Below are 72,089 nucleotides of genomic sequence, written 5' to 3'. Positions count from 1 at the left end.
TTATTTTATCTCATTACATCAGTAAGATATCATACATATGTGAGATTTACCATTTATGGCCAAACTATGTCCTGAAATGGCATTTTGGTCATTTCACATAGGCTTTTAAGGGCATTTTTGGAAGTCTGAGTTCACGACTTATACCTACTGTAATAATATTAAAATTTGTTTAAGAATTCAGTAGGTAACAAGTCTTAGGTGTTAATTATGGTTTAAAACCATACTATGCACCTAAATAGCGTAAAAATCGCTAATTGACGATAATTAAGGGGTTTTATGAAAATCTGAGATTTTGATCAGTTTTGAATGCTCAAAATAATTTATTTAATATATAAAATCAGTAGGAAAAGGTTTGGCATTCAAATCATTTGTAAATCTCATTTTATGCATGAAAAGGGCATTATCGTCATTTACCGAATAATACAAGAACTCTATGATAGGATCAGTTTATAATCTGATCAATAACTCCAAAAATCCCTAAAAATAATATCTTAACAGTAGGTAATGAGTTTTGGGTCAAAATCCAAGTTTAAACATGCTTTATACAAGATATCGCAATTTACTTAGTTAAAAGCTTCTAATTACGATATCGAGCATAACTCCTATTTGGGACCAAGAACTGATGTCAAATTTTCGGGACAAGCTTATATATCAGTAACAAAGGTTTTTGTCCTCTCACATTTCTAAAAATCTCATCTTTATGTCAAAAGGGCATAATGGGCGTTTATAAGCATAATAGCGGAAACTAGCGTATAATTCAAACCACAAGGAACCATGCAATATAACTTCAGAGGGTTATACTACTGAATAATATGGTCCTAATGGAAGCTTAAAACATGGAAGAATCAAGCTTAATCGGGTCAGAACTGAAAAGTCAAAGCAAAGTCAAGCTTTTGCGATTTTCGGTTGTGAACCGACCCTAAACTTAAAATTGTCGGTTGGACCAGCTTAGACATGTTCTAATAGTCATTACCAAGTTATTAGAGTGTTAAAATATAATTTATAACCTCTGTATCTATGGTTTAATTAATACCCACAAATCTGCCAAGTTTGACTTTTTACCTAAGCGGTTTGACCCGACAATTAACTAAGCAAACGACGGAATTAGGAGGTGCCCTTTCAGGGGTTAATCACCTACCTAACAATGGTCTTATACCCACTTTTAATTTGGTTAGGGGCTGGACCATGAGAGTATAAACCGAAAGTCAAAGCTAATACATGATAACTTGACTTTTCGGTTATTAAAACATAAATCTGAACTAAAAGGTCGGCTAGGACACTTACAAATGGTCCATACTATCTTTTCTACAAGAATACAAGTCCCGTTCAGATCCTAAAGCTCCAGATTGAGTGATAGAATGATGTAATGAAAAATGGTGTGAAGAAAAGAATGAGAGCATCAAGTATTTATAGGTTTTGGGTTGGAATTTGGATCAAGACAAGTGTTAGAGGGATTAATCAGGTCCTTACACCTGTTATTACAGCTGCTATAACTGGTTTGGAGCCCAAGGAATTGAATTTAATTGGTTGGGAAAAGAATAGAGTAGTGAACAAGCAAAATAGAAAAGAAAAAAATATAAACTGCAGCTCTGGGCCTCGCGGCCCGCATAGATGAACAGCCCAGGTTCATGCGGCCCGCCTGGGGTCTGGCCCAGAAAAATAAGTTTGGCAGCTTGTCATTTTCAGTCCCTGCACCTACTTAAATGCCATTTTTGATATATTTGAGGCCCGCCAAGCCATGTTTAAGGCTCTACAAGGTTAATAGTGTTTAGAGAAGTCAAAATATGCTTGGAACACTCTCGGATGTCAGTTCGTTTGGCCGTACGGTCACGTTATGCGTCTAATTACGACGAAACACGAACGGACGCTAAAAATGGTCCAAATCACGCGACGAGTGGAATTTTCTCATGCCACACACTAAAATAAAATATTTTAGTGCTTTCATAAATTTTTGGGTGTCCGGGGTATTCAGAATGCGAGATATGCGCAAAAGTGCAAACTTGTGCACTTTTTGACACTTTTAGTCCCTTCATGGCATAAAAGTTCATATTTGCGCACCAAACACCTCTAAGCCTATATCTAAGCTTTACAAAGGATAAATAGGGTATGTTTAACTCATGGATATAATCCGGAAGGTCCGTTATCAAACGATTCGACCTACTTTTGTAGTTTGACGCAATTAGTCCCTTAATTGCGCAAAGTAGCGCGAAATGCCGTTTAATGATATTCAAGCCTTCCATAGCCCATAATGGGCATCCCCGAATGTATGTCCAATTATTACAACGCTCGGGTTTGCTTAAAAGGTCCCCGAGAGGCGTAGATTCAAAAGTTGACGCTTTTGGTCCCTCTAATGCGCAAACTTGCGCATATCATCGTTTAATAGCTTCGAAGCCTTATCCAGTCCATGTTAGGCATTCCTGAGAGTATTATAATACATCACGATGCTTTGGGTTCGTTAAAAGGTCATTCAGAGGTATAATTAAACATATTGACGCTTTTAACCCCTCTAACTTTCAAACTTGCGTGTAACTTCACTTTTTGGCATAAAAGCCTTGCATAGCCAATATTTGGCATTCCCGAGAATATGACGAAACATAATGAAGCTCTCGGTTTGCTAAAAGGTCATTCAGAGGTAAGAATTAACATGTTGACACTTTTAACCCTTATTGCGCAAACTTTCAAATAATTACGCAAACGGCTCCTCTCGTTCAACAAGTGGCTCATTTGAGAATACGGACACTGTATAGGGTCACTCAGAGGCCTAGTTTAGGCATGTTGACACTTTCAGTCCTTTCATATTCATAGTTTTCGATTTTTGACAAAATTAGTCCCTCAAAGTCAACGTTTGCCTTTATTAAGGTTCATTACACGTGTCACCACATCATTGGACACGATTTTACGAGGTGTTGCATCCTCACCCCCTTAAAAGAAATCTCGACCCCGAGATTTGCTCAAAAAGATGGAAGTACTTTCTGTCATAAACTGAACTTAACTTCCAGGCACGTACACAGAGGAAAACGATGCATGTTAATTATCGACATGGGACCATTGATACCAACGACTGCGGGTTGACCGTCCGAGACGGTTCGCAATACATGATTACCACCGTAATCCATGCAAGTAATTGTCCTTAACAACCCCCGTGTGAACGGGTGTTGAGTCCAAACTACAGTACTACGTTGCTAAGGCAGGTAGATAGCATTCCACATGTAAACATAATAAACAACATTCATTTAGTCAAATAGCACATGCATTCGGTTAGCGTTCAAATAGTTTGTGTTTGATTGTGATTTGATAGGTAACGTATGTAACACCCAAAAGTGCTAAAAGCAAAAAGGGATCGAGTATACTCACAGTGATTGATTGTGGATTGAAGGGAGCGCTGAGAGTAAGATTAGCCTGAATAGTTCGATAGCATAACGATAAGTAACGCAGAAAGGTAAACAAGTATGGATGGATCGAATGGGCTGGTCGATCGAACGGCTGGTTCGATCGAACGGGCTGTTCGGTCGGCTGGTGTGTCCGGTTGGACAGTCTTGTTCGATCGGCCGGCAGGCTCGATCGGCTGGACCATTCGAGTGGATTGTTTCTTCCTCTGGTGTGTTTGTGTTAGAAGATTTGAACTTTTGAAGTTTTTGTTGCAGTATTTGAGAACACTGAAGTGTTCCTACCTTTCAAGTCGATCGATCGAACGGTTCGTTCGATCGGCTAGCTCACTCGATCGGCTAGCTCACTCGATCGGCTAGGAGCTTCAAGGTTAGTCCCCAACTGAATGTCACTCGATCGAACGGTCTGTTCGATCGGCTGGCATTCCCTACTACAAATGAGTTATGAAAACGATTAAGTGTTGAAGCATAGTATCTCATGATCCGAACAGTAATGCTCACCAATCGAGTGTCATGTTCGATCGAACACTACTTCGTCAATACTATACCTCATGAAATTTTGAAAGTGTGGGACCATGTGCTAGCCGATCGGCTGGCCCAGTCGATCGGCTGGCATGTCCGATCGGCTGGGCTATTCGAACAGCCTAGCCGTTCGGCCAACATTTCTGACCTGGTCGGCCTTTCGTCTAACACTTGGCTGTTTGTTTATTTGTCATTCTTTCAAGGTATCCTGACAACGTGTTGAACTATGATATCCTCCGTTCCTACTTGTTTCTTTGGCTTGGACAGGAATCACCCAAGTCCGGCCGGTGAACGGTTCGGAATGTCGGTTTAGACTTTAACCCGAAATCGGTGAACCTTGTTCAGAGAACCCGAATCTTGAACCTTTTAACTATTTGAATGATTAGTGAGTCGGTTCAAGTTCCGTTTCTATCGGTTTGAAGGTATTGAGTGTAAAAGAGTTGAAAGAAAGTTGAGATTCCTTCTTTCAATCCTTCACAGCTTGTGGATTGTTTAGATCTCTGATAGATTTTAGCTTGTTTATGTGGAAATCGGTTAGATCTAAGCTAATCATAGTTGAATGAGGTCAAAACATGATGTTCTTCAAGAACACCATGATGACATCACCCAAGAACACTTAGATCTTGGTGATTTCACGGTTAAAATCCAAGTTTTGAAAGATAGAAAGGTGTAGAATCAAGTAATGATCAAGATCGTACAAGAATTAGAGTGAAAACTTACCGGAATTGAGAGAAATCTGAGTAAAGGTGAAGAAGATGGCTGGTTCGGTCAGAGCTTTCCAAAAATGGAAAGTATGACAATGACAGCCCTATTTATAGGCTCCAAAAGAGGAAAGTGGCAGCCGATCGGCCAGGGGCTCCGATCGAGCGGGCTGCTCGATCGGCTAGCAAGATGCGAGCCGATCGGCTGGCCTGTTCGATCAGGTTGCCTTCCTGTTCGATCCGCGACACACTTTGGGTATTTTGCGACGATTTTCGACGTTTCGATTTCGATGGGCGATGATACGAATACGATAGGGTTCCTATTCAAATTACTTTCAGTCCCAATCACTATATCTAACATACGATCTTCTATAAATCACGTTTCGATATTGGTTTCGATTGAGTTTGATTGCTTTTCGAGTTTCGATTCGATTTTCGATTGATTGCTTGAATACCACACCAAACATAAAGTAAACATGCACAAGTAACACATAAGGCACACACACACGTATATCAACACCATAATTCGCATAATTCGAGTCTCGAGTTCGATTGATTGTTAGATCGGTTTGATTACTGATTAGTTAACTTTATCGCATTGTTACTTCCTACTATACACGGTCGTAGGTCGGTTCGCGTTAAAACACATTCGATTACTTCGATTCTTGTTGATTACAACACTTACTCCACATAATACAACTAAAACATAAAATCGACTATCTACAGTCAAAGGAAGTCAAAGTTGACTTGGGCTTTGACTTTGACTTTGACATTCGAAAACACGGGGTGTTACAGCCTCCCCTTGTTTAGGGAATTTCGTCCCGAAATTAGGCTCGAAGGCTACACAACGCCGTGATTTACCAATTTGATGCTTCAGATCTATTTATTTAAACAACTGCGGGTACTTGGCGTTCATGTCGCTTTCGAGTTCCCAAGTGAACTCCGCGCCTCATTTGCCTTCCCATCGGACCTTCACGATCGGGATGCGGGAGCGCCTGAGTTGCTTGGTTTGGCGATCCATGATTTCGACAGGCTTTTCCACGAAGTGTAATGTTTCGTTGACCTGAAGATCGTCGAGCGGTATGATTAGATCATGATCAGCAAGGCATTTTCGGAGGTTAGAGACGTGGAAAGTCGGGTCGACGCTACTGAGTTCCTCCGGTAATTCGAGTCTGTAGGCAACTTTTCCGATTCTTTCCAGAATCCTAAAAGGTCCAACATATCGAGGCGCGAGTTTCCCTTACTTGCCGAACCGAACTACACCCTTCCAAGGTGATACCTTTAGGAGTACGTAGTCACCAACGGCGAATTCCAGGGGCTTGCGTCTTTTATCGGCGTAACTTTTCTGTCTGTTCCGAGCTTTTACCAAGTTGTCTCTTATCTGGTGGATTTTGTCAGTCGTTTCTTGTAGAATCTCGGGACCGGTTAGTTGCGAGTGACCGATCTCGTGCCACACAATGGGCGATCGACATCTTCTACCATACAAAGCCTCGAAAGGTGCCATTTGAATGCTGGCATGATAGCTATTATTGTATGAAAATTCGACCAATGGCAGGTGTTTGTTCCAACTACCACCAAAATCTATAACACACGCTCGGAGCATGTCTTCAAGAGTACGAATCATTCTTTCAGTCTGTCCGTCGGTTTGAGGATGGAATGCAGTACTCAGATTAAGCGACGTACCAAGGGCCGCTTGAAACGTTTCCCACAATCGCGAAGTGAACCGAGCGTCACGATCTGAAATGATATCACGAGGCGTACCATGATTATGAATGATATCTTCGGTGTAGATTTGGGCTAGTCGTTCCACCTTGTAGTCTTCTCGTATCGGCAAAAAGTGGGTTGACTTCGTGAGACGATCAACTATGACCCAAATACTGTCGTGACCTGATGGCGTGGGCGGGAGTTTCGTTATGAAATCCATAGCTATACTCTCCCACTTCCATATAGGTATCGGCGGTTGTTCGAGTAAGCCAGAAGGTCTTTGATGTTCAGCCTTGACTCTTGCACAGGTTAAACAGCTTCCAACGTATAGGGCGATATCCCTTTTCATACCCGGCCACCAGTACTTATAACGAAGATCCTGGTACATCTTGTCTGCACCGGGATGAATAGAATATCGGGACTTGTGGGCTTCGTTCATGATAATCTTTCGCAAATCGGTCCGCCTAGGGATCCAAATTCGGTCCAGATAATAGAATATCCCATCTGATTTGCTTACTAACTGAGCTCCATCGTGATAGATTCTCTCTCTCTTCAATGTACGCTCGTTAAAGCAAGCATGTTGAGCTTCGCGGATAAGGGTTTCGAGATTGTGCTGGGCTTGGATGTTTCGAGTACTGAGCACGTAACTCTTTCTGCTGAGCGCGTCGGCAACCACATTCGCCTTGCCTGGGTGATAACGAATCTCACAGTCGTAATCATTGAGAAGTTCTACCCATCGGCGTTGACGCATATTAAGCTCTCTCTGATTAAAGATGTGTTGTAAACTCCTGTGATCAGTGTAGATCGTACACTTAGTGCCATACAGGTAGTGTCGCCAAATCTTTAATGCAAAGACAACCGCGCCTAGCTCGAGGTCATGGGTTGTATAGTTCTTCTCGTGGATTTTGAGCTGACGAGATGCGTAGGCTATAACCTTGTCTCGCTGCATAAGAACACAGCCAAGACCAAGGTTAGAAGCATCACAGTAGACAATGAAGTTGTCGCTTCCGTCGGGCAGTGTAAGAATCGGTGCGTTGCACAGCATATGCTTGACGGTTTGAAAGGCAGTCTCTTGCGCGTTTCCCCACACAAAAGGCTTGTCCTTATGAGTAAGGGCAGTGAGCGGCACAACGATCTTGGAGAATCCTTCGATGAATCGTCGATAATAGCCCGCTAGTCCGAGAAAAGAGCGAACTTCTGACGGGTTCTTAGGCGTAATCCAGCTTTTGACAGCTTCAATCTTCGCAGGATCGACATGGATACCTCGACTATTCACTATGTGACCCAGAAATTGAACCTCCTCCAACCAGAATTCGCACTTGGAGAACTTGGCATAGAGTTGGTTTCCCTGAAGTAACTCGAGAACCAAACGTAGATGTTGCGCGTGTTCGGCTTTCGATTTGGAATAGATCAAGACATCGTCGATGAACACGATGACAAAATGGTCAAGATAAGGCTTACACACACGATTCATCAGGTCCATAAAAACTGCGGGTGCATTGGTTAGACCAAAGGGCATAACAACAAATTCGTAGTGGCCATAACGGGTTCGAAAAGCAGTTTTAGGGATGTCTTCCTCTTGAATCCGTAGCTGATGGTATCCTGAACGCAGATCGATCTTAGAGAAACATGTTGCACCTTGTAGCTGATCAAACAAATCGTCAATTCGGGGTAAGGGGTATCGGTTCTTAATGGTTAGCTTATTCAATTCCCGATAGTCGATGCACATCTGGAACGATCCATCCTTCTTCTTGACAAAAAGAACTGGCGCGCCCCAAGGAGAGGTGCTTGAGCGAATAAAGCCTTTTTCGAGTAATTCCTGGAGTTGGTTCGAGAGTTCCCTCATTTCGGATGGAGCGAGTCGATAAGGGGCTTTGGCAACGGGGTTAGCTCCAGGAATGAGGTCGATACGAAAGTCGATATCACGACTTGGTGGTAGTCCGGGAAGATCGTCAGGGAACACCTGAGGAAATTCACGAACCACTGGAACATCTTTGACTTCAACTTTCTTTTTCTTTCCCTTCTCCGCTACTACAATGTTGGCCAAGAAGGCTCGGTATTCCTTGCGGAGATATTTGCTGGCTTAAATACACGACATAAGCTTGAGACCTTTCGACGTTGTTTCACCGTACACACACAGAAGATCACCATTTGCGAGCGAGAATCGAATTACCTTTTCGAAGCATACGATTTCAGCATGGTTCTCACGAAGAAAGTCCATGCCTATTATTACATCAAAACTTCCGAGTTGCATCGGAATAAGGTCGATTGAGAAGATGTGATTGTTGAGTTTGAGAGTACAATCACGGAGTACTGAATTAACGGCAATAGTTCTTCCTGTAGTAACTTCGACTTCGAATGACGAGGATAGATAAGAGCGCTTACGACTAAGGAGCTTCTCGAATTCAAATGACACAAAGCAGTTATCAGCTCCAGTATCAAACAAACATGATGCATAAATACCATTCACAAGGAACGTACCATTAACCACGTTGTTATCCGCCTGAGCCTGGCGGGCATTGATGTTGAAGGTTCGGGCATGGGCTGCTTGCTGCTGTTGCTGCTGCTGCGGTTGTTGCTGCTGGGGCTCTTGCTTAACCACCCAGTTCGGGCATCTGTTGGCAAAGTGGTTAGGGTCACCACATGCAAAGCAGACTCGAGCATTGACTGCTGGTGCTTGAGCTGCTTGTTGGCCTTGAGGGGCAGGGAGTAGAGCTTGGTTGACAGTAGCTTGAGCTGGGTCTTGACGAGGACCATAGCGACAGTTTACAGTGAAATGACCGTACAGATTGCAGTGAGCGCAAAAACGACAAGCTAGACCCACTGGATGATGATACGAACATGTCGGGCAGAGTGGGTGAGGGCCTGTGTATGCACGCTTCGCTGGCGGTGCATTGATCACTGGAGCTGAGCGCTGATGCTGCTGCTGTTGAGCTGGTACAGCTGGCAGAGGAGTGGCGTTTGTCGCGGCAGCACAGCTCTTGTTGCTGGAGCTGTTGTTGTTGTTCTTCTTCCTTCTTCTTGAAGACTTGGAGGATTAAGCAGATGAGTCGGTGGGTGTTGCAGTGGCTTGATGCAGAGACTTGGTTTGCTTATCCCAGAAACCAGACTTGACTCGCTTATCGTTGATCTCAGCGGCGAGTAGGTAGGTTTCCTCGGATCGTTGCTGGCTTGGCGGCGTGAACAAAGTCGGCTACACAGTCGGGTAGGGCTCGGATGTACTTCTTGATGGCTTGATCTGAGGTCTTGACCTGATCAGGACAGATAATGCTAAGCTGCTTGAAGCGAGCAGTGAGAGCAGCGTTGTCTCCATCCTTCTGCTTGATTCCCCAGAACTCGTCCTCCAGCTTTTGGCGTTCATGAGGAGGGCAGAATTCTTCGATCATAATCTCTTTCAACTCCTTCCATGATAGCCCGTAAGCTGCATCGTTTCCGCGCTTGTTTCGTTCGGCCGTCCACCAGTCTAGAGCACGGGACTGGAAGATGCCTGTAGCATTGAGAGTGTGGAGATGCTTGGGACATCCGCTCTGGCGCAGAGTGACTTCGACTGAGTCGAACCAGTGAAACATGGCTGTCGGACCATCTTCGCCAGTAAACTCTTTTGGTCCGCATGCTTTGAACTGCTTGAAGCTGAAAGCAGCCTTGCTCAATTCCTTGGGAATTTCAGCTCGGACTCTTCTGATGATTTGCTAGCGTTCTCATACACCTCACTTACAGCTTTCGCCACGGTTTTGGAGATGATCGCAGCGAGGCGTCGGTCTCTCTTCTCTTGGCGAGTCAAACGGTGTCGGGATCCAGACAACGACATGGTCTGCATTAGACATCGTCACGAGACTCAACACAACGAAATCGAATCTCACCTCACACGTCTAGACTACTAAAGCTTAGAATCACGTCGAATCACATATCACGTAGTCACATAATCACATAACCACAGATACACATAAGCACAGAAGCACATAGAACACGTAGGTCACAGAAGCACATAAGTACTTAGAGTACAAAACACAGAAACACGCAAATACCTAGGCACTTAATCACTGAAGCAGGTAATATCACGTAATTCCCTTATAAGCACATATAGTTTTCTGACTGCCTCAAAATCTTATTATTCAAAGCTTGCGTGTCGTTCGTATAACATGTCGGATAGTATCGTATTAACCTAACTTAGTCGTATAGCGTAACATGGCATGATATCGTCTTAGAGTTGTGATAACTGGGTGTCGAATTGAGATAGAATCGGCATTTGCGAGTCGTGTGTGTTGATCGTAGTGGTAGTAAAATCGAATATTACCTCAAAATAAAACAGAGAAAGCAAATACAACACAAAACAGAGAAAGCACACATAAACACATAAAATCAACGAGTCATCAGAGTATGCGATTGCGGTTCTCAGAATCGAATCGCATAAAATCGAGAGGTAGATTGTCTGCGGCTACTAGACATCGACTAACCAAAGCGGTTCGACTATTCGCAGTAGACTTGTCGTCACTTTCGACTCTGGAGGTCGTGTTTCTGCCTCGATTCTCGGGCATTCCGCACGCGCTTCCTAGGTCATACTTGTGAGTTCAGGTCGTTGGAGTCCGTCGAAGCCTTGGTGAGATGAATAAAATACAGAACAAACTGCTAAGGTTAGGGTTTCACCCCTTGGCTTAGCAATTTCTTCCTTGTTTTTAGTAAAAAAATCGAGAAGAATTTTCATCAAAATGGGGGTTTCACACCTGATTTGGTATAATTCTCCTCGTTTATTGGCGAAAATATCGAGATGAAGGAGTAAAATCCCCATAAGTCAGGAAATTTAGTAGGGAGTTTGCGGTTTTCACACCTATTCCTGATTGAATTGCCTGACGTTAGTTGAAAATTTGAGTGCAGTGATAGTGAAGAATTTCAGAATAAGCACATAAACTTGGTCTGATGGTTCCTAACTATAGTCTAGATCTCTAAGACAGCGACCCGGACTAGGTCGTGTCTGCCTAATTCCCTATAGTTATGGCTCTGATACCAATCTGTCACACCCCAACCGATGGCGGAATCATCGGGGCGCGGCACTGAGCGAAACAGATTGTCCCGAAGTTTCCACAACAACTATTATATGAATTCAGTTTACATGACACGTCCCATACCGTGTCCCAAATAAATAACAAGTTATCATAGAAAGCAACTAGGCAAATAAATTCCGTTCCGACAACTCAGATTTAATTATTACAAACCAAAATGAATAAAAGTATTGCTTGAAGTCATTAAGACCTATCCGGACAAGATCTACAGACAGCTAATGCCATAGACCCCGGATCGGACAACTCCAACGGCTCCATGGCAATTGTTTATTTGCTTCTAGAGACCCCTAGGTAGACCACTACCTATAGCTATTCATTGGCCTCTAGAGCTTTATCCTAGCCATGCTTTCCTAGCAGATAAGCATCCTAATTACCTGTCACATACGTTAAAATAAAGTCAATACATAAAATGTAAAGGTGAGCACACAAGTTTGATAATAGCATATAGAGTTCGAATAGTTTACGCATAACGAGGCACGTACACAGAGGAAAACGATGCATGTTAATTATTGACTTGGGACCATTGATACCAACGACTGCGGGTTGACCGTCCGAGACGGTTCGCAATACATGATTACCACCGCAATCCATGCAAGTAATTGTCCTTAACAACCCCCGTGTGAACGGGTGCTGAGTCCAAACTATAGTACTGCGTTGCTAAGGCTGGTAGATAGCATTCCACGTGTAAACATAATAAACAACATTCATTTAGTCAAATAGCACATGCATTCGGTTAGCGTTCAAATAGTTTGTGTTTGATTGTGATTTGATAGGTAACGTATGTAACACCCAAAAGTGCTAAAAGCAAAAAGGGATCGAGTATACTCACAGTGATTGATTGTGGATTGAAGGGAGCGCTGAGAGTAAGATTAGCCTGAATAGTTCGATAGCATAACGATAAGTAACGCGGAAAGGTAAACAAGTATGGATGGATCGAATGGGCTGGTCGATCGAACGGCTGGTTCGATCGAACGGGCTGTTCGGTCGGCTGGTGTGTCCGGTTGGACAGTCTTGTTCGATCGGCCGGCAGGCTCGATCGGCTGGACCATTCGAGTGGATTGTTTCTTCCTCTGGTGTGTTTGTGTTAGAGGATTTGAACTTTTGAAGTTTTTGTTGCAGTATTTGAGAACACTGAAGTGTTCCTACCTTTCAAGTCGATCGATCGAACGGTTCGTTCGATCGGCTAGCTCACTCGATCGGCTAGAAGCTTCAAGGTTAGTCCCCAACTGAATGTCACTCGATCGAACGGTCTGTTCGATCGGCTGGCATTCCCTACTACAAACGAGTTGTGAAAACGATTAAGTGTTGAAGCATAGTATCTCATGATCCGAACAGTAATGCTCACCAATCGAGTGTCATGTCCGATCGAACACTACTTTGTCAATACTATACCTCATGAAATTTTGAAAGTGTGGGACCATGTGCTAGCCGATCGGCTGGCCCGGTCGATCGGCTGGCATGTCCGATCGGCTGGGCTGTTCGAACAGCCTAGCCGTTCGGCCAGCATTTCTGACCTGGTCGGCCTTTCGTCTAACACTTGGCTGTTTATTTATTTGTCATTCTTTCAAGGTATCCTGACAACGTGTTGAACTATGATATCCTCCGTTCCTACTTGTTTCTTTGGCTTGGACAGGAATCACCTAAGTCCGGCCGGTGAACGGTTCGGAATGTCGGTTTGGAGTTTAACCCGAAATCGGTGAACCTTGTTCATAGAACCCGAATCTTGAACCTTTTAACTATTTGAATGATTAGTTAGTCGGTTCTAGTTCCGTTTCTATCGGTTTGAAGGTATTGAGTGTAAAAGAGTTGAAAGAAAGTTGAGATTCCTTCTTTCAATCCTTCACAGCTTGTGGATTGTTTAGATCTCTGATAGATTTTAGCTTGTTTATGTGGAAATCGGTTAGATCTAAGCTAATCATAGTTGAATGAGGTCAAAACATGATGTTCTTCAAGAACACCATGATGACATCACCCAAGAACACTTAGATCTTGGTGATTTCACGGTTAAAATCCAAGTTTTGAAAGATAGAAAGGTGTAGAATCAAGTAATGATCAAGATCGTACAAGAATTAGAGTGAAAACTTACCGGAATTGAGAGAAATCTGAGAAAAGGTGAAGAAGATGGTTGGTTCGGTCAGAGCTTTCCAAAAATGGAAAGTATGACAATGACAACCCTATTTATAGGCTCCAAAAGAGGAAAGTGGCAGCCGATCGGCCAGGGTCTCCGATCGAGCGGGCTGCTCGATCGGCTGGCAAGATGCTAGCCGATCGGCTGGCCTGTTCCATCAGGTTGCCTTCCTGTTCGATCCGCGACACACTTTGGGTATTATGCGACGATTTTCGACGTTTCGATTTCGATGGGCGATGATACGAATACGATAGGGTTCCTAGTCAAATTACTTTCAGTCCCAATCACTAGATCTAACATACGATCTTCTATAAATCACGTTTCGATGTCGGTTTCGATTGAGTTTGATTGCTTTTCGAGTTTCGATTCGATTTTTGATTGATTGCTTGAATACCACACCAAACATAAAGTAAACATGCACAAGTAACACATAAGGCACACACACACGTATATCAACACCATAATTCGCATAATTCGAGTCTCGAGTTCGATTGATTGTTAGATCGGTTTGATTACTGATTAGTTAACTTTATCGCATTGTTACTTCCTACTATACACAGTCGTAGGTCGGTTCGCGTTAAAACACATTCGATTACTTCGATTCTTGTTGATTACAACACTTACTCCACATAATACAACTAAAACATAAAATCGACTATCTACAGTCAAAGGAAGTCAAAGTTGACTTGGACTTTGACTTTGACTTTGACATTCGAAAACACGGGGTGTTACATATAACTTCAGAGGGTTATACTACTGAATAATATGGTCCTAATGGAAGCTTAAAACATGGAAGAATCAAGCTTAATCGGGTCAGAACTGAAAAGTTAAAGCAAAGTCAAGCTTTTGCGATTTTCGGTTGTCAACCGACCCTAAACTTAAAATTGTCTAGTTGGACCAGCTTAGACATGTTCTAATAATCATTACCAAGTTATTAGAGTGTTAAAATATAATTTATAACCTATGTATCTATGGTTTAATTAATACCCACAAATCTGCCAAGTTTGACTTTTTACCTAAGCGGTTTGACCCGACAATTAACTAAGCAAACGACGGAATTAGGAGGTGCCCTTTCAGGGGTTAATCACCTACCTAACAATGGTCTTATACCCACTTTTAATTTGGTTAGGGGCTGGACCATGAGAGTATAAACCGAAAGTCAAAGCTAATACATGATAACTTGACTTTTCGGTTATTAAAACATAAATCTGAACTATAAGGTGGGCTAGGACACTTACAAATGGTCCATGCTATCTTTTCTACAAGAATACAAGTCCCATTCAGATCCTAAAGCTCCAGATTGAGTGATAGAATGATGGAATGAAAAATGGTGTGAAGAAAAGAATGAGAGCATCAAGTATTTATAGGTTTTGGGTTGGAATTTGGATCAAGACAAGTGTTAGGGGGATTAATCAGGTCCTTACACCTGTTATTACAGCTGCTATAACTGGTTTGGAGCCCAAGGAATTGAATTTAATTGGTTGGGAAAAGAATAGAGTAGTGAACAAGCAAAATAGAAAAGAAAAAATTATAAACTGCAGCTGTGGGCCTCGTGGCCCGCGTAGATGAACAGCCCAGGTTCATGCGGCCCACCTGGGGTCTGGCCCAGAAAAATAAGTTTGGCAGCTTGTCATTTTCAGTCCCTGCACCTACTTAAATGCCATTTTTGATACATCTGAGGCCCGCCAAGCCATGTTTAAGGCTCTACAAGGTCAATAGTGTTTAGAGAAGTCAAAATATGCTCAGAACACTCTCGGATGTCGGTTCGTTTGGCCGTACGGTCACGTTATGCGTCTAATTACGACGAAATACGAACGGACGCTAAAAATGGTCCAAATCACGCGACGAGTGGAATTTTCTCATGCCACACACTAAAATAAAATATTTTAGTGCTTCCATAAATTTTTGGGTGTCCGGGGATATTCAGAATGCGAGATATGCGCAAAAGTGCAAACTTGTGCACTTTTTGACACTTTTAGTCCCTTCATGGCATAAAAGTTCATATTTGCGCACCAAACACCTCTAAGCCTATATCTAAGCTTTACAAAGGATAAATAGGGTATGTTTAACTCATGGATATAATCCGGAAGGTCCGTTATCAAACGATTCGACCTACTTTTGTAGCTTGACGCAATTAGTCCCTTAATTGCGCAAAGTAGCGCGAAATGCCGTTTAATGATATTCAAGCCTTCCATAGCCCATAATGGGCATCCCCGAATGTATATCCAATTATTACAACGCTCGGGTTTGCTTAAAAGGTCCCCGAGAGGCGTAGATTCAAAAGTTGACGCTTTTGGTCCCTCTAATGCGCAAACTTGCGCATATCATCGTTTAATAGCTTCGAAGCCTTATCCAGTCCATGTTAGGCATTCCTAAGAGTATTATAATACATCACGATGCTTTGGGTTCGTTAAAAGGTCATTCAGAGGTATAATTAAACATATTGACGCTTTTAACCCCTCTAACTTTCAAACTTGCGCGTAAATTCACTTTTTGGCATAAAAGCCTTGCATAGCCAATATTTGGCATTCCCGAGAATATGACGAAACATAATGAAGCTCTCGGTTTGTTAAAAGGTCATTCAGAGGTAAGAATTAACATGTTGACACTTTTAACCCTTATTGCGTAAACTTTCAAATAATTACGCAAACGGCTCCTCTCGTCCAACAAGTGGCTCATTTGAGAATACTGACACTGTATAGGGTCACTCAGAGGCCTAGTTTAGGCATGTTGACACTTTCAGTCCTTTCATATTCATAGTTTTCGATTTTTGACAAAATTAGTCCCTCAAAGTCAACGTTTGACTTTATTAAGGTTCGTTACGCGTGTCACCACATCATTGGACACGATTTTACGAGGTGTTACATCCTCACCCCCTTAAAGAAATCTCGACCCCGAGATTTGCTCAAAAAGATGGAAGTACTTTCTGTCATAAACTGAACTTAACTTCCACAGTCATTTAGGGACTTTTACGGGTATTCCAATTGACCTATCCAATAGGCGCTTGCTCCTTTTCGGAGTTTCTTAACCTGTCGATCCTTGATCGACATATGTCTTTCCATAAACCTCAGGCTTTCATCATTCTATACGTCTTCATGAGACATTGCTAGCGATTCATCAGCTAGGCATTTCTTTCAGTTAAAGATGTGGAACACATTGTGAATTCCATCGAGCTCCTTAGGCATATTTAGCTTACGAGCTATGCTGCCGTCACATTCGATGATCTCGAATGATTTTATATATCCAAGGCTTAACTTGCTCTATATACCGAAATGTACTGTACTCTTTCATGTTTGATATTTTCGATAGAGCCTTGTTCCCCATTTGGAACCTTAAGAGATTTGCGCCTTTTGTTCGCATTGCTCTTCTGCCGATTATTGGCAGTTTTCAGACGATTACGGATTCATAATATCCTATCCATCGTCTTTAATATAAACCTTAGATCCTGAGAATTGGGCTTTCCCAATCTCCAACAACAAAGGGCCGAAATTTGGAAGAGCAAAGAAGCTAGGGATGCCCTGAAGCAAAGACGAGATGATATGAAATTTCTAGCCCAGCCGGCCATTGATCACCTAGAGGGTGAAGAGTTGGAACTAATGTTGGAGACGAGAGAAGAGATAAAGAAAAAATATAAGCGTTAGGAATTTTTTTATGTAATTTTCTTTATTTGTGTAATTTTCTTTATTTAAAAAAGATTAAAAATTTTAAATTTTTTGTTTTAAAAAATATAACAGCCATTTGGGCTGGCTACGCCCCAAACTCCCGTCCCACCATACCGTCTTCAATATGGGTCAGCCCAACAAAGCCCCCTCAAGCTACGCCCCAAACTCCTGCTCCACCATACCCGTGGTCTAACAATTCAGTTTAACATATCAGAAGTCGAGGTTAAATCTTTTAAAATATGAATCTTAACATACCAGAGAGGTGTTAATATTTTACCGAGTGCGATAAAAGTCATAAAAAGTAAGTGGCAATAAATATATTTTGCAGCAGGCTTTGGTGGCTCCATATTGAAGATAAGGCTCTTATACCTAGGTATCTTGGAAATCAAATGAATTTTTATTTTTTATTTTATTTCCATGAATCATCGAACTGCTGCTCCTCCATAATTGGACTCTGTTAAATTTGACTCACCACTGTTAAACCACCTTCTGCCACCCGTTTCGGCCCACCTTATTTCACTCTCAGCCGCACATCTAACATTAAATAATTTTCATACATTTCGAAAAGATGTATATGGTTGAAGAACAGTTTGAAACTAGAAAAACTGAAATGTCACTCCTGAACTACAACCATAGCCAGGTTCATTTTCCATAAATAGTAATTAGAATCTTTAGTTATGTGTCTCTTTCTTAAAATAGAAGTGTTACAGTCAAGTATGCTTACAAAAGTTGACTAAATCTATTCAAATTCTGTCATTCTCATTCAAACATTAAAACCGTTGAAATAGTATTAACTATTATTAGGAGTTTAGGACTGAGTTGGAATAAATTTAGGGATAATCAACAAATTAACAATGTTATCCAAGATAATTAACAAAACAATCTTTATTTTTTGAATTTATGGAAATAGTCACTTGACTTTGTTTTAATTACCAGATAATTCGGCCAATCACAACAAGACATGTGTCCCCCCACTGCGTGGCGGTGCAATATATGTAATATATTGCGTCAAGGTGATCTCTTGCACCAAGGTGATTTGTTGCAACGAGGGGAGTCAATTAGGTGAATGGAATCGGTGAGAGGTTACCGAATGAAAGAGGGGGGGGGGGGAGATGGTGGGCCACCCTTTTTTCAACCAATCAAAACATTTCTTTTTTTTTTTTCTTTTTGAATTAAAAAACAAGTCCCCTAAGAGGGGAGTGCCGCCATCAAATTGAGGGTGTAAGGGAGTTAAAAGGGGAGTTGACGTGACACGTGCTGATTGGCCCTGCGTAAAAGAGGGGACTCCCCTAAGAGGAGAGTGCCCCACTAATTCAACCTATCCTACTTAAATACTTCCTCCTATTCTATTTCAAATACTTCTGCCGACCTAAAATTCAAACATAATAAAACAATCAAATAAAATTCAAATAAACAAAAATTAATTAAACTTGAATTATCTCTAAATTCAAGTGTTAGTCATCTTGATCCCAAGGTGATATGCCAAATTAAAGTTTGTTACGCGGAATTACACATGTCACACAGGGTCGGCTCAACCATTTTGGTAGCCTAAAGCAAATTTAAAACTCGAGGCCTTTTTTCAAAAAAAAAAAAAAAACACTGTTTGAGAAAAAAAAAGACTTTTTTCACCCGGGTTTGAGACCGATAAAATAAACTAAAAGATTTATTGTTGGTGAATTTTTTTTGTATTTTTATATATTTTTTATATGTGTAAAGGTCAGAGCCCAAATATTATTATATTTTTTTTTAAAACCGGAGGCCCTATTAATTTTTTCCCAACATATAGTAAATTAATAATTTGGTGATTATCTCATATGTTAATCTAGCTATACCCCCACAAGGTTTCCTTGTATAACACACATACACATTATTAATCGGTAAATCAATTATCAAACGATCTACCATTCCTACTTTACCCCAACTTGACCATTCGTATAGCAAAAGTTACCATGTTGTAGTCTATATAAACCCAACAATACCTCTTCACTCTTCACAACCTCATCTTTTCCTTAAAACTATCACAATGTCTTTGGCTGCAACTACATACGCACTCCTCCTCACATGTCTCCTCCTCACCATAACATACGTAACAAGTAACACTCGAACAGATGAGGAGGTGAGGAATACGTATGAGTTGTGGCTAGCACGTCACGGGAAAACATACAATGCCTTGGGGGAGAAGGAGAGTAGGTTTCGGATATTCGCCGATAATTTAAAGTTTATTGATGAGCACAACTTGTCCGGGAACAGGAGTTATAAAGTCGGGTTGAACCAGTTTGCTGATCTCACCAACGAAGAGTATCGGTCGATGTATTTGGGGACCAAGGTGGATCCTTACAGGAGGATTGCTAAGATGCAGAGAGGCGAGATTAGCCGACGATACGCGGTTCAGGAGAACGAGATGTTTCCGGCTAAGGTAGATTGGAGAGAACGAGGTGCTGTTTCTCCTGTTAAGAATCAAGGAGGCTGTGGTATGATTTCATTTATTTTTTTATTATTTTTTATCAACAATTTTTAACGCCTAAATACCATTTCCTGGGAGGCAAACCCGTACCACTAGGACATATTTAGAGTGGCGGATCTAAAATTGTTTTTTACTGGATTTCTTTTGATAGATTCTCACTATTTTTTTTCAAATCATACGAGTTTCTCACTAATTTTTCCGGTTTTTTCTAAACCGAATGGGTTTCTTGGAACCCGCAAAAGTGGCCTAGATCCGCCCATACATAGGTGTATAATTTGATTATATTATATTATGTATTTACCAGAAAATTTATTCTTGTATTATGAATTTACATCGAGATAGTTGGTAAACTGGCAACAAGTTGCGTCGCTACCCCTTTTTGAATAGTAAAACTAAGTCTTTTAAAAACTACGTTCATATATCTCGGGGTCATACCATTACTATGCATGACCCTTTTAAAAATTATGTATTGAATTTGCTAACGTCTAGGGGCGGACCTACCCATAGTCATGGGTGGGCGGGCACACCTTTTATAAAAAGATTGGTGCATATTTAAAAAAAAACCCGACCGTACCCCTTGAAAATATGATTGAACGTCTCATTCGTACCCCGGTAAATAATTTCTGGGTCCGCCAGTGCTAGCATTTTATTAATTTTTGTTGCTAGTTTTAAAGTATGATAAAGAAAACTATTTTACTCAATTATTTTTTAATGTTATTTATATAAGTATTTGGAATTTATTGAAACATTGCAGGAAGTTGTTGGGCTTTCTCAACGGTGGCGTCAGTTGAAGGAATAAATAAAATAGTCACCGGCGATCTGATCAGTTTATCTGAACAAGAGCTAGTTGATTGTGACAATAAATACAACAGCGGTTGCAATGGTGGGTCGATGGATTACGCCTTCCAGTTCATCGTCTCCAATGGCGGAATCGACTCAGAATCGGACTATCCTTACAAAGGTGTAGGAGCCGTTTGTGATCCGGTTAGAGTAAGTTTTATACAATGATACAAAATTTTTATGGTTATAGCATTTTGTGTTGGAAATTGGTATTGAAAGTGAAATTGATTTGCAGAACAAGGCAAAAATTGTTAGCATAGATGGTTATGAAGATGTGCCACCGATGAATGAGAAAGCATTGATGAAGGCAGTAGCTCACCAGCCTGTGAGTGTTGGAATAGAAGCTTCTGGAAGGGCTTTTCAGTTATATACTTCTGTAAGTTTAAACCGTTTTCATAGTTCGACCCGTGACCCGTCAACCTGTTTACGATCAATTTAAACCATTTGACTGGTTTAAATAAACGTGTTAAGTGGGTGGCGTACAAATTACACAATTTTAACCATTTAATATATTTACAACTTAGATTACAACTTGTCAGCCCGTATGACTCTTCTATATAAACATATTAAACGAGTCATTCATGTTATGCAAATTTAATTGCTTGTGCTGTGTGGGTCAAGTTGATTTTGTGGGGTTCGAAGATTTAACTTGTTAACTGACACGGTTCACAAACATATATAAATAGTCTTTAATGATTTATCAATTTGTAAAATTTCAGGGTGTACTTACCGGTTCATGTGGGACTAACCTGGACCATGGGGTAGTTGTGGTGGGATACGGTTCAGAAAACGGGAAGGACTATTGGATTGTTAGAAACTCATGGGGACCAGAATGGGGTGAAGACGGGTATATTAGAATGGAGCGTAACATGGTCGATACGCCTGTGGGCATGTGTGGGATAACGCTGATGGCTTCTTACCCGATCAAGTACGGAAACAAGAACCCAAGTATCTCAAACAACGTTGATAGTCACCAGATTAGTAGTATCTAATATATTTATAATTATAATCATTAATATCTTAATTGTGGAATCATATTTGTGCTCTTCGATATGTACGTTTTAATATATCATGATGCTTTTCTTATGTCTTCTAGAACGCAATTGTACTCTTCTAATATATATATATAGAAAAATGGTTTTAATTGTTTGCGCATCATGATTTGTTTTGTACCCAATTTAGAATGTATTACATAATTAGTTTTTATTCCTAACGACTTATTTGTCATTTAAAATATCCTTGTTTAGGAACTTCAACCAAATGTTTCATCGAACCTATGACAATTAACGAGAGTCAAATACCTATTTTTCTTAAAAGTTTATAAATTGTAATGATAAGTTCAATAGTTTATAAAATAAAATGGTTCATCGATTAATAAAATAGCATTTTACAAAGGTTTATAAAAATTTATTATCGTTCTATTAGTCGAGTTGGCCAACAAACTTATTAAAATGGTCATTGACTTCTAGCTTCTTCAAATAATCCAATCAAATAAGAACGTATGATAGCTCGACGCCATCATACCGGCACTCATTCGGACCAAATTCCGAGAATGATCCCAACAACCCGCAACCCTCCTTCATACCTCTACAGCGTTCGGTATCGCACCGAAATTTTGACGACCCTACTCCATACTTCAGAGGTCAGTTTAATCCAGCTGACTACATCCAGGAACCTTCAGTCTTTGTTCCGTTAGGACCACAAGATCACTTCTCCGAAGATCATATGGACGAGGATACTGATCCGACAGAACCTGCTCGTGGGACGCCCACGCATCCAATAGAAATCTCTGATGGGTCATCCTTTCATGGTACACCCTATCAGGGACATGATAGCTTCATGGCGTTGTTTAATCAACACGAGTGGTACCACACGCCACAGACATCACAACAACCGCAACATCCGCGAGATCCCTCCGAGGATTCACGTTTCGTGGCAGTTACGCCACCACCTCCGCCACCGGTACAGCCAGTAATGCCTGATCCGCCAAGGCGTAGGAGGACAAATGCTCGTATGTCCACACGAGGAGGATGGGATTTCCACTTCAGCACCCCTCGACACTCTAGTAGTAGCCACTACCCGCCACTACAAGAAGAAGGACCTTCAAGTCCTGTACAGGAGGCGAACTCCGCACCAGCTGCACCAACTTCGCCACCATTTGGGTACGACCACCCAATACCTGCATATACGGGTCCAACGGCTTACAACCCGTTCGAACCGTCATCACAAGCACATTACAATTACAACTATGAGCGCGACCCATATGTGGTAGGGGCTAGGTATAATGCCCGCTACCCAGACGGAGCATATGGACACATGGGAATACCGGACTACTCGGCTCATGGGTGTCCAGCACCTCCTAGACCTCCAGTTCCGCAACAGGCACCACAACCACGTTTCTCTCCTCCCGAACAAGAAGAAATACTCCACCGTTTGAGCCGCGTGGAAAGAGACTTCGAGGAAGAACGTAAGAGCCACCGAGGATTCCTCAAGGGCTTAGCAAACCTACTGAAGGGCAAGAAGAAGAAACGTGACAATTAGTCCTTATGTATGTTCCAATGTAATGTTTATTTTAAATAAGTCCCTGCGTGGACGTTTATCGTATTTCAGTCCCTACGTGGACTTATCTTTAGTCCCTGCGTGGACACTTATCTTGTATTAGTCCCTGCGTGGACTTGTCATTTATTTTAAACCTCTATGTAGGTATGTACTATTTAAAAAGTCCCGTTTAGGGCGGTGTGTAATCGTATTAAAATTATGGAATGTTATATTATGAATTTCATTTTGTTATTACTATATATGAAATAAATCAAAAACCATTCCTTTTAATTTGATCTGCCTAAATAAAGAATCTTCAGAGTGAAACCTAGCCAGGTGTCTTTTTAGATCCGGCCAAGATGGTAAGACCTAATTAAAAGATTCAGATTCTCTGTTAACCTTTGTATGCATGTTAACAATCATGGCAGATGTGATTCATTAAAATTGCACATGCCATTCTTATGCAAGAATCCTTTAAAGGATTCCAAGGCCCAAATTAATGATATAATAAATCATGGGTTATATCATCAACAAAGATGATCACTTGTTAAACATCCATTAGCGATGTAGCGCCTACGGGCCGAACTATCAAACATCCGTTAGTGATGTAATGCCTACGGGCAATACATATTGTCACAATAAGGCAAAAGACAGTGGTGGTCTATGACTCCCTGTCAAGAGAAGGTAAAAGGACTACGGTTCAAACCTTCATACCTTGATTCTCCGTAATCTCGGCTAAATATTATAATAACGTCCTCGTGACTAGGCTTTTATGCCACTAACAATATTAATTGTGATTAGGATAAGTATGTTCAAATCCTAAATAAAAAGTGAGTAACAAATTAACCGGATATGGTCTTCGTTACCATGGTTAATGAATTGCCATTAAAGACAATTCAATAATAAACTCCTAAATAGAATTTTCATTATCTTCTGCAGCAGATACAAGCTACTATGGCAAATCCTAATGGAGGAAGTAGTCATACAAATGAAGATGATTATGATAATGCCCAAATAAATCTAACGGGCGCTCAACTCAAAGCTCTTGTCGACAACGCTGTGCAAGCAGCTCTGGATCGACAATATACAGAATCTCGAAGCAGAACAGTTTCCAAACCACCATCGAAGCCAAAGACACACTCAAAAACCCACAACAAACCACTATCCAAACCCAAGAAGCACGACGATAACCACTCGTCCAAGCCCAAAAAGGACGACGACAATCACTCGTCGAATGAAAATAATGTTCGTCGCGAAAGGGAGTATACTGATGCTTCCCGTGCCAGGGGCTGCACATACAAGTACTTCGTATCTTGTAAACCCCGAGACTTTACGGGGGAGAAGGGTGCCGTCGAATGTATGACATGGTTGGATGAGATGGACACAGTGGTGGACATCAGTGGCTGCGCTGAAAGGGATGTAGTGAAGTTTGTGTCACAGTCGTTTAAGAGCGAGGCCCTAGCTTGGTGGAGGGCGCTGGTTCAGGCCTCGGGAAAAGCTGTGCTTTACAGCATGACGTGGGAGGAATTCGTTTCTCTCATCAGAGAAAATTACTGCCCTCAGCATGAGGTGGAGAAGATAGAGTCCGATTTTGTGTCATTGGTGATGACAAATCTGGACTGCCAGGCCTACTTGATGAGCTTCAATACGATGTCTCGCTTGGTTCCATACCTAGTCACCCTGGAACCAAGGAGGATTGCTCGTTTTATCGGGGGGTTAGAACCCACGATAAAGGCTAGTGTGAAGGCCTCTCGGCCAACGACCTTCAGGTCTGTGACTGACCTCTCTTTGTCCCTCACGATGGACGCGGTCCGACTGAGATCGCAGAGGAACAAAGAGGCCGAAAAGAGGAAGCATGAGGATGATACCTCACGAAGGTCGGGAAAGAAGCACCGTGGGAACGGTGATGGCAAGAGAGGAACAGAATCGAGAAAAGATGGGCAACAAACCGGAGAGAAGCCCAAGTGCAAGAACTGCCAAAAATTCCACTTTGGGAAATGCAGGTTTGGGCCGAACTCACAGTCCCAGTCAAAGACGCATACTTGTGGACTGTGCAAGTCCAAAGACCACAAGACTGTGGACTGTAAGAAGATTAAAGACGCGACCTGCTACAACTGTAGTGAGAAGGGGCACATCAGGAGCAACTGCCCCAAGCTCGCCAAGAAGACCGAGGAAACCAAAAAGAATAACGCTAGAGTCTTCAAAATGGATGTGGAGGAAGCGTTGCAGGACGACAACGTAATCACAGGTACTTTTCTCGTGAATAATATATTTGCAAGAGTACTTTTCGATTCAGGCGCTGATAAATCCTTTGTAGACCAAAAATTTTGCAAACTGCTAAACATGCCTATCAAAACCCTAAATGTGAAATACGAGGTAGAGCTAGCAGACGGCACTATAGAAACCGTCTCCACTATATTAGATGGATGTATGATATCCATTAAGAACCATTATTTTCCTCTATCTCTACTTCCCTTTGATCTAGCTGGTTTTGACATCGTTCTGGGCATGGACTGGTTAGCGCACAACCAGGCCCAGATAGTCTGCAATAGAAAACAAATTGTGCTAAAGACCCCGACTAGTGAATCGCTCACCATTCGAGGGGATACGCAGTATGGACTGCCTGAGAACATAACTATGCTCAAAGCTTCAAGATGCTTAAAAAGAGGCTGTGTCATCTACATGGCACAGGTGATTATAGACGAGCCCAAATCGAGGATAGAGGACATTCCTGTCATTTCGGAGTATCCAGAAGTTTTTCCCGAAGATCTACCTGGGTTGCCACCAGATAGGTAGGTGGAATTCAGAATAGACATCATCCCTGGAGCAGCTCCCATTGCTAGAGCACCCTACAGGCTAGCACCGACTGAAATGAAGGAATTGAGGACCCAGCTGGATGAACTGTTAGCAAAAGGTTTCATCAAGCCTAGTTCGTCTCCCTGGGGAGCACCTGTCCTGTTTGTGAAGAAAAAGGACGGATCGATGCGTCTGTGCATCGATTATCGTGAACTTAATAAGGTCACGATAAAGAATAGATACCCATTGCCAAGGATCAACGATTTGTTTGATCAGTTGCAAGGGGCTAGCTATTTCTCGAAGATCGACTTAAGGTCAGGCTACCATCAGCTGAAGGTCAGAGATGAAGACGTGCATAAAACAGCATTTAGGACTCGCTACGGTCACTACGAGTTCCTAGTGATGCCTTTTGGGCTCACAAATGCACCGGCTGCGTTCATGGATCTCATGAATCGCGTCTGTAAGCCGTACTTGGACAAATTTGTCATCGTATTCATCGACGACATTCTTATCTATTCAAGGAATAAAGCCGACCATGAGAAACACCTACGATGTATTCTCGAATTGCTGCATCGCGAGAAACTCTATGCCAAATTCTCTAAATGTGAATTCTGGCTACGAGAAGTCCAATTTCTTGGACATGTCGTAAGTGAGAATGGTATCCAGGTGGATCCTGCTAAGGTAGAGGCGGTCATGAATTGGCAAGAGCCAAAGACGCCCACAGAGATCCGTAGTTTCCTGGGATTGGCAGGATACTACAGGAGATTCATTGAGAATTTCTCAAGGATTGCTGCGCCCTTAACTTCTCTAACCAAGAAGAAGGAAAAGTTTGTTTGGGGCCCTAAGCAGCAAGAATCCTTTGATATTTTGAAACAAAGGCTGAGCAACGCTCCTGTGTTGACGCTACCAGAAGGTACCGAAGAGTTCGTAGTTTACTGCGACGCGTCGCACACTGGCATGGGGTGTGTGCTCATGCAGAAAAGCAAGGTGATTGCCTATGCTTCAAGACAGTTGAAGGTGCACGAAAAGAATTACACCACCCATGACTTGGAGCTGGGTGCCGTTGTATTCGCACTAAAACTGTGGAGGCATTACCTATATGGAATCAAGTTTGTGATCTATTCAGATCACAAAAGCCTTCAACATTTGTTCAATCAGAAGGAGCTAAACATGAGGCAACGCCGTTGGATGGAGACCTTGAATGATTATGATTGTGAGATAAGGTACCATCCCGGCAAGGCGAATGTAGTCGCCGATGCCCTGAGCCGGAAAGAAAGGATGAAACCCATCCGAATCAATGCTAGGAGAATGGAAGTAAAGAATAACTTGATTGAAAGGATATTAGCTGCACAGCGAGAGGCTGTGTTGGAAGCTAATTATCATAAGGAAAAGTTAGGAGTAACTGAGAAGCAGTTAACTCTTCACAAGGATGGACTTTTGAGATTGAATGGGCGGATATGGGTTCCTATTTATGGAGGACTACGAGATGTTATCCTCCAGGAAGCCCATAGTTCCAAATATTCTGTCCATCCTGGAGCAGATAAAATGTATCAGGATTTAAAGGCAAATTATTGGTGGATAGGCTTGAAAAAGTCTGTAGCCGCTTATGTAGCCAAATGCTTGACTTGTGCACAAGTCAAGGCTGAACATCAAAAGCCATCTGGCTTGCTACAACAGCCTGAACTTCCTGAATGGAAATGGGAGTGTGTAACTATGGATTTTATCACCAAGTTACCAAAAACGAGCAAGGGAAACGACACAATATGGGTTATAGTCGATCGACTGACTAAGTCAGCTCATTTCTTACCCATTAAGGAGACTTATAGCTCCGGCACTTTAGCCCAGCTGTATGTTGATAAGATTGTGGCCTTACATGGCATACCTGTATCTATTATCTCTGATAGGGATACTAGGTACACGTCACATTTCTGGAAGAGTTTCCAACAATCTTTGGGCACACGTTTGAACTTCAGTACGGCTTACCATCCTCAGACAGATGGTCAGAGTGAGCGTACTATTCAAACGTTAGAAGACATGCTGCGAGCATGTGCTATCGATCTAGGTGGTAGTTGGGATAAGAACCTACCCCTAATCGAATTCTCCTACAACAATAGCTACCATACCAGCATAAAGGCTGCGCCTTTCGAGGCATTATACGGTAGGAAGTGTAGATCGCCTGTTTGTTGGGCGGAAGTGGGAGAGGTCCAATTATCAGGACCAGAGATAGTTTTCGAGACAACGGACAAGATTGTCCAGATTCGGGAACGTCTCAAGGCTGCCCGTGATAGGCAGAAAAGCTACGCTGACCCAAAGCGTAAGGATTTTCACTTCGATGTAGGTGAAAAAGTGCTGCTAAAGGTATCACCCTGGAAGGGGGTGATGCGATTCGGTAAGAAGGGTAAACTGAGCCCGCGGTACATAGGACCTTTTGAGGTCATCGAACGTGTCGGGTCAGTTGCCTATAAATTGAACTTACCAGAAGAGCTCAATGGAATTCATAATGTGTTCCACATCTACAATCTAAAGAAGTGTTTCGCTGATGAATCATTAGTGATCCCACACACAGATGTGCATATAGATGAAAGCTTGAAGTTTGTGGAGAAGCCTTTGTCGATTGAAGACCGACAGGTGAAAAAGCTCCGAATAAAACATGTGCCGATAGTAAAGGTTAAATGGGATGCCCGGAGAGGTCCCGAATTCACGTGGGAAGTTGAATCCACGATGAAGGAAAAATATCCCTATTTGTTTGAGTAAATCTCGGGTCGAGATTTATTTTAAGGGGGTGAGGATGTAACACCTCGAAATTTTGTGTCCAATAACGTATTGACACGTGTCTTGAGTTTACACATGGCGTATAATATTAATAAAGGACTAATGTTGACAAACCTTGAAAGTATGTAAATTCGAGGGTTATAAATGTCAATTAAGGGTAAGTATACTGTATAGTAACCCTAAACGATGCTCATACCTTTAAACGAATAAATCATGGATCGTACGGAAGCGAAACGCGGAAGAAAGTGAGAGATTACAAGCTGCGGGGGTTAACTGTGTCAACATGTTTAATTATACCTCTGAGTGACCCTTTGACGTACCCGAGGCTTTGTAACAGTAAAATACGCTCACTAGATTATACTGTATAAATTCCGCGAGGTTCCGTTTTAAAACGAGAAAGTAATGATCAAATTCGTACGAGAAGGGTTAAAAGCGTCAACAATATAAATTAAAGCTTTTCGGATAATAATCGAACTAACCGGGGGCTTAACTGTACGAATAAAAGACCCGAGGCCTTAATTGTAATTAACCGAGGGCCAAATCGCAAAGTTACCCCTTCAAACCCGAAAGGTCAGGTTATTAATTACCAAAGATTTTATTAATCATTTCAAAAGATTTAAGAACCAACCCTTACGGACCGTAAAGGTCCTGCCTTACGGACCGTAAGGGGGTGAATGATTAAATTAGATCCGCCACTGACTTACGGACCGCAAGGCCCAAGCCATACGGTCCGTAAGCGATGCCCAGCGACAGAAACTTGGCTGTTGGCTGTTTAAAGCGGTAAAACAATTAAGTATGGGTTTCTCAGAGTTATGGGCGCCCCCTACTCGACCCATAGCACCTTAGGACACCTGCCATTGATCCATACTCAATTGTAGGGTGTGTTGTAATGATCTAAAGGCTCCTTATGCACTATAAAAGGCCATGTATAGTCACAATTAAGAACACACTTCAAAACACACCTTCTACTCTTTCCTGAAGCTCCAAAGTGTTCTTCTCTAGTTCTAAGTCTTACATCAAGTCTCTGTAAGTATGCCAAACCTTCTATGGCCTTGTTTTTGCTTAGTTTAGCCTAAAAGTCAATCCGTCGTAACTAACGATTGACTTTTCGATAACTCACAAATGGTCCAGTGAATTCTCGAATCAAAAGTAGTTATGTGTTGGTATTTATGTGGGTAATAAACCTCTAAAAGGGTTCCCCCTGATCACCACTCTAACTATGTCAAATGTCGAGTCCAATGTGCACTTAAAAAGTCAACAGAAAGTCATTTTGCAATTTTGTACATAATTTGTAATGTATATGCTATGAAACCTGTTTTGATGATCATAAAACATGATATAGATATGCCTTAGGACTCTCTTAGGACCAGGTCACGTGATGGTATCACCCTCTGTGACCGGTTCGTTGTTTGTCCGAGTCTTTTACGCATTTCCGTTAGTTACTTAAAAGTTGACCGTAACGCCCTTTTTAAAATAAAACGAGTATTTCGGACACGTGAAGGGACCATAACCTTGCTTACTAAATTTTAAGCATGTCCCTAAAGTTTCACGCCAATCCGAGGTCTAGAATGGGAGTTATGCTAAATAGCGCATTTATAAGAAACTTTTGTAATAAACGGCGCAATTAGCATAACGCCTACCTAAACCAAGATTTCGTCACCAAAACTTTTACCCACTGTAGTAAAATAATATTTTGGGATTTTAAAGATTTTTAATTAATTTTAACCTGCTCATAACCTGCGGTTATGGCTACGGTTCGGTAAATACCGAATATGCCCTTTTCGGCCAAAACTTGAGTTCTACACGGTCTTTTGACCCGATTCCAGTTGCTACTGATTTTAAATAATAAATAAGATATTTTAGACTTATTAAACTAATCGAGAAACTCAGGTTTCCTGTAGAACTCAGAAATCCCTTTTAAAAGTCTTTAAAATGACCGGAAAACCCCTACGGGGCGTATAATGAACTAAAACTCGTTACGGGCATTATGGAAGGTATCCTACTGATACCACAACCTCTTTAAAGTATATTGACTTAGGAAAACAGTGTAGGACTCCTACGGTTACCCGTTGCGCCTATTGCGCGCACGGTTCGGCTTATGTAACTAGTTTACATAAATTAGCCGATACGGGTCAAACCATATCATTTTGACCCCAAAATCCAGAGTGTGAATATTAAACCCATATAAAACAAGTCTCCGAACTTGTTGGGTCAGAATCACATTCCATTCCCGGTTTTCGCCTTTCACGCGATTAAACCGTATCTATTCCTCGAAACTAACCGGTCTAGGCTACGGCTAATATAAAGACCCGTTAGGATTCTAATAGGTTATTTTAAAACCTTCGTTCCAGAATAAGGACCCCCAGTAAAAGATATCTGTGATTTAACTGATTAAGGATAATACTTGCAAAGGTAAATACTTTTAACTTATTTTCCCTTATACGGGCTTGGGTTACGGTATATAAAATACCGCTTGATTGAGCATCAAATCTTCCATCGCTTAGGTGGTTAATTGAATAATTTTATCGGCTCATTTAAACAGTCTTGTTACTTAAAAGCCTTTGGGGGGTTAATGACCATGTCCCGGATATCCTTGGCATCATTTTACGAAATGGCCACGACCTCGACACCCGAATGTAGGAGTACACTGGTATGATGTCTATACTATTAAAAGACGTAGCCGATGGTTTACCCGCCTCGGTTTTACGCAAATGTGGTGTGTCTATTGATCTTTAACCCGGACAGGATCCGGGCTACTGAACGCATAGAAGGAACATGTAATTCGTTCACAAGATTATAATTTTAAATAATTTTCCCAAGTTATAAAAGAATTTATGCCTCGTGCATTCAAATCAATTTTAATAAACATTTTACAAAAGAGTCGGTTGAATGTATTTACCAGTGTAAACTGACGTATTTTCCCCAAAAAGATTAAGTGCAGGTACTACACGTAATCGGCTGGCATTAGCTCCTTAGCATCTTAAGAAGTCTCGCAAGCTTGATGTCTTATCTGTTGAACAATATTTTATTTTGATCCCTTCTGTGGATACTATTCAACTACTTGTGATACATTGATATTACAGTAAATGGTTGAATTATATTTATCTTTATGCTTCCGCTGTGCATTTATATATTGTGGTTTGACTATATTGTTGCCAACTACGTCACGGTAATCCCCCACCGGGCCCACCGGTGATACACGTGGAAATCGGGGTGTGACATCATGTTAGTTATAGAATCTGAGTATTAGTATTATGAATGTTTTAATTGTAAAAAGAGGATTAGGTTTTCAAAATTTTAATCTTAGTATTAGAATAATGTACATGTTGGTGAAACGGGTTTGTAGTGGACAGGAAATGTTGGCGAACCCGAGTTTGTTGCTTTTGGATGAGCCGACTTCAGGGCTGGACTCTACCACGGCTCTTCGGTTAATGGCCACGTTGAATGGGTTGGCTAGAGGAGGGAGGAGTGTGGTCACCACGATCCATCAGCCATCAAGTAGGCTGTATTGGATGTTTGATAAGGTTGTGGTATTGTCTGATGGCAGCTCAATTTACTATGGTTGTTCGGGTCAGGTTATTGAGTATCTTGCATCCATTGGGTATGTGCCAGGGTTTAATTTGATGAACTCAGCTGATTTTCTGCTTGATCTTGCAAATGGTACGTAAATAAATCATGCAATAAACTGTAGAAATACAATGCAAAAAAGTTTTCATGTCATGTGATTAGTTTTTATTAATACAAGTTGGAAATTTATTCGCTCCTTTTTGTTTCGGTTTGGTCAGTTTTTTCGGCTTCGTTTTGAATCGGTTTCAGTATTTTCAGTTTTTTTTGGTTCCGTTTCGGTTTCGATTTTTTGTTTCTGTTTGGTCGGTTCATTCGGTTTCGGTTCAGTTGAGTTTTGATTTTTAGTTTCGTTTTAAACGGGTTTTTTTTTCGTTTCGGAACGGTTTTGATCTTTTCAGTTTTTTGTTTCGTTTCAGTTCGGTTTTTTTGTCTTGTTTTGGTCGGTTTTGATTTTTTATTTCGATTTGATCCATTTTTTGGTTCCGTTTTAGATTGCTTTCAATTTTGTCAATATTTTTATTTCATTTCGGATCGGTTTTGATCTTCAGTTTTTTTTTTTTGTGTTTCGGTTCGGTTTTTTATTTTTGTTTGGTCGTTATTCGGTTTCGTTTCGGTTTGGTTTTGGTTTTTTTGTTTCGTTTTGATGGTTTTTTCGGTTTCGTTTCGGATTGGTTCAATCCTTTCAGTTTTTTTGTTTCGTTTCATTTTTTTTAAAGTAAAATCTATTTTTTTAAAGAAAGCAATTTTTAACCAACATGACCCGAAACCCGTTCTGACCCGTACCTGTTCCGACCCGAATCTAAAAAACCTTTTTTGTAATTGACCCGTTTTGACCCATGACCCGACCCGACCCGAACTGACATGTTTGCCAGGTCTATATTTAATCATTATTTCAGTGTAGTTAAGACATTTGATTATCATAGTTAAATGAATATAAGAACTCTCTCTGTAGGCATTGTGACTAGCACTACCGAAAAATGGATGGGCTTCTGGAGTGGCAACCTTATTGTAGTGTGAACTGTAGGAACAAAACCAAAGTTTATGAATCATGTAGATCATTTGTTTTATTTTAATGCCAAAAAAAGAATGATTACTAGAGAAAAAAGACATTTGATTGTCATAGTATATGCATGTATGATTACTAGAGAAAAAGACATTTGTTTCTATTATTTCATCATTATTTCAGTGTAGTTAAGACATTTGATTATTATAGTTAAATGAATATAAGATCTCTCTATAGGCATCATGACTAGCACTACCGAAAAAAGGATGGGCTTCTGAAGACGAATTTTGACAAGGCCTGGAGTGTTGACCTTTTGTTTGTTGGAGAAAAAGACTTTTTGTTTGTTGGAGCTCCACGGGTCGTTTAAACTTTGCGGACTTATAAAATGCCAATTAAACTTGACTACTTTCGCTTTATGTTAAACATGTTATTTCATTCTTTTTTAGCAAACATTATTATTAACTTGCAATCTGTTCCTTTTTAGTGGCATTTTATCGAGTGGAACTCGGAAAACTTCTGTTGTGAAACCGCCTCATTAAGTACGACACTCGCTATTTTTTATTGTTATCCAAAGGTAAAACAAAGTTTCTGATAATAGTTTTATCGTCATCATGTTATCCAAGGTAAAACTTAATTCTCAGTTCCACATTATATAACTGCGCAGCATTTATGCTTAATCGTTAATGATTGGCCACCAGTAGCGCCGTCAACATGATGATCTCTTATGGTTGGTGTTTGGAATAGCAACACTTGGGTACCAGGGGTTGCCAAGGCGGACAAGTGGTAACATGGTAGCTCTGTGGTGAACAGTGGCATCATCTGCAAATATGTGTAGTAGGCAGTGGTGATGACAAGTGGCCATGAGAGGGCTGAAGCCAATCAACTAACAACAATTGACGGCTACGCAGGTGTGAAGGAGGCAGCTGATAAAATATGATAAAATAATAATTTTTTTTCAATGATAAAATATGCTCAGATACATATTTGTAGTTCAGAGATTCACTCTTGATTTATGATTATAGGGAAGGTGTATAGATTGGCATGATAAATTATCAAGATGTCATTCAAAGGACTTGTGCGAGAGCTGAGGGAGATGCGAGATGGGATCGGGAGTATATCGAGGAGAGGGATTGAAGGGAAACAGTGGACTGGAGGAATCGATCTAGGTCTCATATTGCGTTGGATGTAGCTCTGGTGGAGATGGTCATCAAGGTCAGTCGGCGAACTTGCCTTCAGAATTGCTGTTAGATATAATTGATAGGATCCAAGAAAGTGGGACTTTGTGGCGAGTGAGAACTGTTGTTTATTGTGCATTTGTTTATAAGTCAAACCGAACACTTGTTTTTATTATTTTTGTTGAGTCAAATCGAACACTTGTTCATACCGTTTTAGTCATATTACGACTATATTTTTTTGTTGTTTTCTCTTTTGTTTTGCTAACGGTACTGTATTTGATCAAAATTGGTGTTGTTCTTTACAGTATTGACATAAGTCTTTATGGTTATCAAACGGTAGAGCTATCGGGTCGGTAATATAGATATACAACTTACATATATATGATTTATTTATCGTTTTAAGGTTTGAATTATGTTTCCGCCCCGTATTGTCGACTCCGCTGCAACGCGCGGGTTTCCCACTAGTATAAAGTTAATAGTAAATCTTTTATTGTGAATAGGCGACAAGAGGCATATTGGTACAATAGTTAAGACTATGCACAGTGGAACAATTAAACAAATGCAAAAGCTACTACCATGTTACTGTCACGTAAGCAGTAAAACTTTAACTAAACTACATTTTACAAGGGTGTAGTGGTTTAACTAAAAAATATATAAAATAAAAAATAAAAAATGTACGATTGGTTGATTGCTAGTGAATCCTCTACCACATCTGCTTCATGCCTGTTATTCCCCTTACGCCCTCAATTGGCGAGCCATCACGGTGAGCGCCTGAGCGAAGTGTTACGCGTCATGCTTGTCATTTGGCATTATCCCACTACATGTGGTCTAAAAAGAAAGAACATCATAATCTTGATTTACTCATGACAAATAGTTTATGGATCTATCTAAATGCACTCCATAGTCCATACTAAACACATCTCCCCCACGTTAAAAAAAAATTATTAATTGTTTAATGATGAACCTGTTGTAAATCAACGGTCTATTAGCAACCAGTATATAACTCTAATAAATATGCGAGAACAAGATTATAAAGATCATGTAGATAACAAGAATATGGAGAATAAGAGAACATGAATTCTTATACATTAAGGTATCATCATGCAATACAAAGAAACCTATATATATAGGGTTCTTACATTAATACAAAGAAAATGAAGAGATGGGAGTTAGGATATGGATAGTCATCATAATATAGCTTATTTATAACACTCCCCCTTGACTATCCATGTGATAAAAGAAAACAATGTATTATACGCTTGGTGATTCTGCCTCGTTAAAAACCTTGCTAGGAAAACCCAGTGGGACAAAACCTTAGCTAAGGGAAAAAGAGTGCAGCGCGTATTTTCTCCTCTTGATACTTTTGGATCAGGTATGTTGCCTCATTAAAAACCTTACTAAGAAAACCCAATGGGATAAAACTTAGTGAAGGGAAAAAGAGTGCAATTTGTGTAATACTCCCCCTCATTTGAACATGTATTCTTCAAGTGACTAGTGCCCATTTTTATTGAAAGTTGCTCAAAGTTTTTGTAGTCAATGATTTGCCGCTTGATCCCTTAATGTGCAATTCTTTATGTTCGCAATGTTGTATATCTTCATATGAGCTTTCTAGTGCCTCTTCTTTTACATAAATATCATAAGATCCACAACTGTGATTTGTTACATTCCCTGCATTTACAAAACTAACCAAACTTGTTTTGACAGGTTAGTAAAATATAAATTCATATCTTACATACCTTAGATGTATTGAAATAGATGTTTTCCTATTTTAATATTTCGTCGTTTAACACATGCTATATCAAATCGATAAATTCAATAAAGATATATAAAATCATGAATAGATAGCAAGAAATACTAATGCACAATTGCGCTTAAAGATGGTACCTATAGACCAAAAATTTCAATTTCTTTCATATAAAGCTATAACAGCCATTTTATATATCAAGTAATTGAACAACCTTTAACGTAGTTAAAGGATAAACTTTGTCCATGGTAAAACGCGTCAACCTCTAATAGATATAGTTTGGTTGATTACACATATCCTCGAACTACAGATCGAGCGATAATTACAATGTGTCAAGGTCATTTAAAAATTCTCCCTCTAAAAGCTCGACAGTTTCTCTCGATGGTGCCTAGACATCATCACTGTAAACTGCAATTATAGTGAACTTTTAGGAGAGGACTTTTGATAAAGATGGATACTATTATCAAACTCGTATTGCTTTTTATCATAATATCTCATGAGTTGTACAACACTCAATCCAACTATTTTATCCATACTATCTTTTTAAGTTTATAAAGATACATTATGAGGTTTTGAAATCAATGCTTCAGGGATTTACAATCATTCACTTACTTCTTTCCACTTTGAAAACAATGTATGTGCATACACTCTTTGGGAGTTCTATTACATAAACCTCCTTATTGATTTCCATATCATATGCTAGGATGTCTTGAACACTTGCTTCCTTTGTATAATACATATTGTACCATGCTTATACACTGTACATTGAGATACCATAATCACCAAGCACTGGTATTCTATGTATGTTTATTGGTGCACAAGAATTACATCCATAAGATGTTTCCACTTAACCTTATAAGCACTTAGATGCTTTAGGATACTCATCAAGAGTTCCAATTATATTCAATGTATTCAAATATGAATCTGTATACAACGGTCATATCGTTCTCGAGAACTTATTGTTACATGATTTTAATAATTAAATCCTTGAGGGACTTTCATGTAAACTTTTAGTATCCAGTGATTCATAACTTTCATAAGACACATATCAATTCTCTCTTTATATTACCAGACTAATTAAATATTGGAAAGCCAATACATCCACCACCGGAGAATGCGTCTCCTCATAATCAGTCATAGGTCTTTGCGAAAATACTTGTGCCACCAATTTTGCCTTATATCACTTTATTTAATTTTCACATAATTCACATAAAAGACCCATTTGTATCCAACATATTTTACATTTTCAGTTGTATGGACTGTTGGTCCAGAAACTTTCCATGTTATTAGAGAATTCAACTCTGCCTTATTTGTGTCTTTCCATTTTGGCCAATCACTTATACGTTTTCATTCATAGGCAGATCTTAAATCTTGATCCTCGTCACTTCATCATTTCAAGCGCTGTATTATATACAAAAGTATAACGACGTCGATTTTATTTTTGATTCCATACATATCTTAGACATGATACGACTTATCGAGATCTCTTTATTTTCAGGTACTTGAGGTTCTTCTTGAACCATCATGTCTATTGTCTCTTCAAGAGACCATTTTAATATAACCTCGACTTGACCATCTTAATTAGTTGCTCCAACTTTCGAGGAATTTTATTGTTGGAATCGACTGGTCTACCACGCTTCAGACGTGCAATAGACTCATTACAAACATGTGGTGATTGTCCTTCTGAGACACTCATCTTAATTGGAGCATTAGCAGTTGGTATATGTGACATAGTCACCTTTTTAAGGTCAGTGAATGCGTCTGGTAATAGATTCGCTAATCTTTGTAAATGAGTTATTCTTTGAACTTCTGGTTCACACTTTTAGTTTTAAGGATCAATGATAATTCATACCAACTCATTTCTTTTCCAACTGCTTTTTATCTCCCCCCTGATGTTGGGAATGTTAATCCATTTAGATGGATATCAATTAATTGAGCCATAAATAAATATCTCGTGAAAGACTCTATCATATATTCCCAACCACCTTTTAAGGTCCCATCTTTGTGCGTAGTGGTGGATCAATTTCAATATATACTGCACAACCAAAATCTTAGAAGGGACATATTTGGTTCCTGACTAAAACCAATTATAATGGGGAGAAACTATTACAACATGTTGGCCTGATGTGAATTAATGTTACTGCATGTAAAATTACATGTACTCATATATAAACATGAACTTGCTCTCATGATTATTTGCTTTGCTGTCAATCGTAGACGTTCAGTGATCGTCTTAACAAAAGCACTTATACGAATGTTTTTTTAAGAGCTTAGGAATTAAATTTAGCATTATTACCAAAATAAATACGTAATCTAGAATATTGTGGTTGTTATCTCATTAGCTAAGCCATATATCACACAAACTTCAAGTTGTGAATTTGATAACCATTTAGATGATACATCGATTTAAAACACTAAATGGTATCATGTTTGGATATGTGTATCCTTCAGTCACTTCCAGAATATTTAGGGATACACACCCTCCTTTATTTGGCAAATATAAATTTCCGTTGAGAGCAAACATTACATACAAATTATCAGCTTGAAGAATCTTCTACTTCTTCATTATGTTTCACATCATCATTGACTCGGTGTGGTCTAACCAGTCATGCCAATTAAGTATCTAATCATGATACATAAACTTCTAGTTTACGATCGTATGTGTAGTAGTTGCATTACGCGAGAGAACAACGTGTTATCATTGCAAACTATTTTGTTATATGACTTTTTTTTTCTCATTTTGTTCTTGTATAATCACTACCATAATTTGCCACTTATAGTGGTCAATCTCATTATGACCATTATTACAATTCTGAACTTGGCTATCATATCACTACTGATGACCGATCTCATTATTATTATGATCGTCATTACAAATTTCTCAATTATGTCCATGATCACGAAATTTTCAATGATCCTTATATAATCATATTCAATTCAGGGAATGAAGTAGAACCAGAACAAGTCTTATAGCTTTTCATTCTTCACCGGAGGTTTTATGGATCATACATGTTATATATGTTTCATATATTATATTCTCGTATAATCATTTCCTTAGTGAGTCACTTATTGTGGTCGATTTCATAACATGGTTGATCTCACTATCAATATAGGATCATTATAGTTTTCTCATTTACCATGATCACGACTTTTATAACGATCATTGTATAATCACCACATAATTAACATAGTTTATCTCATTATTAACATGAGCATAATAACAAACCTTCATGGTGGCATCATTATAATTTCCTTTGGTCATGATCGTGACCTTTACACTGATCATCATCATATTCACTTTATGCAATGAGATAGAATCCGAAAACATTCATGGATTCTCATTCTTTTTTCAGTCACATGGGTATGAAATCATTTTAAACTCATACTTTGCTAATCGTATCACTACTTCATGAGCATATCTCAGGTGTGAAATGAACATGTTTTATCCAGATTTTCATTAAAGACAATCTTCTTTTCATTTATTATAAATTGAGAAATCGTTACATGACCGAGTCATGTAGTATTGCCGGTTGACGTGATGTCGTGGTCACGCAAATTTAATCCCAATAACAACTATGTAGATAGTGGCAAGTGGGTATCGAACACAGGGAGTTTGTGGAAAATGTGTTATTTAGAAGTGTATCTAAGTTAACTAAAATTAAACTAATTGCAAGAAAAAGTAAAATTCAAGAGTTGGTTTGATTTGATTGGTTTTAAAAACTAAGATTAATTAATCTATTTGCGAATTGAAAATTAGATTGTAAACAATTGAGAGACAAATGACTATCTTGTGTATCTGGTTTGTTTCAACTTTTGTGTTAACATTCAACTAGAAAGAACTACATAGACATAGTTCATGTATAAACAATTGCAGTGATGAAAGGGGACTAAGTACTCAGATTCCGAGAACGTGAGGTTATCACCCGATGATCAATCAACCCTTACCCAAACCTAACTATACCCATGATATCTCGATTGCCAACGGCACCAAGAACGTATGGTTTCTAATTAATTCAACATAAGAATCAACCAGTTACTAACAACCACTTACACATCATAACAATCAATTCAAATGAAAAGGAATTGTTATTCTAGAAATGTAAATAAGAACACAAAAGTCTACCACAAACCTTCACCACAAGATAATCATCAAAGTATCTAGCCACTCATGGCTTTAGCTAACATCATGACAAAATGGAAAGAAAAACAGTGTTCACAAGTTCCACCAACAAAAACTAATGAAAAGCTAAAGATTGTTTGATAGGTGATCAAAGGATAGAAGATAAGATAGATTCTTTCCACTCCAACTCCCTAATTATAGTCCCAAATTCGTTTCTTCCAAGTGGTAACTGAAAAACACATCATTGAACTCCATAATGCTCCATAAAATGACCAATCAATGCGGGAGTTACAAGGTTGGTTCAGTCGGCGCCGTAAGCTACGCCGCCTGCCGTAGCTTACGGCAACCAGCGAACAAAAACAATTCACCCAGCACCGTAAGATACGGCCAGTCGCCGTAGCTTACGGTGATCATTGGTCTTTTACGGCAGGCGCTTCCTGTCTTACGGCGATCAAGTTTGGCATTTGTCAAGGGGCCGTAGCCTACGGCAGTGACCGTAGGTTACGGCGCTGAATGGTCTTTTGCTCCAGTTTCCTTTATTTCTCTTGGTTCCCACACATCTTGATCATGCCAGCTTCTAGCATCCGTTCAAGCTTCCTAAAACCCGCATCTTGCACACTTTAACACCTGCATCATCATCATCTTGTGATTACCTAATTCATGCAAATAACCGGATAAAATGTAGAATGTGCGTTATGTTAAGCCTTTTAAGGGTTGTCCTACGGACCACCCGTCACATCCCCACACTTACCCGTTGCTTGTCCCAAGCAACCACTTCAAAAACTATTTTTAACCATAAGCGACCAATCGTGCAAACCAAACCAAAGTGCCGTCCTTTTACTAGCTTTTTATCAAACCACAAGACACACCCCTCACAAAACTCTCGGTGACAAGAAAAATTAGCAAATTATGCTAAACCACTCAATGCGTATATGTGTGTGTGTGCGACAATAAGCTTGTATGAGAATCAAGTTTCCTCCTAACGAATATTTAACATGCTCATGAATCAAGGGAATTTATGGTTATAACGGGGCTAGGTGCAAGGGTAAGAAAAGGAATATATATGTAGTAGCGAAGGACTTAACCCGGTCTTTTATTACACAATGAAACAAACAACAAAACATGACATAACTTCTATATACAAGACAACTCAACATCACTTTTTTTTTTCATAATACCATAACATGTCTACATACTAATAAAACAACTACTAACATTATAAGACCGGGTTAAGTCGGGTAAACTTTTGGGAAACTAGCTAAGGGGTAACAAACAATCGGCTTTTAGGCACAAAATGGGCAACTAAATGTCCAAACCCCCGCCCCTCTCGCAACCATGCTCATATATATAATTAATGAGGTCCAACCCCCCAAATCCCACACTCGCACTCACCTAGACGAGGCATCCTAGAAGTCCCCTATCATCTTCAAAAGCATGTTAACTCTAGGATTTAACAAGTATTCACACACAAGTTCTATTAACACACAACACACACCGCCACTCAAACAATGAAATATCAATAACAATCATGCGTGGCTCAATTCTCACCAAGAAAAGATTAGAAATGGGTGTCGGTGTGTCAAATGGAACAATATCAAGTTTTCAAATTTTTACACTTTTCGCTTGGATTTGCAAAAATTTTTGAATTTCTCAAAAATTTCCCCCATCCCCACACTTGGGATACATTGTCCCAATGTATGGTTTTTGAGGGAAAGATCGCTTTCAACAAAAACATCCCCAATTGCTTATATTCTCAAACCCCAAATTTTTTTTTTTTTTTAGAAGACACCACCAACTCTCACAACCCAACAACATCTTAATACAAACACCACCCAACCTCCCAACCGCAACATAAACATAAACACATAGACATATATACAAAAATGTACAAAGGAGCAAAATACAACCTGGCTAGTAGTACTTCGGCTGTGGAGGCCCAAAGATGGATGTCATCATATCCGTCCACTCACCAAAACCAAATGCTCCACCGCTACTACTGCTTCCTTGATCACTGCTTGGATTTGCTTGTTGATAACTCATAGCATGCGGGTCCACCCACTGAGAATGGTGCAATGGCGGGGTGGGGTATGACACACTACCATCATATGGTGGCAATGTGGTGTAGTCCACAATGGGTGGATCTCCTACAACTGGCTGCCCCGCATGCCATTGGTCATGCATGCGTCTTTGACGATCATCCAAGTAACGGTTGTTTGTTTCTTCTTCACGGGCATATCTATGAGCACGGTTCCATTGCTCATTTCTATCGTAACTTCTTTTAATAGCCCTTTCCACACTAGCACCCATAAATGTTTGTTGATCAAATAGCACTTGGTTTTGTTCACTCCAATCACCGAATGTGGGTGGCCGCCTTTGTTGAATGATTTGACCCATATCCCCCGAATGGGCCCAATACGGGTCATAAGCCTGTTGTGCATAGTCAAATGCACTACCCACATAACCAGATTGTACGCCAGCTCCTTGAACCCCCGCTTGACCGACACCTCCTACTTGAGCATCTACCGTGAATGTGTCTTCACGATAATCATCATCCCCACTTACTTCATCATCCATTGATTCGGGTTCCTCTTCCTCCCCCGGTCGTAACGGTCTCGCATCCACTTTTAATGCACTCCACCTTCTACCATCCGTTTTCAACTTATGAAACCTATCCGATTCGGTGTATGTCCAATCCGACCCAAGATTCTTAAGGTCGAATGGTCTAAACCTCTTGTACGAACCTCTTTCATCTCCTTTGATTGCCCCGTACTTCTTGAGCAATGCCGTAATTAACCGGCAATGAGGTATAATCTTCCTTTCCCCACTATTCTTGCTCAACCAAATGTTGTTTAGTACCAAAAATCGGAAAGGAACCTTGGGTGACCCATGCATCATCATATACAAGATTGGCACTTCTTGAAACCGTACCTCCATCTTGTCACCCCGCCTTGGCATGACATTGTACATGCACAACGTCAATAACAACTTTGCTTCCATTCTTAAATTTCTTCTATATAGCTTCCCATGTGTTGTACCCGGAAGGAAGAGGTAGTCAAGCATATTTTGCCATTGTGGATGTTTAGCGGTAAAGATCCTTAAGACTTGGATAGATGTACTCATTGGCCGGCCCATCATCAAACTTTGCTATCCGGCGCAAAGAGTCATACGACATCTCTACCTTCACACCATTACACTTCCCAACTAACCGCATCTTATTTGGAGCCTTGAATGGGGGACATTCAAGTGATGCCACCCACTCTTGAATCTGCGTGTCATACATTTTTTTCTTCTCACCATCATAACATTTTGTGGCCGCCCCCCAACCCAACGCGTTAAACTTGGCTATGACCCCGAATGGGGCAAAATCAGCCTCCCGGATTTCTTTTTCACAAATAAATGCTTCTCCCCTTTGTTTTAGCTTGTTCATTTGTTCGTGAAATAGATCCTCTCTCCATTCCGCGGGTTGGTCTAACAATGAGCCGGTTGTCCAATCCGGCTTTGGCCCCCTTGGCGGTGCATCCTCCTCCGAGTCCGGGTCACCAACCCGAGCCAATCTCCTCCTTTTTTGCCGCATCCCTTTGGGAAGAACTTGCAACTCCCTTTCCTTTCCTAGACGCCATGCCTACACATATTCAAAACCAAGCAAACAATTCAAGTTAGTTATTTTTATCCCATCTTCCCCACACTTGCTTCATGTTATAGGTATAGATGTACAAAAACCCAAAATTTTATTCTTTCAAACAAAATTTTTGGCATGATGTCCCCTAAAATCAGAATTCTTCCAAAAAATCTTCATTAGACATCAACACATTTATACCTATAGCACTAAATGGTTCACAATGTTCTATCTTATCTCATACAAGCAAGTGTGTAAGCAAAAACATAATGAAAACTTACAAACCTCAATGTACTTCAAAAAATGAAAAGAACTTGCATACCTTGGTGTTGTAGAAGATGAGAATCACAAAAGCTTGAAGTCTACACAAAAACCCCCAAAAAGCCCCAAATTTTCGGCACCTAGGGTTTGAATTTCGGACCAGAAAACGTGATTTCCTTCCAAAAATTTACCCACAATCGGAATGCTTGTGAAATTTTAGTCACAACCGACCCAAAAATCACTGAAATCGGGCTTGATTTGAGAGATTTATGAAGATATGAAGGCTAGGGTTCTTAGGTGAAGAGAAGAAGAAGAAGAAGAGAAAAGGTTGTGGTTGGGGATGATTGATGGGAATATGTGGTTGGGGTTATTGTTTTATTATTATTATTATTATTATTATTATTATTATTATTATTATTATTATTATTATTATTATGTAATTTTCGGATTTTAATTTTTTTTTATATACAAAATGTCGACAAGAAACAGGGCCTCCAAGCTCGCTCGGTGCCGTAAGCTACGGTACCCTGCCGTAGCTTACGGCTGGTACTGGGTAAAAAAATTGTCGCCGTAAGACAGGGGGTGTTTGGCGTAAGCTTATTTTTTCTTAATGGCTGCCGTAAGCTACGCCCCCCACCGTAGCTTACGGCGAGTACTGGGCTTAGGGGGCCGACTTTTTCTTGAAAACCTTGTTTTTGTTTTTTTTTTCGACTTATAGAATTTTTTACTTTTTATGTGTTTTTATAATTTTAATAAAAAAAATAATAAAAATAAAAAAAAAATTTGGAGTTTGAGAATATAAGCAAATTTGACGTGATGTCGTGGTCACAATCAAATTTAATCCCAATAACAACTAAATAGATAGCGGTAAGTGGGTATCGAACACAGGGAGTTTGTGGAATATGTGCTATCTCGATGTATGTCTAACTTCACTAAAGCAAACTAAATTGAAAGAAAAATAAATTCAAGAGTGGGTTTGATTGGTTGATTTTTAAACTAAGATTAACTAATTAAATTGCAAAAGAAAAGTTTTGGTTGTAAACAATTAGAGACGAGTCACCATCTTTAGTTTCCGGTTTGCTTCAACATTTGTGCTATCATTCACTAGAAAGAACTACATAGACATAGTTCATGTGCAATTACTTGTTGTGATGAAAGGGAACTAAGTACTCAGATTCCTAGAACGTGAGGTTGTTACCCGATGACCAATTGACCCTTACCCGATCCTAGTTCTACCCATGATATCTCGATTGCCAACGGCACCAAGAACGTATGGTTTCAAAATAGAATAATCATAAGTATCAACAATTTACAAATAAATAAGAACACACCATGATAAATAAAACATAAATTCAATTTACCATTCTAGAAATATGAAGTCAAGCACAATTGTCTCTACAAACCTTCAACTAAAGATGACTATAAAGAGTTTAGCCATTCATGACTTGAACAACCATCCCCCACCAAGTCTCCATGTTCATGTGAATCAAAAAACACCAAAAAATTGTTTAGAGATTGTTTTGAACCAAGAAAAACAAGCCAAAATCGCCCAAGAAGTGCTCCAAAACGGTTGGGAATGATTGGATGATGAAAAGGCACCATAAACAACCTTAAATGAGGGAGTTACAAGTTTCACGTCAGTCTCCACCGTAAGCTACGGTGGCCACCGTAGCTTACGGTGGCTTGAAATGGCCTACGGTGGGTATAAACTGCCGGTGACAATTTTTGTCAGTCGGCGCCGTAAGCTACGGCCCTTGCCGTAGCTTACGGTAGGCTTCAACCTAAAAACTTGTTTTCAGCATAACTTTTTCGTTTCAACTCCGTTTTCTTCACCGTTTTCGCCTACGTTCTCGTAATTTCATCCTCTATCATGTGATATTATTAGTTCTTCCATTCCAATATTTTATTATTTATTGATGCTCCAAATTACTTCTCTTTTAAGCTCCATTTGCACCTGCACGTCCAAACAACTAGTAGTTACCAAGTTCAAACAATTAAACGTGTAAAGCATGGGATTTTAATCTTTTTAAGGCACTTAAGGGTTGTCCTACAGACCACCCGTCACATCCCCACACTTACCCGTTGCTTGTCCCAAGCAACTCATTCACTAACCATTTTAAAACCACAAGCGATCAACATGCAAACCAAGCTAAAATGTACCGTCCTTTTACAAACTTTTTATCATACCACAAGACACACCCCTCATAACAACTCTCGGTGACAAGTAATATTAGCAACATTATGCTAACACGCTCAATGCAAGTGTGTGATTGTGCGACAATAAGCTTGTATACAAATCAAGTTTCCTCCTATCAAATATCTAGCATGCTTATGAATCAAAAGGACTTAGGGGTTATAACGGGGCTATGTGTAAAGGTAGGAAAATGGTGGGATATATATGCAAGAGCCAATTGATTTGACCCGGTTTTTATTTCTACTACTAAACAAAGCAAACATTAACTATATACACAACTTCTTCAACATTCTCAACTACTATTGCAACTAAATACTTCTTTTTTTTGTATTTTTCTCATATTTTTCTCTTTCTTTTTTTTTTCTTTTCTTTTTTTTTCTTTTTTTTTCATAACACATAAAACTCAACAATATATAAGAACATCAACAATCACAAACTAAATTCCTAAACCGGGTCATCTCAATAGGTAATTTTTTTTTGTAAGAAGTAGGTTTGGGTCACAACCGAATAGTATAAGGCTCAAACATGGCTTTCTAAAGACCAAACCCCCACCCCTCACAATACCAAGCTCATATATGTAACGTATGAGGTCCAACCCCCAATTCCCTCACTCTCACACATCTAGACGAGGCTACCTAAAAGTCCTCTATCATTTTCACAAGCATGCTAATCCTAGGCTTCAACAAGAATTCGTACACAAGTTCTATTACACGATACACACACCGCCACTCAAAACAATGAAGGCATCATCTTTACTAATCATGTGTGGCTCAAACACTCACCAAGAAATGACTAAAAAGGGGTGTCGGTGTGTCAAGTGAAACAATATCAAGTGCTCAAATTCCGACAATTTTTCGCTTGGTTCACAAATTTTAAAATTCTCAAAAATTTCCCCCCATCACCACACTTGGGATACATTGTCCCAATGTATAGTTTTGAAGGGATGATCTCTTTTAACCAAGAACATTAGCTTTCGCTAATACTCTCAAATCCCAAATTTCTTTTTGTATTTTTTTATTATTTTTTTAAAACACACCACCAACTAACACATCCCACCAAACAAACAAACACATCAAAACACCACCCAACCGCCCAACCAAAAACTTAAACATGCATATATACAAAGGTGCACAAAATGAGAACAAGACACGACCTGATTAGTAAATCAGCAGTGTTGGTAGTGATGCATCTGTGGTAATCGGACCGGTTTATGAACATCTCTTGGATTCGCCGATATCTCAACGGGGATGTTGCCAAACATCCCCACACTTGAATCATTGCATCCGCGAGGATTGAAACATAGTAACCTGCCAAAACACAAACACAACACCAAAGCAAAACAAAACAAAACAAAACAAAACAAAATAAAACACAAATACAATACAATACTCTACATCCTCGGGCTGCCTCCCGAGAGCGCTAAGTTTAAAGGTCTTCAGCCAGACCGTACCTGCTATTCGTTATGGTGGTCTTAATGCACACTTACCCGCAACATTTCCAACAAATGCTCGGAAATTTACATGCCACCTCCATAGATTTGTCAGTATATTTGGCATGTTAAAGCTGCTCCTACGGGCTTTGCTAGTCCACTTCATGACATATACCTTAATGTCTGGTAGTTTCACCCTTCTTATCTTATTCCTCGAACCCTCTTCCCCACACTTGTTAATTTGAATCATTGATATGGGAAGAGGTTCGGTACACATATCCATCCCATCAGCCTGCTCTACCTCATAATCTGCACACATCATCTGATCTACAAGTGACTCTTCATCAGATAAAGGACTCATTGGTGTGGTATTATCCTCCACAACCTCCTCCTTCATGTGAGAATAATCTCTAATATCGTCAGGTAATGGTGAGAGGCGTTCTTCTATCTCTATCTTTAATTTTAAAGTATGACACTTAGAAACTAAGCAGCTGATTCGGTCTTCATCGGAAAGGTTGGGTGCTGCTAAATATTGCTCGAGTTTGGACAAAGTTACTTCCAATACAGCAAGCTCTTTTTCCTCCTCGGTCTCATAAACATAAACACCCTCGGGCTCAGAATATTCTTCGGGATGATATTTTTCGATATCCCTGACACGGTCTATAGATGCGCGCTTCCATCATCTTCTTATTCCAATACTTTGGGTTTTCTGAATACACCGTGCACACATCATAATCATAAGTGTGATCGCGACCGCAACAAAAACATAGACTATCCATCCTTGCCTCATAATAAACTTCCTCGTCCCGATCGTATCCATATGAATAATAGTCATCCTCCATTTCTGATTCATAATCGTCAACGTATGATGGAGGTGGAAGCTGTGAAACATAAGACACCGGTTTTCCATGTGCCCTCCTGTAGTGAGCCACGTGGCAACCAATACATGGATGTCGTGGACCCCCGCACAATCTACACGTAAATAAGTTGAAATTTGTGTAATGCCCTGTCATCCTGCACAACACAACTCAACTACCAAGTGTAAATCATGAACATAAAAGAAATCTTTTTGGTTTTTTTTTTCAAACTAATACACAAGATAACACACGTTGCGCACTACTCCCCGGCAACGGCGCCAAAATTTGACGTGATGTCGTGGTCACGCAAATTTAATCCCAATAACAACTATGTAGATAGTGGCAAGTGGGTATCGAACACAGGGAGTTTGTGGAAAATGTGTTATTTAGAAGTGTATCTAAGTTAACTAAAATTAAACTAATTGCAAGAAAAAGTAAAATTCAAGAGTTGGTTTGATTTGATTGGTTTTAAAAACTAAGATTAATTAATCTATTTGCGAATTGAAAATTAGATTGTAAACAATTGAGAGACAAATGACTATCTTGTGTATCCGGTTTGTTTCAACTTTTGTGTTAACATTCAACTAGAAAGAACTACATAGACATAGTTCATGTATAAACAATTGCAGTGATGAAAGGGGACTAAGTACTCAGATTCCGAGAACGTGAGGTTATCACCCGATGATCAATCAACCCTTACCCAAACCTAACTATACCCATGATATCTCGATTGCCAACGGCACCAAGAACGTATGGTTTCTAATTAGTTCAACATAAGAATCAACCAGTTACTAACAACCACTTACACATCATAACAATCAATTCAAATGAAAAGGAATTGTTATTCTAGAAATGTAAATAAGAACACAAAAGTCTACCACAAACCTTCACCACAAGATAATCATCAAAGTATCTAGCCACTCATGGCTTTAGCTAACATCATGACAAAATGGAAAGAAAAACAGTGTTCACAAGTTCCACCAACAAAAACTAATGAAAAGCTAAAGATTGTTTGATAGGTGATCAAAGGATAGAAGATAAGATAGATTCTTTCCACTCCAACTCCCTAATTATAGTCCCAAATTCGTTTCTTCCAAGTGGTAACTGAAAAACACATCATTGAACTCCATAATGCTCCATAAAATGACCAATCAATGCGGGAGTTACAAGGTTGGTTCAGTCGGCGCCGTAAGCTACGCCGCCTGCCGTAGCTTACGGCAACCAGCGAACAAAAACAATTCACCCAGCACCGTAAGATACGGCCAGTCGCCGTAGCTTACGGTGATCATTGGTCTTTTACGGCAGGCGCTTCCTGTCTTACGGCAATCAAGTTTGGCATTTGTCAAGGGGCCGTAGCCTACGGCAGTGACCGTAGGTTACGGCGCTGAATGGTCTTTTGCTCCAGTTTCCTTTATTTCTCTTGGTTCCCACACATCTTGATCATGCCAGCTTCTAGCATCCGTTCAAGCTTCCTAAAACCCGCATCTTGCACACTTTAACACCTGCATCATCATCATCTTGTGATTACCTAATTCACGCAAATAACCGGATAAAATGTAGAATGTGCGTTATGTTAAGCCTTTTAAGGGTTGTCCTACGGACCACCCGTCACCGGTCTATAAATCTTATGACCTTTTATAAATTAATAATCAGATTCAGGGAGTATGAAACTTCTGATGTCATATTTAAGCATATTTATACCTTAAAAACATAATTGAGGGACAAACAAAATTTGTTTTATCTGATTTCTCTTATAAATAAATTTCTCTTCACATAATTTAACTCGAGAAGTAATCGTATGTTCGATTATATAATATTATCGGTCTGACATCTTACGGTCTTTCATAACTTGATAATGAGATACGTCAGTATGACACTTCGTGTTGTATCGAAGAATAGTTGTATTCTTTCATGATAGTAATAATAGATCATAACTTTGGTTTAGTTGTTCTCTCCGTATCATCTTTGTAAATAAATGATATCAAACCAAATATAAGAGCATACTATCAAATCAAACTATACAACATATCACCATATAATAGAACTTTACATATAAAATGTCTTGCCCATCCACTACAAACAAATATATATTTTATGTATAATATATAAACAATCATTGGTTTATCTTAATACAAATATATCTCACTCAACTTTAAACATAAATAATTTTCTTTATCAAGTTCTCAAACACATGATTATTTATTAGTTTCAAATAAATCATTTTTTATAATAATTAATATGTGGATCAAGTTCCACATATAAGACACCATGAGATTATACATAAATTATAGTCATATATGTACTAATCATATTAATGCAAATGTAATCAAATGACATAAATTTTCGATTTTTCATTTAACAAAAAGGATACATACTTTGCATATTAGCTTATCACGATATAAGCGATCACAAGTATATCTTATTTTGTATAAACATATGTGTTACTTTAACTGAAATATCAGCAAATATGTTAACCACATGAAACGTTGCTACAATTTCCAATTAAGAATGTTCTCATTTTAATGCCACAATAATATAACAATATATATATTCAATAATCAAAATAGCTAATCAAAACAATTAATTTTGTAGTTTATTACTACACTATAAGAACAGAAGATGGTTATACTATAAACAAAATGCTTTCAAATAGTACATACAAACATTTAGCCATAAATATTTGACTACTATTATTATTTTATAGATATTTTTCTTAAAACTTTTAGAACATTATGCAAACAATATAAGCCATAGTAAAATTTTATACATAACATTTAAGAGAGGCTTTAGTTAATGCGAAGACTTCTAATTTCCTCTATTTTTTATATATTCTATTGTTATTAATATGTTTTGCTTCATGTACCTAAAAGTTTAATTACCCATATTTCGAAACAGTGTAACCCCCAATTTAAATCTCATTTATAAGATGAGCCAAAACCTTTTTATATAGATATTTTAGAAACATCTCACAGTTGGTGGTTCACGTAATTTGTGGTCAAGCTTCGTAATAGGCTAACACCGACCCATTGAACGAAATCAAATTGGAACAAATCAATTTGCCAAAAGACTAGTATAACTCAAATCAAATTAACAAGAATGAATTATAAAAAAAAATCATATGTCATTCGTTTGAATAAATAGAGTTGATCTGTGGGACACCACACCACATGAAGTATAACTCAAATTAAAATATGATTTTATGATTTTATTTTTAACCACTAGAGTAGACAAATCAGTTGACTTTAATTTCTAGACAATACATTCTTTCTTTTATTATTTACCTTTTTAAATGCCGTCATATATATACATATAAAAATGCAATACAAAATTTAAAATAGTGGCATGCACATGTTTAATATATCATAATCTAAGAGGATTTTTATAAGGTTACCTTTTTTCTCAAATGAGGATCCTTTTGCAAGGTGTGGATTTCACATCATCCAGAAAAAGTGACCACCGTGTTTACAATCCTTACAGGTGATTCGGGTTTGTGTGATGTTGCTAGCGGCTACAAAAACAAGGCTTTCGGAAAAAACACCGTCGTGCTGATAACGTGTTGTAAATCAACGGTCTATTAGCAACCAGTATATAACTCTAATAAATATGCGAGAACAAGATTATAAAGATCATGTAGATAACAAGAATATGGAGAATAAGAGAACATGAATTCTTATACATTAAGGTATCATCATGCAATACAAAGAAACCTATATATATAGGGTTCTTACATTAATACAAAGAAAATGAAGAGATGGGAGTTATGATATAGATAGTCATCATAATATAGCTTATTTATAACAGAACCATCTTAATGTTCTATAAAGGAATACTTTTAGCAACATCCATAATTTATATAGTTTATAATTTCATATATATATAAAGGTTTTTATAGAGAAAGTTATCATAACAGCTATGATTTAAGTCATAAACGAATCACTTTTATAAAATAACTTACTACTTACTAAGTTATAAATAGCATTTGTTATGACCAGAGACATGTGACTTTCTCATTGATACCAACTAGTGTTTGTAAATGACGCGCGTTGCGCGAAAGGCATTGGTGTTTTCGATCGTTAGGTATGGTGGGGCGGAGGTTTGGGGCATGGGTTGACACGTGGACTTCGAGCCCCTCGCTGGTAAGTGACGTGTTGGGTCGGTATGGCGGGGCGTGGCTAACCCGCGTGGGTTGGCCAGTTTTATAAAAAATTAAAAAAAAAAACCTAAAATTAAAAAATACACACAGAATTAAAAAAAAAAAGGCTAAAATTATTGTTAAAGTTCCTAAAAATTACAAAATTCTACAAAAAAAGGATTACAAAATTAAAAAAAAAAAAGCCTAAAGCGTTAGGTAGATTTCGAATAGGGCGAGCTTGTCAAACGGCTTCCGCTCCTTGCCCCGGAACTGGATGTTGGCCACCGCCACCCAGTCTTCGTGACTTATATCACCGCCCGGGACGCTATCGTAGTAGGCTTTAAAACGGTCGAGCTTTGGTCGTAGCTCGCGCCACTTGTGTTGGCACGCGTTTAAATTGTGCCGGTCGTTCCTCCCCACGTTGTGCCGGTAGCTAGCGAAAGCTTCCCGCCAGTAACGGGTCTCACCGGGTTGGCGGCCCTTCATAGCGTTGTGCCGGTATCAAGTGTGGGTAGCGGGTTCGGGTAGGTGGAGTGAAGGTTTGGGGTAGCGATGTGGACAGGCGGTGGGGTTGGAGGGTTTTATAATGACTTGGGTGAACCGTTTGGCTTGGCCAAACGGTTATTTTTTTAAATTTAAACCTAGCCGCTATGGCCTAGCCAACCCAGCCAATGAGAGCCGGCCACGGAGGACCGCTAGGCATGCTCAATGTCCGGGCTGAAACTCCCGTCCAAGAGGCCACACCGAAACCCAAGCCCACCCAAGGTGGTGACTTGGGCATTTGTACTCAACCCTCGCCCCATACTCATAGTCTAATAAATAAATATAAGAAAATCACATAATAAAGAATTACTTTTAGTTTTATCATACATATAGATTTATTTATTTTTTATTTTTTTGGACAATTAATATTTGTTTTATCTGTAGAATATATTTGTATACACAGTTTACTCAAAGTGACAGGTTGACCTGTAAAATCGGAAATTCATATAACAAAACTGAACCGGTTTTCCTGACGCATCACCGCTGGTAATCTCCGTCGTAGAAACCACCGTTTAACCAATTCACATTTCCGTCTAACCGCTTTTCTCCTCCGCCGGAGCTCCCAAGTTGATCTACAAATCGAGGATTTATTCCATCTATGTGAGTGATCAGATCTCCGATCTACACAATGTTCGCATTCCGTTAGATTTATCGTTATTGTTGTGTGATTTTGCTTGTTTTCAGTTTATGCAAACAGAAATCACAAATCAATCAACTAATTTGTTTGTAACTTACATATGACTCATCGTAGATGCTGTTGTTATATCAATTTGCTTGCGAAACCTAAATAATTCATGTTGTGTATTTAGATGTATGCTCAAAGTTAGTAATCAAGTGTTATAGCAGTAATGATGATTGATATAGATATGTTAAGAGCTTATGTGCTATTTTGTGTTGTTTTTCTTTCGGATATGCGTAAACTGTATTACTTCTTTTCGATACAGCATAGATAACTCATATGCATTTATTTATTTATTGTTAGCAATGAATGTAGTTTCTGAATATGTGACTTTCTGGTGCTGTTGATATACTCTATCGGATCGTATTAGCGGTCAAGTTTTGACTTCTAATGTGTAACTTTTGATGAACCTTGATAACGACATTAAACCCTTGTGGACTTTTGTCATGTGCAGAATGGCTTCAGAATCTGAGTCATCATCTCAACCTCCGACTGAAGTCGGTGACGTTAAAACTTCTACATCCATGGTCTCTGACCAAACCAACAGTCATGCAGTTGATTCATCTTCCGTAGAATCTACACCTATTGTATCATCTTCCGATGAAGTACCAAATTTCCCCAAACCTACAATGCCAGAACAGAACAATTCACAGGCTGGATATACCGGAAAATGGGCCATTGCAAGAATTGCTAGTGGATTCGGTTTGCATTTGGCTCAAAAAACCCCTGTAGGAAATGAGAATGCTAGCAGCGTGTCTCCTAGCTCTCCGTCAACTGTTCTTCACTCGGTTGGAAAAGGTTTAGTTGACACGTCTATGGGTGCAGTCAAAGCAGTGCAAGTTAGGGCTCGCCATATGGTCTCCCAAAATAAACGTAGATATCAGGAAGGAGGGTTTGACTTGGATTTGACTTATATCACTGATAATATTATTGCTATGGGATTTCCCGCTGGTGATCTAAGCTCCGGGATTTTTGGATATTTTGAGGTACGCAATCGATAAACTCAACGATCAACGACAAATTTAGACAATTTAGTCTAGGCACCCTATTGTCTTTCTAGTGAATGTCTTAAAGCTACAATGCAGGGATTCTACCGGAATCATATGGAAGAGGTGATCAAGTTTTTTGAAACTCATCATAAGGTAACCTTTTCATTAGGTTGCTAATATCATGATTTTCATTGGTTAATAATCATTCAAAGAACACTAATGATTTTGGTTAACAAAGTAAAACTCACTGTTTTACACTGATTAAACTTGCTAAGAAATTATAAATTATCGAGTAAAATGTCATTTTCGTCCAAAAGTTTGTTTTTTCGCATCTGGATCAAAAGGTTTAAAATCTTGCCATTTTCCATTTTTTAACGTTAAGTCAAGGCTATTTTCGTCTTTTTACCTATTTAGGTGAGGATGGAGTGGGGAGAAAGTCAACATAGGTGGATCTTTATTTATTATAGTGTTTTTTATTTTAATAAAAATGTCTAAAAAGACGGAAATGCCCCTCATTTAACGAAAAAAATGGATGGAGTTAACGAGTCGGATGAAAATGGAAAGATTTTAAACCTTTTGGATCTAGAAGCGGAAAAACAAACCTATGGACAAAATCACAAAAGTGGCCAAACCTCAAGGACGAAAATGGCATTTTACTCTAAATTATCCCATAACCTCCATACGGTTTCATTGCTGAAAACTTGATTTCCAATTTCCTTCTGCAGGATAGATACAAAGTGTATAATCTTTGTTCAGAAAGACTGTATGATGCTTCACTCTTTGCAGGAAAGGTACGCTACTTCTAATGAATGTTCATCACACGATAACCAAAAATGATCTTTTAGTCGACATATTGATGCAAAAATCACAAGTTTGAACTAGAGCTAATATAAGGGATACATTTTTACGGTCTAGACAAAGATAAATTATATAACTAAAACAAAAAACTGATCTTGCAGGTTTTTCATCTGACTGCAGGTTGCTTGTTTCCCGTTTAACGATCATAATTGTCCACCGATTAACCTAATACCGTCATTCTGTCAAAGTGCTTATTCATGGTTAAAGAGTGATATTCTTAACGTGGTGGTTGTTCATTGTAAAGCTGGTAAAGCAAGGACTGGCTTAATGATTTGTAGCCTTCTTTTATTTTTAAAAGTAAGTTTTTATCATCACCGCATATCTTTAACTGATGCTGTTGTCATTTGTGATGCTTTAATAATATATTGTTTTGTAGTTTTTCCCGACAGCACATGAGTGCATCGATTACTATAACCAAAGAAGATGTGTAGATGGGAAGGGATTGATACTTCCAAGCCAAATTGTCGGTTATTTACTACAACAGAACCCATATATTGCTTGTTTAAATTTCATGAGAAAGTTAACTAATTTAAGTTATTTCATTTTCTAGCGGTATGTGAAATACTTTGAACGCATCTTGGCGGATTTCAACGGTGAAAGTCCACCTGGTCGGAGGTAAATGTCACGATCCTTCTATTGTTGACTGTTGGATGGGCAGGTTGGGTAACATGTCAAAACTGGTTCAGGTTGAAACGGGTCATTGTTTAATAGGGGACCAGGTTTAGATGGGTTGACCCACAAACTTTTTTGTCCAGCTGTAAACAGAACTTGTGCTAAATAGAAAAAACCATTTCGGATGTGGTAGGTGAGTAGGTCAAGGTGCACAAGTCGAGTTAAGGCCTCAACCCGAACCGGATTCAAACCGGGTTGGGGACTTGGGAGACCAGAGAACCGAATCCTTGGAAACCAATTTGGTTTGGGTTGCGACCAGGTTGGGTTCTCAAACCAAGTTCAACACTATTGTTCAACCCTATTAATATAAAATTCTCAAAAATAAAAAATAAACATAGATAATTTAAAAGTGTATACTTTATTTGTTTTTGTGATATTATAAGGAAACTAAAACATAATTTCATGAAAAAAAAAATAACATTACAACACGAAATACAATGTTGTTTTACTTTTTTTAGTCTTATCGGTAGGTTCGATAGAGGAACAACCCATATTGACGAATGAATGCCCGCTTTTGATTTCATAGCGTTTTGGGCGCTTTTATTTTTTGCGTTTTTGAGTGTTGGAATTTAACCAACACCTTTAATACATACTTATACTAACATTTGGGATACAAAAGTCCAAAAAATCGACATTAAATGTACTATAACAGTCACAAAGCCGTTAGGTAATAGCTAGTTCAGTGCATTTGGACGGGTTTGCGATATCGGGTTCACACCGGGTTCTCAAACCGGATTGAGTGATCGGGTTGTGAACTGCCGGGTTGAAACCGGTTTGATTGTGAAATACCCTAACCAAGTCCTGCCCTACGGGTTGAAATGGGTCCAAACCGGGTTGGCGAGAGATTGGTTCGAACCAGGTTCAAGTCGGGTAGGGTTGTCGGTCGGGTTCGGTTCCTAACCACGGGTAGGCATTAAAATTGACTTAGGGTGACTTTCAGCTCGTTTACCTTGTTAGACCCATTTGACCTGTTACCTTTTTAGCTACACTATTTGAGTAAAAACAACTTAAATCGACCCATTTAAAAAAGTAAATTGGTTGAAACTATCACCTCGATCCAATAGACACTAAAGTTACTATTACAGGTGCATGCTGAGGGGATTCCGGCTTCACGAGTGCCCTTATTGGGTCAGACCTTCAATTACCATATCCGATCATAACGGTACTTAATGATGTTTTAAGCCTTATTTCTCCCTAATTTCATTATGAGTTAAGCTCAGAAACGCTTTTAGCTTTCTTTCGCTATAGTGTGCCCAATCTCTTTGACATATCTAGTTCATTACAGGAGTTCTATTTACAACGAAAAGGCATCCAAAAACGAAGAATCTTATGGTAATTAACTATAACGCATATTTTCTTGGATGTGCCCGGTGTGAATTTCTGACATGACACGAACCTACATGGAATTCACGGGTTTAGGTTTAGTCTAAACTGGTTTGGGTCAGTTTCAGGTTGAACCTGCGAACCCATTCAGCTAAACGGGTCGAGTTGGTGGGTTGACCCCTGTAACCCATTTATATTATATTATATTATATTATATTATATTATATTGTTTACAATATGTTTTATGTCATAAATTAAAGTGGGTGTGTATTCTATACCATAATTAGAACTTAAAAAAAGAAGTTGACATAAGATTTTATAATTTAAATGTAATTGTATTATATACATTTGTCTTTTTTTTGTATTAATTTTTTTTTATATATTAAAAAAAATTGGGTTGAGCGGGTCGTGTTCAGGTTGAACCCGCCAACACGACCTGTTTAGCACCCCTATGCCCAAGTGAGAACTGCTTTGTTTTGGCCAGCTAAGAAATGCAACCGCTTTTGCAGCCCGAAGATTTTTGGATTCGCGCCCCGACAAAAGGGATTGTGGTATTTGCTCTACCTGGGGAGCGCGGTCTAACAGAGTTAACGGGCGACTTCAAGATCCAATTTCATGATCGCCAAGGAGATTTTTACTGGTAAGTAAAGATAATTTGTTTGTTGTGGACAGTCTAATTATCTTTTTAACTAATTCATTAATCTTCTTTGTGTCTTCAGTTGGCTAAACACAACAATGATGGAAAACAGGGTAATTTTGAATGGTTCCGATTTTGACGACTTTGACAAGGTTTGTGTTTGTTTACATGACAAAACTCATGACCAGATGCAGATATGAACAAAACAAGTTGACTTACATCGTTTTCCATGTTTGACCAACTGTAATTTCAGAGAAGACTGCCGGTTCCCGGATTCAAAGTTGAGATAGTGATGATAGATTATGACGGTACAGTTCCCGAGAAGTACAAAGCTAATGAAAAATCTAACTTAAGCTCCGCTGATTGTTCACCGTCATACAAAGATTCAACCAACTCCAGTCGAAACAAAGCTTCTAACGACCAAGAAAACGACGACGTGTTCTCCGACAGTGACGATGAGGACAAACCCGTGTCTGCAAAACGGAGCTCAATCTCTGGACCACCGCAACAACAGTCTGGGAAGATAGATGCAGATGTAATAACTTTAAGGAAAAACATCCAACAACTTTCCTTAAACAGCAAGCAACAGTCCACATCAGATAACAAACAGTTTGAGAAACCGAAATCAATCCCTAATTTGGATTCTGGTGATATTAAGGCCATTGCTGCTGATGCTTCTGTTTTCTCCTTCGGAGACGATGAAGAAGACGAAGACTTCTAATTTCTCTTGTTTGTTTTTAAACTCATTTCAATTTTGTCTTTAGTACTAATAACTAAATGTTGATTCTATTTGATGATGAAACACTATGAATGTTGTTAAACTTTTGCTTTTGACATCTAATAATTTTTTTGTCTTTTAGACTTTGCTTAAAAAAGAAAGAATTACAACAATAAACTAGTTTAGAAAATGTTACAAGAATAATAATATCCAAAACTGAAACCCTTGAGAAAGCCTCGACCCCCAAAACTTCAAATTCCGGATTGTTTTCTTGCTTGAGAAACTATGATCTTGTGTAACATTGATATTTCTTGATCTCGATCACTTAACTGCTTCTTTAGAGTTTCAATCTGGTTAATATAACCATCACAATTATTACATACAACGATCTCTTTTGGTTCTGGCGTCTCCCCGTCTGTCTTTAACTTCTTGGGCTGAGTTGGAGTCTCGTCTTCAAGTGGCCTCTTATTTGATGCCACCTGGATATTATTATTATTATCGTCACCATCTTGGACCATCTTCCGAACATACAAATCACCAGCCACACCTGAATCCAGTTTAAAAGAAACTAACTTCTGCGGTCGCCCAGATGAATCCTGTTTACAAAAGCAGCTAAACATCAAAAACGAGAAATTAAATAACTAATTGTTGAAGCTAGAATAAGTGTAGCGGCATGCATACTTTAAGCTGGTCACCAACAAGGCCCTCGAAAGCTTCATCAGCCGCATGTTTATCTTTAAAAACCGCAAAAGCGGCATACTTGTCTCCTCCGGCTTTCTTATTTGCCTGCAAGCAAGTTGTTCACACCATTAGCTGATAATAATGATGAATTAAAGCAAAATGGGGATTAAATGATTAATTAACCTTTAACTCAACGGTGAATTCACCAGGAATAATTTCAAGTAATTTTTCTCCAGATACGCAGATTGGTATGCGGTGACAAAGTAACTTCATTGCGTCAGTATCATGTACCTGTAATAATAATAATCCAGATTTTAGTCAACGGGGTAGATTTTGCCCGAACACCGCAAACATTTAAAAAAAAAACTCACATTGTTTTGATAAGAAGGAAGAGTGTTGTTATCAACTCCCCCGTCTATTTTGGCAAGTACAAGTTTCATCGCGGCCCGTGCATCCTCCAAACAATTATGTGGAGCACCTTCCTTCCGAAGTTCATACCCTAAAACCGTCTGCCAAAAAACGAGAAAAATAAAATAAATTATAGATGGATCTAAAAATAGCTTAGAGAGTTATAATGCTAGTAACCGTGTATTTAAAAGTTCCATATGTTCATCAAAGATCAAAAACCAATATACAATTTAGTGATTTGAGACTTGCCTTACACAAGTCATTTAACGATGGTCGTTTAAAATTGGAACCGCTCCAGTACTTGAAGACAAGAGATGTATCAATTACTCTTGTGTGGTCTACCTTGAGTGCTGCAGTAAAAAAAAAGGAGCTAATAAATATAGGATAAAAGTTGCATAGGTAACAAACAAAATGGTAAATTTTCAGGCGTTGGGTTGACCAAAACACAATATAATTTCAACATTAATCCATTTTTAATAGAACAATTAAAGAGATTTTATGCATTGGTATTATATGTAACTTCAAACGTCAACTTAGTTACCATGTAGATCATTATTCAGACTGTGACCAACCAGTATGGTTCCTCTCGATAGCAATTTCTTCATAGATTCCTATTAAACATAATTTGTCAATTTAAAAAAAAATAATAAAAAAATAAACAGTTTCAAAGCTCAACCCACCTGTACATCTTGTAACGAGCAAGTAACGTGTTCCAGGTCTTTAGCACTAACCCCGGTTATATTCGTTCTATAGTCAACGACCACTTTATCAGGTTTAACAAGTTCATCAAGTTGGACCTACAAAAAGTCATTAACAAACTAATCATAATAACTTCTAATTTTACAAAACTATTTGACGACATGAAATGAAAATACCTTTAGATCACGATCCACTACGCAAACCCTAACCAAGGCATCAGTGCCATCTTCACACAGTACCATCTCACAATCGACGGCAACCAGGGCGTTACATCTCGTTTCTTTTAACTTTTTTCTATTCTTTGTAAGGACCCAACCCTACACCACGGGTCAAAATGTGAATTGTTTTCCATGTAACGAAAGTTAAGATTAAATATCTCTACTAACCTCTTCATGTGATGGAAATGAATAATTTAGTGCATAGTGTGGATGAGCAACCGTCTTGTGAACGAGTTCCTGTAATTGGCACGTGTAACACAAAGTTAGATAGTAACAATACAAAATTATTATACCATTAAGGCATCAAGTTAATCATTTAGTTATTAGTCCTCAACCAACAAATTTAAATGTTTGAGCATGTCTAAGTTAGCGCCTAAATGCGTTACAAAGTGCAAACCACAAGGAACATCCATGTCATTTTAGGGACTAAATGCGTTACAAAATGCAACCCACAGGGTCCATCCGTGTATTTTAGAAAGCTAGGGACCAAATCCAAAATTTTGGTAAACCACATGGCCGTTCACGAGGTTTTGGGTTTGTTTCTTTCCGGACCCAACAGGTTTATACTTGACTGGCGTTTCTTTAACGTTGAACTTTACTTATAAATGGGTTGATTAAGATTGCATCTTTTTTTTAAACGGGCCAAATACTTGTTTAGTTCTTTTAGCAAATTATGGAACAGATTAAATGGGTGGAGTTGAAATGGGTCGAAAGCCGTCCATCTATTTATAATGCATACAACCTGATAAATCCGTTTGTTCAAACAATTATATAAACTGTATTTTAAGAGTAATCGTAATTAATGCTTGAATTATCCATACAAAATCGATAATGGATAGGACAGGTGTCTATGTTTGCAGGACAACCACAACACAGCTGGCCCATTTATTTAAAACTGACCCGTTTCAACCTGAATTCATCTCATTGAACGCTTTCCTAGTAGTTATACGAGCTTACCTGCATCTGTGTGCAATTGTCTCTCGACCTGTTAGCTAGGAAAAGGATCTAACATTTAAAATTCCCCTTCAGGATGCTCAAAGTGCTATAAATGACTTAACTGGTAAGCGTTTAGTTATTTTCTTTCGAGTAAAATGCCATTTTCGTCCCTCTGAGGTTCGGCTAGTTTTGCGACCTTCGTTCAAAGGTTTGTTTTTCCGCATCTGGATCCAAAACGTTTGAAATCTTACCAATTTCATCCGGCTTGTTAACTCCATCCATTTTTCTCCAGTAAGTCGGGAGTATTTTTGTTTTTTTTTTTGTAACTTAAAGAGTAATTCGGTCTTTTCACTTAAGGACTCACTTGTACATAAAGTGAAAAGACTGAATTGCCCTATAAGTTAACAAAAAAAAAATACCCTTGACTTAACGGGAAAAATGGATGGAGTTAATGGCAAGATTTAAAACCTTTTGGATTCAGATGCGGAACAAACCTTTGGACGAAAGTCGCAAAATTAGCCAAACTTCAGGGAGGAAAATGGCATTTTATTTTTTATTATTTTCATTTGGAGCTGTAGAATATTCCATCATTATTTATTCTTATCAGGGAAGTGGCTTGGCAGTAGGCAGATCCGGTGCAATTGGGCTACCAAAGGTGCTGGCACTAGCAGGCCTCCGATTCTAAAAGTGTGGTGGAGCTAACAAATGGGTCTTCAGGTATGCAGTAGAAATAACTAAATTGCATAGCTATCAATATTTAATTTATTTTGTTTTCTTAAATTCAACCTAATATGCATATTTATATTTGCTTTAATTCTAAAAAAAAAAATTAATCTTTTATTTATATTAATTTTCAAGCAAATAACACTTAATGTATATTAGTTCTCAAGAAAGAACATTTAACATATTCAAGTTCCCAAGAATCATAATCTCTATTGGCATGTGGCTGGCTGGCTGGCTGGCTAAGTACATATGGCTAGTCTTTTTACTGGTTCAGTTGTGCAGGCAGGCTAGTTCAGACTTTAGAAGCCAGTAGAAAGCAAGCAGCAACCAGAACAATCCAAAAACACCATTTATATGCATATGATCTATACCAGAATCTATGGAAAGTAAAAGCAACATTACAGTTGCAACATCCAATTCATGGGATATCAACCCACTGAATTTTGAATCTTTAATTAAAAAACTCTAACCTTAATCTTATTATGATATCATATTTTATTATCTTCCCATTCGACCCGGCCCAAAAACTCTAACCTTAATCTAACTACCAAAAAAGGAAAAAATCCTGGATCCGCCACTGATATTAACCAAAAAACAACACAAACAGACCTGTTCAGGAGACAGTTTATCCGTCTTCTTCTCGATATGCTCCATGCTCTCATGCTTTTCAACCACCTTATCAAAAAACTGAAACAAAACATCCCCATCATCATCATCATCAAAAACATACCCGAAACACAAAACAAAGTTCCACTTGCCTTCAAATCATCAACATTACTAAAAGTTTTCAAAAAAGCAATCAATGCATCAGGTGCCCTTCTTGCAGGATCACTCAAACTTTTCCCCAACTTCTTATCATAAACACTCAAAAACTCCTTCCATCCTCCATTACTACCTTCCATCCCTTTCTTTTGTGCCAATTTCACAATGTCAACCAGAACCTAACAGTTTAAAGTCAAAGTCAACAACACCAGATTAATGTCAAATTTAAGGATTAAGATTGACATCAGTGGATTCATGATGAAGAATTAAGCTTCCAATACTATGTATTTCACAAAAAAATTTACAAATTTATCAGCAATTATGCAATAAATACAGAAAAATAAATGGTTATGAAGAGAAATTGACGAGTTAAAGACATAAATTTACCTCTTTTGGGGCTTTTTCTATCTTCTCCATTGAAAATGCTGTCATTTGGGTTCTTGTTAGTTGTAATTTTGAGAGCAAATTTTTTAGGGTTTGTAGTGCCCTAGGGTTTATAGTGACGTTAACAACGACTGTTTATTTGGTGACGGCGTTCTGTAAAGGGCTTGATTTTTCGGAGGTAATCATGGCCCAATGTTTGGTTTATGAACTGGGCCGAAGTTGTCTATCGGGCGTTTATTGGGTGTTGGTTTAATTTGGGCCACGCAAATGTATATGTATATTTTACATATTATACATATCGGGTTTCTTTCATAAAAAATGTGCCCCTCGAAATATCGGGCCCTGGCCGGTGGTCTTCCCCGCCCACCCTCAGGGCCGGCCATGGATGCACCCACATCTAGCTCAGTATTAGATTATCAAAATGTAAGTTAAATATCGTCGGACCTAACCTAGGCAAGCGTTATAGCGCTACATTTAATATGTAAGGACAGGATTCCCGTAACATGGACATTGGACTTCCTTAGGAAGTCCCATAGATCTCTACTCTGATGACGTTTTGTTGCTTAGTGATATATAATTAAAGCCTAATAACTTAGCCCATAATACGCTAGCCGACATATCCTAACTGAAAAAAAACAAAAAAAAAAAAAAATCTTATAGGGGTCATTGAAAAAAAAATATCTTATAGGGGTCACACCAAAGAAATCTTAGAGGCAATTATTACAATTATATGTTGCATGTTGGCTTAATTAGACCCCTTACGCTAGTCACTCACTCATCGCCTTCTCTTACGAAGATTTTTCTCAAACTATATGCTTTTGATACGTGTACTTTCTTTTCATCAACGAGTGACTTGAATGTCGGAGTGACGTGGCTGGTTAAGTCTTCAAAAACATTTTTCAATATTGCATATCCCATAAATGGTGATCAACTTTGGATTAATCTCCAAGCACTCATTTTTAATTAAGTTAAGAGCATTTGAATGGTACACTTGGTCATCAGCTTGAACCATGTTGGAAAATGACACCTGTTTTATAACACCTTTCAAATGGCTTTTAATCAACTTCGCATACTAGCCGGTGATAGTGTTTACAGGAAAGAAAAAATAGCAGTTAAAGTATGCACCAGAAATCACCATGTATGAATGCAGATTTTTAGTCTAAGGCATGCAGCTACGTTTTTATAGTGTCGAAGTAGTTACAGAAACAAAAATACACTCTTGAACCCACGAAATGGATCTGTGCCTTCCCTTGTTTCAGCTGCTGTTGCCAATGAGCAGCATTGCCTGTTCCCTAAACTTGACTTTTGCGGTTTCACAGGTTCTGGATCTAAAATGATTAAATTTGACTTTGCATCTGCAAATAAGTCAAAGTCAAAGTTAGTATTGGATGGCTTGGAGCTTATACTCCTAATTTCATCAATTCGAGGGAAGCTCTTTGCTTTCTTTCTTATATGTTCAAATATATTCTCTCCAGTTGGTATTTTGGACCGAATGTGTTTGTCTGGCTCACTTGATTCTTCACATGGATTAAAACCTTCGGTCAGGTCTAAAAATTCTTCAGTGTCATTGAGTGAGTGCAAGCTGCCTATCGCGTGTACGCTTTCTTATAAGACTTAATGTCTCTTCAGATGGAGGATATTCGGCGGTTGGTTTGGCTGCCAAAGAAGGTAAGCTTTTGGCTTTTTCACGTATGTGGTCGAAAACGGTCCTTTCAGTCACGATTTTGCAATCATCATCATCATCAGCAAAAGCAGCAGCATATTCATCATCATTGTTGTTCTCAACAACAGGCTCACCTGTATAAACAGATTGTTGTTCTCAACAACAGGCTTTTCAAAATTACGGTTTTGATTGCGTTTTAGTTTTTTTTTTCTAGCAAAACTCTGGTAGTGTTTTTTTAATTGGTTGAGAAATATCCGACCTATCGCCTCACAACGTATGGCTAATGGAGCAGGCTCAAGTATGGGATTAGGCTGGCGAGTGACATTGGACGGGATTGAAGCAGTGGGCCCAAGTATGGGATTGGGCCAGCACCATGCTTCTTCAATTCTGGAACAGGTCTTCTCTCTCTAGGAGATTGTTATGTTGATTTGATTGATTTTGGGCTACCCATGGTTATCTATTTATTATGTGGGCTAATTTTGGAGTATTGTAAAGTACGGGTTTATTCGGGTTTGTTTTGATTGAGCGGGCTGCGAGTATGGGTTTTAGAGCTTGGGCTTGGAGTGCTCTTTTTGGGCGTCATGGTCGTGGGCTTCTTACACGCTCCTATGGGCTTTATGGTTTCTGTAGGAACTAGGTTCACGTTTTCAATAAAATAAATTACAAAATATATAATAACGAGACTCTTGATATTTGTGGGAAATTCTTCTAGTACAATACCGGTTACAAAAATAAATAAACGAATATAAAATACAATTTAATTGTACCAATCTTGATTCAAGTCGATGTCTTTAGAAGAACTTCAACCGCACCTTCTTGTACGAAACTCCGCTGCAAGACAAGCAAAATATCATTGACAGTTGTGGCTGAGACACGTGTTCAACACGCTTCCCTTAAAACAGATTCTGCGCCTCCTCTCAGACGGTTCTGTCTCCCAGGGTACAACAACCGGAACAGTATGTGTACTGCCGGAGATGGCACTCGCGCCCGAGATAGCATCGGGTGTCATGGTGTTCTAATTTATGTGGAAAATAAATAAAGATAAGTTGGTGATGGTAGAAGAATTAGAGAGTACTCCTCTCTAAATTCTATAAAGCTTTGTGAATAAATAATCTTCTCTAGTATATCTCTTTCATCTCATTTTTTCTCTATTTTCTTTCTTGTATCCAACAAAGAGTCATAAGTTCCTTTAAAACTAAAACTCCATATTTAATTTCTATTGTTTAAAGACATTTATGACAATAAAAACCTTCATTATGAGTCAAAAAGGATTAATTTCATGTTAATGTCATATTAAATAAAATAATAAGACATAATAAAACTTACATCATGACTCTTGAATAGAGATTAAATGTCATAAAACCACCAATTTATGACAAAGATGAATTTATACTAGAGTCACCAAAGTTTAGAAATATTCTCTACAATCACTCAACTTCGAGCATCGATATTCTATTCATCTTAGCTCTATTTTGGACATAGTTTGATTCATTATTATGATCCTCTCACCACATAGAACACAAACCCACTAATTATTATTTATAGCACACATATATAAATATAATTATTGATGTCCAAAATATTTAGTGAAAAACTCATTTTCACTAAATTTCCAACAATCCCCCACATGAATGGAGATCGATTAAAACACACAAAATTCCCCGATGAAACCTCGACAGTCGAGTATTGCAGGATAGGTAGGTTTTGCCTTTGAACCTTCCTTTGTGAAGCACACTTAGTCTACTAGGGTTTTGTAGACGTGATGTCCTTGAACAACCCCCCATTTGTGTAAACGACAATATACATTCACACAATACTTTCCCTAGCCGGGCCATCCCCTCATTATCGTGTCCTATTATGGTCCTGGAACACTAGCCTGGTTCTGCGAGAGCTCTAGGATTGCGCACCCCACAATGCCAATCGAAGCGACCCTACTTCTCCCTCACATAGGTGATTCCTTTGAATCATTAAAAGCATTATGGCTTACTATGATTTTCACAAATCAATTAGCCATATATTATGCTTAGCCTCACAACAATGTCACTGAATATTATAGAAATGGACTAGGACGTATTTAAACACCCTTTTATATTTTTAGGGGGATATATGAACATATACACTAGCTTATATATAAACATATATATTAGTTATGCCCCCACAGTGACTACCCTTTGGTTCATGATTAAGTTGTCCTATTGAACCTAGATCTTGGGATCTCCAGTCAGCTAGGTTAGGTTTCCCTCATGTCCCTTTTCCATGGGCTTTAGTCTCATTCCACAACTTGATCTCTTATCAACCCACTGGTTGTTGGATCCAACTTTATTTGTTGACTTCGCTAAGTCAACAACAATAGTTTTCAGTTTAGATCAGTTGTCCTAACGTGTTCTTGACTCGCTAGTCACTTTTGCCATTTAGTCGATTCATAAGACTTATAACTCGTGATCTCAACCTGGATCCAGTTATGTACCTTGTCTTTAGAATGACATGAAACTCAATTCATGGCTAGACACGTTTTCACCATGCCTTTGGTGTGTTATGACTGACATCTTACTAGATTTTGAATCTAACCAATTGGCATTCGAGTCCAATCTACTCGATTGACTCCATATAACCATTGTGTACTCCACTTGGTCATGCGTTTGCAATATATGCAAGTCACCCCCATATTTAAGTGTAATTGGATAGCATCCAAATGGGGCGATGAAAGATTCTCCCTTTCATTTCGAGTTTGAGAAAACTTCTCAACTCCCATTTCCATATACAAATGCAAGTCACCCACATTTAAGTGTAATTGGATAACATCCAAATGGGGTGATGAAAGGTTCTCCCTTTCATTTCGAGTTTGAGAAAACTTCTCAACTACCATTTCCACATACCCTAAAGGGTTTGTTTCTTAAATGGCTTCTCCCCCCACATTGCTTGCATTTTAATTAAGTTTGAGTAATATTACTCTTGATGACTTTTAGACTCGCGTGATAGGATAAAAATTATCCATATCTTTTTGTCAATGCAGTCATCCAATTATATTACTCTACTCAGATTAATATTGCTCATAAGTGCTTCTGAGCTATATGAGTTCTTCATATATGAAGTTATTTATAGTTTTGTTTTAGCACAAAATTCGTTATTATGTCATCACATATTTTAAATGTTTAAAGTTAATTTAATCTCCGTCAAGCATATAAATTAACAAGTATTAGTCTAGCATGCTTTAGACCACAATACTCTAGCATGTGAACGGAAGATGCATCATTCCGATTCTTCACAGCCTTAAGAGATAACGCACTATCTCTTCCGAACATTCGTTTCTTAGTTTAGACACAATAATGAAATTTTATTTCACCATTCCAAAACCATCGGTTTTAGGAAGGTCTCAAAACCATAGTTAACTCCATCCATTAGGATCATAACTCATTTGCTTTTTTATATCCAAGGCTTCACCATTGACTTCCTAAGGACTTAAATATAAGTCTTAATCCAAGTCACTTTGATGAACGATCTTTGTATAAAATCACTCCAGTCTTGAGATATAGTCAATTAGATTGACTCTCAACAACAAGGCATTCACGTATACCTATAGTGATATATACATTTACATTGTTGTTTCAATAATACCATGTATTGGGATACTCTCCCAAATTGAGGACCAAGCCTCCACATAGTTTAAACAACATTGATGATGGTAGAAGCATCTACAAGTCCATCACTATTGTAAATTTCCATTAATAAATTTTCTAAATTTATTAAAATCATTTACAATAATAACATATATTTCTTTCATATATTATATTCTTTGAAAACTTACATATGCATTTCCATGTTGATGCTCTCAACATTAGATGACATATCTCGTTTTCGTGCATTTCATCTCAAACCATACACCACGTTTCTCACGACGCCGTTATGCATTTGATGTTTGATTTGTGACTTATTACATAAGTCATGATCACAACCCGCTCGTTGTGTCCGTGTAAATTAGTTTTTACACTTTATATCAAAATGTGTATCCTTTTGACAACTTATTAGTAGTCCAAAATAAAGGATACACCAATGATATCTAAACATCAAATCCTAAAGTGTTATTATTTTCAATACTTTAGAACGAAATAAACGCAATTACATCATTCTGTCATGTTTTGAGGTACTCCCTCAATGGAACACGTATAACTTGTTTCGTCTTGAAACTCTAAACTTGAATAATCACAAGTTGTCCAAAATATAAAGTTGTTTACAATTAACTACTCGCAAGTAGTTGTGCAACTTATTATATTTATAACAACATCGAGTTGTTTTTCACCAAATAGTCATTCCGAGACTATTATATGGTTGAAGACGTTATACTTCTCGTGGAAGTATCGAATCACTTGTAATTCTTAAAGACATGTTTTATTCGTTCAAAACATTTCTCGTTTTTGCAAGTGTTTTAAAAATAAACTATATATTTATATTTTGATTACAAATCAATACCATAAACCTTATAATAGTTTATTTAATAAAACAGTTTCAAACTCGCTCGTTTGAAAATAAAACGAATACACATCGTTTTAATAATTGGTTTATCATATTCAAACCGTTTCTAACCCGCTGTTAGATAATAAACGATTACCAACCATTAAAATGAGTGGTTTCTATGATAATCAATTCTAATACGCTAATTAGAATTTAACTGTTTGACAAACATTCAAAATATTCAGTTTTTATAAAGTAAACCGTTTCTAACGCGCTCGTTAGAAATAAAACGAATACACTTATTCTCATAAGCCAATTTTAGTTTATTTAAATGAATATTTTCTAACACGCTCGTTAGAAATAAACATAAACCTTTTCTAAGACGCTCCTTAGAAAGTAAGCAATTGTCAAACTCTTTAAATCGTCTCTAACACACTCGTTAGAAGTAAACATAAACATTTTCTAAGACGCTCCTTAGAAAGTGAAAAATTGTCAAACTCTTTAAATCGTTTCTAACACGCTCATTAGAAGTAATCGAAAAAATACTATTTCTAATACGCTCATTAGAAATAAACAAATACAAAACAGTTTTAACATTTATGTAAAAAACCATTTCTAACTTATTTGTTAGAAATTTAAAGGTTTAGACGAAACCGTTACAAGGTTAATTGTTATCCATAAATTGTTTCCAACTCACTCGTTAATAATTATTTTTTTTTTGAACGGTAACTTTCTTAAGGTATTTACATCCCCAAGTCGGGGACCCTAACCAAGTCTGCCCCAGACTTACGTTGTCTTAACCGGATCCGCGCTGGGAGTGGTCAGACTTGGCTAACGGCGTTCGCCCGGAAACCGTACCGCCTCCACACGAGACACCTCGCTGGAGTAACGGCCGGATTAAAACCGGGGCGGCTGAGGCTCGAACTTGCGCAACATTGGCTAACAAGCACTTACCATCATTGTCTGGTCCCCACACCTTTACTACACCCGGGAGTCGAACCGGAGTCTCCAAGGAAACAAACCGGCCCAACTCCCAACTGAGCTGGGGTGGGGGATTCGTTAATAATTATTTGCAACAATAATCTTTTCTAACACACTCGTTAGAAAATCTGACCGTCTTTTAAGTAGTTAGGTTTACAAAATCATCGTATCTAACACGCTCATTAGATATAATAGATGATATTAAACCTTATTATTCTATAAAATTCTAACACACTCGTTAGAGAATTAAACGATCATTTATTGCCATAAGCCGTTTTTGGCCTATATAAAATAAACGTTTTCTAACCCGCTTGTTAGAAAAAAAAATTGCCAAAGTCGTTAAATCATTTCTAACACGCTCGTTAGAAATAACTTATTACAGTTTTTTTTTTATTTTGAAGTTTATAAAAAAACTATTTCTAATATGCTCATTAGAAATAAAAATACGAAACCGTTTTAACATTTATGTAAAAAAACCGTTTCCAACTTGCTTGTTAGAAATTTAAAACTTTAGACGAAACCGTTTCAAGATTTCTTATTATCCAAAATAATTGTTTCTAAAATCTTACTAAAAGAAATTAAACGTTACAAACACTTTTGTAATTGGTTACAAAATAAAATTTTCTAATACGCTTATTAGAAAATTTAGTATTTCAAAACATATTGAAATACATATTATTTTGTATATGGTTCAGTTTATTAACAATATTACAAAATATATAATAACGAGACTCTCGTTATTTGTGTCAATGATATTTTGCTTGTCTTGCAGCGGTGTTTCGTACAAGAAGGTGCGGTTGAAGTTCTTCCAAAGACATCGACTTGAATCAAGATTGGTACAATTAAATTGTATTTTATATTCGTTTATTTATTTTTGTAACCAGTATTGTACTAGAAGAATTTCCCACAAATATCGAGAGTCTCGTTATTATATATTTTGTAATTTATTTTATTGAAAACGTGAACCTAGTTCCTACAATCTTAAAACAGATTCCGCGCCTCCTCTCATACGGTTCTGTCTCCCAGGGTACAACAACCGTAACAGTATGTGTACTGCCGGAGATGGCACTCGCGCCCGAGATAGCATCTGGTATCATG

The 72,089-nt window shown here is 38.6% G+C and overlaps 3 protein-coding genes and 1 long non-coding RNA gene across 5 annotated transcripts; 3 read left to right on the top strand and 1 right to left on the bottom strand.

Moving 5' to 3' along the window:
• The first annotated feature begins 19,150 nt into the window (after nucleotides 1-19,150).
• LOC110891146 (zingipain-2) lies at nucleotides 19,151-21,619 on the top strand. Its single transcript, XM_022138812.2, has 4 exons — nucleotides 19,151-19,631; nucleotides 20,379-20,614; nucleotides 20,700-20,840; nucleotides 21,184-21,619. The coding sequence occupies exons 1-4, from the start codon at nucleotides 19,184-19,186 to the stop codon at nucleotides 21,454-21,456; spliced, it is 1,098 nt and encodes a 365-aa protein (XP_021994504.1). The 5' UTR covers nucleotides 19,151-19,183; the 3' UTR covers nucleotides 21,457-21,619.
• Nucleotides 21,620-53,611: 31,992 nt separating this feature from the next.
• LOC110891142 (phosphatidylinositol 3,4,5-trisphosphate 3-phosphatase and protein-tyrosine-phosphatase PTEN2A) lies at nucleotides 53,612-59,228 on the top strand. Its single transcript, XM_022138810.2, has 12 exons — nucleotides 53,612-53,811; nucleotides 54,345-54,876; nucleotides 54,976-55,032; nucleotides 55,605-55,670; nucleotides 55,858-56,034; nucleotides 56,114-56,200; nucleotides 56,288-56,352; nucleotides 57,495-57,571; nucleotides 57,695-57,741; nucleotides 58,242-58,372; nucleotides 58,452-58,521; nucleotides 58,623-59,228. Exons 2-12 carry the CDS (start codon nucleotides 54,346-54,348, stop codon nucleotides 59,088-59,090), a joined length of 1,776 nt encoding a protein of 591 aa, XP_021994502.1. The 5' UTR covers nucleotides 53,612-53,811; nucleotide 54,345; the 3' UTR covers nucleotides 59,091-59,228.
• LOC110891143 (small RNA degrading nuclease 1) lies at nucleotides 59,140-64,059 on the bottom strand. Of its 2 annotated transcripts, none has more exons than XM_022138811.2 (12): nucleotides 63,902-64,059; nucleotides 63,511-63,693; nucleotides 63,362-63,439; nucleotides 61,262-61,330; nucleotides 61,052-61,192; nucleotides 60,857-60,973; nucleotides 60,718-60,787; nucleotides 60,426-60,526; nucleotides 60,140-60,277; nucleotides 59,952-60,059; nucleotides 59,769-59,873; nucleotides 59,140-59,683 (listed from the first exon to the last, which is right to left on the bottom strand). In XM_022138811.2, the coding sequence occupies exons 1-12, from the start codon at nucleotides 63,944-63,946 to the stop codon at nucleotides 59,339-59,341; spliced, it is 1,500 nt and encodes a 499-aa protein (XP_021994503.1). In that variant the 5' UTR covers nucleotides 63,947-64,059; the 3' UTR covers nucleotides 59,140-59,338. The 2 variants fall into 2 exon arrangements, with proteins under 2 accessions (XP_021994503.1, XP_035836583.1); XM_035980690.1 differs by having other exon boundaries at nucleotides 60,718-60,775.
• On the top strand, nucleotides 61,599-62,698 carry LOC110891144. Its single transcript, XR_002565062.2, has 3 exons — nucleotides 61,599-61,652; nucleotides 62,123-62,153; nucleotides 62,637-62,698. It is a non-coding gene; the product is annotated as an uncharacterized LOC110891144 (long non-coding RNA).
• Nucleotides 64,060-72,089: the final 8,030 nt, after the last annotated feature.

This window comes from Helianthus annuus, chromosome 12 (genome assembly GCF_002127325.2).
Source record: "Helianthus annuus cultivar XRQ/B chromosome 12, HanXRQr2.0-SUNRISE, whole genome shotgun sequence".
NCBI classification, from domain to species: Eukaryota; Viridiplantae; Streptophyta; class Magnoliopsida; order Asterales; family Asteraceae; genus Helianthus; species Helianthus annuus.
This window is presented reverse-complemented; position numbering and strand designations above follow the sequence as displayed.

Bases quoted from the DNA above. Each gene is read 5' to 3' on its own strand.
- LOC110891142 (XM_022138810.2), top strand. From the start codon at position 54,346: ATGGCTTCAGAATCTGAGTCATCATCTCAACCTCCGACTGAAGTCGGT. The intron at 54,877-54,975 runs GTACGCAATCGA...GCTACAATGCAG, and splicing joins GGATTTTTGGATATTTTGAG to GGATTCTACCGGAATCATAT. The intron at 58,522-58,622 runs GTTTGTGTTTGT...CTGTAATTTCAG, and splicing joins ATTTTGACGACTTTGACAAG to AGAAGACTGCCGGTTCCCGG.
- LOC110891146 (XM_022138812.2), top strand. From the start codon at position 19,184: ATGTCTTTGGCTGCAACTACATACGCACTCCTCCTCACATGTCTCCTC. The intron at 19,632-20,378 runs GTATGATTTCAT...GAAACATTGCAG, and splicing joins TAAGAATCAAGGAGGCTGTG to GAAGTTGTTGGGCTTTCTCA. The intron at 20,841-21,183 runs GTAAGTTTAAAC...GTAAAATTTCAG, and splicing joins CTTTTCAGTTATATACTTCT to GGTGTACTTACCGGTTCATG.
- LOC110891143 (XM_022138811.2), bottom strand. From the start codon at position 63,946: ATGACAGCATTTTCAATGGAGAAGATAGAAAAAGCCCCAAAAGAG. The intron at 61,331-63,361 runs GTCTGTTTGTGT...TGCCAATTACAG, and splicing joins ATAAACTGTCTCCTGAACAG to GAACTCGTTCACAAGACGGT. The intron at 60,278-60,425 runs GCAAGTCTCAAA...GTTTTTTGGCAG, and splicing joins CGTTAAATGACTTGTGTAAG to ACGGTTTTAGGGTATGAACT.